The sequence below is a fragment of the Mytilus californianus genome, unplaced genomic scaffold, assembly GCF_021869535.1.
Source record: "Mytilus californianus isolate M0D057914Y unplaced genomic scaffold, xbMytCali1.0.p SCAF_42, whole genome shotgun sequence".
NCBI lineage: Eukaryota > Metazoa > Mollusca > Bivalvia > Mytilida > Mytilidae > Mytilus > Mytilus californianus.
Genome location: NW_026262693.1, coordinates 661,080 through 733,168, shown reverse-complemented (window position 1 = coordinate 733,168; position 72,089 = coordinate 661,080). Strand labels below are relative to the sequence as shown.

The window sequence follows — 72,089 nt, the reverse complement described above, 5'->3', positions numbered from 1 at the left end:
TATTAAAGTTTACATTCATTAAAATTGACAGGAACTATATATGTAGACAATCGATTACGAGCGACCAAACAGGTCATTTTTGAAAATCAGATCATTTCGTCTTTTTCTATTTAGTTTTTTGAGTCTCTTTTTTTGATTTTTTCACTTTATTATTCATGACATGAAACCTTAACTTCATGTTCTAAAACATATACGTGTGCATTGTGCTTTAATGAAAAAATATGGGGTAAACGTCAAATGGAGACAGCCACCTAGTGACAGAAATAACCAAAAGACATGTACTCGGTTTGACGGTAAACCAGATATATGCGAGATTCCCTCACGTGATAAAGGAAGAAAGATCCTTCACAATTTGTCTTACATTTGTTTTTCTCTCTTTTAATTAAATAAAAAAAAAAAACTTTCGAATGTTGAGTTCATAAGATAAAATATTCCCTGTGGAAACCCCACCCCCTTTCTTTTTCGGTGCTCTCCAATTTCAACCCCCAAATAAGGCTTTCCAATCTAATTAAAATTAAAACCTTGCTTTCTAACAATCTATTCATGTACCGGACCGGGAACTTTCTTTATTTAATAAGAAAATCTACAGTGCCGTTATATAAATTCATGTTGTCTGCTTGGAGTCCCCGCCCGAAAAGAAAGAAATAGCCTAACTCCAAGATATTACATTCCTGCATCACGTGATTTTTGCCACGTGGAGCTTACATTAGAATGAATACCGAATATGGAAAGTGAAACTACAATTCAAAACATAAAGTCCGAAGGCACATAGAAGAAAAAGAAGGATATTTTTGCAAAGGGTGCCGGGCTTATCTTCTCTGTGTTCATAATATACATGAAATATTTGCCACTGCCCCTTGTCTGTTCTATAAATTCTAACCCTGAGTTTTCTATCTGTTACTGACGAGACAGCATCTCAGCGATAAAAGAATGTGTTTGAAAGAACTATGCACTTGGCTACCTTTTTTTCTTCAATTCATTTTTAAAACGTCTTGGCTTCTTCAACTTGAATAATCGAAAATAAAACTATATATCAAACGAAAACTGGATAAAGTGAGAAACAAGTTTCTTTCATTAGTGAAAGTTACTGCTTCATTGCTTATCTCAGAGTTCGAACCCTACACGTGGTAGCTTGGTTCGACTCCAATCTTAATTGACTAGGATTGACAGTTTCCTTGCCGAAGGTCAGTGGTTCTCTCCGGGCGTCCCAGCTTTCTACACACAAAAAAAGCTGGTCATCATGAAATAGCAAATAATGATAAAAGTGGCGTTAAAGGCCAACAATGAATACATCAATCATTGTATATCTTAGACGTTTCAAACACATCTCATAGTTTTTTTAAACACGAATCTATTTTTTTTAAATTGAATTTGACAATAGCAATTTTCCCGCATCGTATAATGGTGAATCCGGATAACACTGTAATATGTGCCGTTGGACATGAAAAAGCTTAACCTCTTATAATTTTGAATAACTAGGAGAATAGATGATTTTTAAAGCAGAACTATTTTAAATATTTGTCAGCTATTTTAGGGGAAAGCAATAAGTATTGATCAGATATTTAAGATTTCCGAGGATAAGGCAACATTAAAGGGACCTGTCTTTAAAGGTTGGTGTGTCCATCATATTACATATGTGGCAACCTTTTGTTTAAGGCTTAAAACAAATTAAACTTTTCAAAGTTATTGAAGTTCCATTACTAACTTAATGTCGACACCTTATAATGTAGAATATCTATTTTAAACAGAAAAGGGTAATTTCTATGTCAAAAGATTGCAAAATTTCTGAGAATGAATAGAACAGTCCCTATTCGAATGCAGCATTCGCTAACTTAGTAGACATGTCTTTGACAAGCAATACTTTGAACGACTGGTAGTGTCTTTAACGATCCCATGCGCAAAAATGACAAAATTAAAAAACAGAGTATTGTCCCTGCTAAACTGAAGAGTGTAGGTTTCAGCTGGAGAGTTCCCGATGAAGACTTTTTTTTCCAGTTAAAAAATTTGAGGTACACAGTCTACAAAATGAAACAAAAGTTGAAAATCTGATGCTCGTCTTGGCGTATACTCAAGAATTTACTTATTCGGAACTGCTTAGACATGAAATGATGTCACAAGACACATGTGACCAGTCACGGCTTTTATAGAACGAGTTGCCCCTTATACACCTTTGACACATAGTCCCACAATGCCCTAATGTTCTAAAGCATAATAAAAAATACCTTAAAGTCCACTATAATAGAAATAACATAACTAATAATTTTAATCATAAAATTTTATATGAAAAGAAAACCACAGATATTAAAGTTTACATTCATTAAAATTGACAGGAACTATATATGTAGACAATCGATTACGAGCGACCAAACAGGTCATTTTTGAAAATCAGATCATTTCGTCTTTTTCTATTTAGTTTTTTGAGTCTCTTTTTTTGATTTTTTCACTTTATTATTCATGACATGAAACCTTAACTTCATGTTCTAAAACATATACGTGTGCATTGTGCTTTAATGAAAAAATATGGGGTAAACGTCAAATGGAGACAGCCACCTAGTGACAGAAATAAACAAAAGACATGTACTCGGTTTGACGGTAAACCAGATATATGCGAGATTCCCTCACGTGATAAAGGAAGAAAGATCCTTCACAATTTGTCTTACATTTGTTTTTCTCTCTTTTAATTAAATAAAAAAAAAAAAACTTTCGAATGTTGAGTTCATAAGATAAAATATTCCCTGTGGAAACCCCACCCCCTTTCTTTTTCGGTGCTCTCCAATTTCAACCCCCAAATAAGGCTTTCCAATCTAATTAAAATTAAAACCTTGCTTTCTAACAATCTATTCATGTACCGGACCGGGAACTTTCTTTATTTAATAAGAAAATCTACAGTGCCGTTATATAAATTCATGTTGTCTGCTTGGAGTCCCCGCCCGAAAAGAAAGAAATAGCCTAACTCCAAGATATTACATTCCTGCATCACGTGATTTTTGCCACGTGGAGCTTACATTAGAATGAATACCGAATATGGAAAGTGAAACTACAATTCAAAACATAAAGTCCGAAGGCACATAGAAGAAAAAGAAGGATATTTTTGCAAAGGGTGCCGGGCTTATCTTCTCTGTGTTCATAATATACATGAAATATTTGCCACTGCCCCTTGTCTGTTCTATAAATTCTAACCCTGAGTTTTCTATCTGTTACTGACGAGACAGCATCTCAGCGATAAAAGAATGTGTTTGAAAGAACTATGCACTTGGCTACCTTTTTTTCTTCAATTCATTTTTAAAACGTCTTGGCTTCTTCAACTTGAATAATCGAAAATAAAACTATATATCAAACGAAAACTGGATAAAGTGAGAAACAAGTTTCTTTCATTAGTGAAAGTTACTGCTTCATTGCTTATCTCAGAGTTCGAACCCTACACGTGGTAGCTTGGTTCGACTCCAATCTTAATTGACTAGGATTGACAGTTTCCTTGCCGAAGGTCAGTGGTTCTCTCCGGGCGTCCCAGCTTTCTACACACAAAAAAAGCTGGTCATCATGAAATAGCAAATAATGATAAAAGTGGCGTTAAAGGCCAACAATGAATACATCAATCATTGTATATCTTAGACGTTTCAAACACATCTCATAGTTTTTTTAAACACGAATCTATTTTTTTTAAATTGAATTTGACAATAGCAATTTTCCCGCATCGTATAATGGTGAATCCGGATAACACTGTAATATGTGCCGTTGGACATGAAAAAGCTTAACCTCTTATAATTTTGAATAACTAGGAGAATAGATGATTTTTAAAGCAGAACTATTTTAAATATTTGTCAGCTATTTTAGGGGAAAGCAATAAGTATTGATCAGATATTTAAGATTTCCGAGGATAAGGCAACATTAAAGGGACCTGTCTTTAAAGGTTGGTGTGTCCATCATATTACATATGTGGCAACCTTTTGTTTAAGGCTTAAAACAAATTAAACTTTTCAAAGTTATTGAAGTTCCATTACTAACTTAATGTCGACACCTTATAATGTAGAATATCTATTTTAAACAGAAAAGGGTAATTTCTATGTCAAAAGATTGCAAAATTTCTGAGAATGAATAGAACAGTCCCTATTCGAATGCAGCATTCGCTAACTTAGTAGACATGTCTTTGACAAGCAATACTTTGAACGACTGGTAGTGTCTTTAACGATCCCATGCGCAAAAATGACAAAATTAAAAAACAGAGTATTGTCCCTGCTAAACTGAAGAGTGTAGGTTTCAGCTGGAGAGTTCCCGATGAAGACTTTTTTTTCCAGTTAAAAAATTTGAGGTACACAGTCTACAAAATGAAACAAAAGTTGAAAATCTGATGCTCGTCTTGGCGTATACTCAAGAATTTACTTATTCGGAACTGCTTAGACATGAAATGATGTCACAAGACACATGTGACCAGTCACGGCTTTTATAGAACGAGTTGCCCCTTATACACCTTTGACACATAGTCCCACAATGCCCTAATGTTCTAAAGCATAATAAAAAATACCTTAAAGTCCACTATAATAGAAATAACATAACTAATAATTTTAATCATAAAATTTTATATGAAAAGAAAACCACAGATATTAAAGTTTACATTCATTACAAATGACAGGAACTATATATGTAGACAATCGATTACGAGCGACCAAACAGGTCATTTTTGAAAATCAGATCATTTCGTCTTTTTCTATTTAGTTTTTTGAGTCTCTTTTTTTGATTTTTTCACTTTATTATTCATGACATGAAACCTTAACTTCATGTTCTAAAACATATACGTGTGCATTGTGCTTCAATGAAAAAATATGGGGTAAACGTCAAATGGAGACAGCCACCTAGTGACAGAAATAAACAAAAGACATGTACTCGGTTTGACGGTAAACCAGATATATGCGAGATTCCCTCACGTGATAAAGGAAGAAAGATCCTTCACAATTTGTCTTACATTTGTTTTTCTCTCTTTTAATTAAATAAAAAAAAAAAAAACTTTCGAATGTTGAGTTCATAAGATAAAATATTCCCTGTGGAAACCCCACCCCCTTTCTTTTTCGGTGCTCTCCAATTTCAACCCCCAAATAAGGCTTTCCAATCTAATTAAAATTAAAACCTTGCTTTCTAACAATCTATTCATGTACCGGACCGGGAACTTTCTTTATTTAATAAGAAAATCTACAGTGCCGTTATATAAATTCATGTTGTCTGCTTGGAGTCCCCGCCCGAAAAGAAAGAAATAGCCTAACTCCAAGATACTACATTCCTGCATCACGTGATTTTTGCCACGTGGAGCTTACATTAGAATGAATACCGAATATGGAAAGTGAAACTACAATTCAAAACATAAAGTCCGAAGGCACATAGAAGAAAAAGAAGGATATTTTTGCAAAGGGTGCCGGGCTTATCTTCTCTGTGTTCATAATATACATGAAATATTTGCCACTGCCCCTTGTCTGTTCTATAAATTCTAACCCTGAGTTTTCTATCTGTTACTGACGAGACAGCATCTCAGCGATAAAAGAATATGTTTGAAAGAACTATGCACTTGGCTACCTTTTTTTCTTCAATTCATTTTTAAAACGTCTTGGCTTCTTCAACTTGAATAATAGAAAATAAAACTATATATCAAACGAAAACTGGATAAAGTGAGAAACAAGTTTCTTTCATTAGTGAAAGTTACTGCTTCATTGCTTATCTCAGAGTTCGAACCCTACACGTGGTAGCTTGGTTCGACTCCAATCTTCATTGACTAGGATTGACAGTTTCCTTGCCGAAGGTCAGTGGTTCTCTCCGGGCGTCCCAGCTTTCTACACACAAAAAAAGCTGGTCATCCTGAAATAGCAAATAATGATAAAAGTGGCGTTAAAGGCCAACAATGAATACATCAATCATTGTATATCTTAGACGTTTCAAACACATCTCATAGTTTTTTTAAACACGAATCTATTTTTTTTAAATTGAATTTGACAATAGCAATTTTCCCGCATCGTATAATGGTGAATCCGGATAACACTGTAATATGTGCCGTTGGACATGAAAAAGCTTAACCTCTAATAATTTTGAATAACTAGGAGAATAGATGATTTTTAAAGCAGAACTATTTTAAATATTTGTCAGCTATTTTAGGGGAAAGCAATAAGTATTGATCAGATATTTAAGATTTCCGAGGATAAGGCAACATTAAAGGGACCTGTCTTTAAAGGTTGGTGTGTCCATCATATTACATATATGGCAACCTTTTGTTTAAGGCTTAAAACAAATTAAACTCTTCAAAGTTATTGAAGTTCCATTACTAACTTAATGTCGACACCTTATAATGTAGAATATCTATTTTAAACAGAAAAGGGTAATTTCTATGTCAAAAGATTGCAAAATTTCTGAGAATGAATAGAACAGTCCCTATTCGAATGCAGCATTCGCTAACTTAGTAGACATGTCTTTGACAAGCAATACTTTGAACGACTGGTAGTGTCTTTAACGATCCCATGCGCAAAAATGACAAAATTAAAAAACAGAGTATTGTCCCTGCTAAACTGAAGAGTGTAGGTTTCAGCTGGAGAGTTCCCGATGAAGACTTTTTTTTCCAGTTAAAAAATTTGAGGTACACAGTCTACAAAATGAAACAAAAGTTGAAAATCTGATGCTCGTCTTGGCGTATACTCAAGAATTTACTTATTCGGAACTGCTTAGACATGAAATGATGTCACAAGACACATGTGACCAGTCACGGCTTTTATAGAACGAGTTGCCCCTTATACACCTTTGACACATAGTCCCACAATGCCCTAATGTTCTAAAGCATAATAAAAAATACCTTAAAGTCCACTATAATAGAAATAACATAACTAATAATTTTAATCATAAAATTTTATATGAAAAGAAAACCACAGATATTAAAGTTTACATTCATTACAAATGACAGGAACTATATATGTAGACAATCGATTACGAGCGACCAAACAGGTCATTTTTGAAAATCAGATCATTTCGTCTTTTTCTATTTAGTTTTTTGAGTCTCTTTTTTTGATTTTTTCACTTTATTATTCATGACATGAAACCTTAACTTCATGTTCTAAAACATATACGTGTGCATTGTGCTTCAATGAAAAAATATGGGGTAAACGTCAAATGGAGACAGCCACCTAGTGACAGAAATAAACAAAAGACATGTACTCGGTTTGACGGTAAACCAGATATATGCGAGATTCCCTCACGTGATAAAGGAAGAAAGATCCTTCACAATTTGTCTTACATTTGTTTTTCTCTCTTTTAATTAAATAAAAAAAAAAAAAACTTTCGAATGTTGAGTTCATAAGATAAAATATTCCCTGTGGAAACCCCACCCCCTTTCTTTTTCGGTGCTCTCCAATTTCAACCCCCAAATAAGGCTTTCCAATCTAATTAAAATTAAAACCTTGCTTTCTAACAATCTATTCATGTACCGGACCGGGAACTTTCTTTATTTAATAAGAAAATCTACAGTGCCGTTATATAAATTCATGTTGTCTGCTTGGAGTCCCCGCCCGAAAAGAAAGAAATAGCCTAACTCCAAGATACTACATTCCTGCATCACGTGATTTTTGCCACGTGGAGCTTACATTAGAATGAATACCGAATATGGAAAGTGAAACTACAATTCAAAACATAAAGTCCGAAGGCACATAGAAGAAAAAGAAGGATATTTTTGCAAAGGGTGCCGGGCTTATCTTCTCTGTGTTCATAATATACATGAAATATTTGCCACTGCCCCTTGTCTGTTCTATAAATTCTAACCCTGAGTTTTCTATCTGTTACTGACGAGACAGCATCTCAGCGATAAAAGAATATGTTTGAAAGAACTATGCACTTGGCTACCTTTTTTTCTTCAATTCATTTTTAAAACGTCTTGGCTTCTTCAACTTGAATAATAGAAAATAAAACTATATATCAAACGAAAACTGGATAAAGTGAGAAACAAGTTTCTTTCATTAGTGAAAGTTACTGCTTCATTGCTTATCTCAGAGTTCGAACCCTACACGTGGTAGCTTGGTTCGACTCCAATCTTCATTGACTAGGATTGACAGTTTCCTTGCCGAAGGTCAGTGGTTCTCTCCGGGCGTCCCAGCTTTCTACACACAAAAAAAGCTGGTCATCCTGAAATAGCAAATAATGATAAAAGTGGCGTTAAAGGCCAACAATGAATACATCAATCATTGTATATCTTAGACGTTTCAAACACATCTCATAGTTTTTTTAAACACGAATCTATTTTTTTTAAATTGAATTTGACAATAGCAATTTTCCCGCATCGTATAATGGTGAATCCGGATAACACTGTAATATGTGCCGTTTGACATGAAAAAGCTTAACCTCTAATAATTTTGAATAACTAGGAGAATAGATGATTTTTAAAGCAGAACTATTTTAAATATTTGTCAGCTATTTTAGGGGAAAGCAATAAGTATTGATCAGATATTTAAGATTTCCGAGGATAAGGCAACATTAAAGGGACCTGTCTTTAAAGGTTGGTGTGTCCATCATATTACATATGTGGCAACCTTTTGTTTAAGGCTTAAAACAAATTAAACTTTTCAAAGTTATTGAAGTTCCATTACTAACTTAATGTCGACACCTTATAATGTAGAATATCTATTTTAAACAGAAAAGGGTAATTTCTATGTCAAAAGATTGCAAAATTTCTGAGAATGAATAGAACAGTCCCTATTCGAATGCAGCATTCGCTAACTTAGTAGACATGTCTTTGACAAGCAATACTTTGAACGACTGGTAGTGTCTTTCACGATCCCATGCGCAAAAATGACAAAATTAAAAAACAGAGTATTGTCCCTGCTAAACTGAAGAGTGAAGGTTTCAGCTGGAGAGTTCCCGATGAAGACTTTTTTTTCCATGCTTAGACATGAAATGATGTCACAAGACACATGTGACCAGTCACGGCTTTTATAGAACGAGTTGCCCCTTATACACCTTTGACACATAGTCCCACAATGCCCTAATGTTCTAAAGCATAATAAAAAATACCTTAAAGTCCACTATAATAGAAATAACATAACTAATAATTTTAATCATAAAATTTTATATGAAAAAAAAAACCACAGATATTAAAGTTTACATTCATTACAAATGACAGGAACTATATTTGTAGACAATCGATTACGAGCGACCAAACAGGTCATTTTTGAAAATCAGATCATTTCGTCTTTTTCTATTTAGTTTTTTGAGTCTCTTTTTTTTGCTTTTTTCACTTTATTATTCATGACATGAAACCTTAACTTCATGTTCTAAAACATATACGTGTGCATTGTGCTTCAATGAAAAAATATGGGGTAAACGTCAATGAGACAGCCACCTAGTGACAGAAATAACCAAAAGACATGTACTCGGTTTGACGGTTAACCAGATATATGCGAGATTCCCTCACGTGATAAAGGAAGAAAGATCCTTCACAATTTGTCTTACATTTGTTTTTCTCTCTTTTAATTAAATAAAAAAAAAAAACTTTCGAATGTTGAGTTCATAAGATAAAATATTCCCTGTGGAAACCCCACCCCCTTTCTTTTTCGGTGCTCTCCAATTTCAACCCCCAAATAAGGCTTTCCAATCTAATTAAAATTAAAACCTTGCTTTCTAACAATCTATTCATGTACCGGACCGGGAACTTTCTTTATTTAATAAGAAAATCTACAGTGCCGTTATATAAATTCATGTTGTCTGCTTGGAGTCCCCGCCCGAAAAGAAAGAAATAGCCTAACTCCAAGATACTACATTCCTGCATCACGTGATTTTTGCCACGTGGAGCTTACATTAGAATGAATACCGAATATGGAAAGTGAAACTACAATTCAAAACATAAAGTCCGAAGGCACATAGAAGAAAAAGAAGGATATTTTTGCAAAGGGTGCCGGGCTTATCTTCTCTGTGTTCATAATATACATGAAATATTTGCCACTGCCCCTTGTCTGTTCTATAAATTCTAACCCTGAGTTTTCTATCTGTTACTGACGAGACAGCATCTCAGCGATAAAAGAATATGTTTGAAAGAACTATGCACTTGGCTACCTTTTTTTCTTCAATTCATTTTTAAAACGTCTTGGCTTCTTCAACTTGAATAATAGAAAATAAAACTATATATCAAACGAAAACTGGATAAAGTGAGAAACAAGTTTCTTTCATTAGTGAAAGTTACTGCTTCATTGCTTATCTCAGAGTTCGAACCCTACACGTGGTAGCTTGGTTCGACTCCAATCTTAATTGACTAGGATTGACAGTTTCCTTGCCGAAGGTCAGTGGTTCTCTCCGGGCGTCCCAGCTTTCTACACACAAAAAAAGCTGGTCACCATGAAATAGCAAATAATGATAAAAGTGGCGTTAAAGGCCAACAATGAATACATCAATCATTGTATATCTTAGACGTTTCAAAAACATCTCATAGTTTTTTTAAACACGAATCTATTTTTTTTAAATTGAATTTGACAATAGCAATTTTCCCGCATCGTATAATGGTGAATCCGGATAACACTGTAATATGTGCCGTTGGACATGAAAAAGCTTAACCTCTAATAATTTTGAATAACTAGGAGAATAGATGATTTTTAAAGCAGAACTATTTTAAATATTTGTCAGCTATTTTAGGGGAAAGCAATAAGTATTGATCAGATATTTAAGATTTCCGAGGATAAGGCAACATTAAAGGGACCTGTCTTTAAAGGTGGGTGTGTCCATCATATTACATATGTGGCAACCTTTTGTTTAAGGCTTAAAACAAATTAAACTTTTCAAAGTTATTGAAGTTCCATTACTAACTTAATGTCGACACCTTATAATGTAGAATATCTATTTTAAACAGAAAAGGGTAATTTTTATGTCAAAAGATTGAAAAATTTCTGAGAATGAATAGAACAGTCCCTATTCGAATGCAGCATTCGCTAACTTAGTAGACATGTCTTTGACAAGCAATACTTTGAACGACTGGTAGTGTCTTTAACGATCCCATGCGCAAAAATGACAAAATTAAAAAACAGAGTATTGTCCCTGCTGAACTGAAGAGTGTAGGTTTCAGCTGGAGAGTTCCCGATGAAGACTTTTTTTTCCAGTTAAAAAATTTGAGGTACACAGTCTACAAAATGAAACAAAAGTTGAAAATCTGATGCTCGTCTTGGCGTATACTCAAGAATTTACTTATTCGGAACTGCTTAGACATGAAATGATGTGACCAGTCACGGCTTTTATAGAACGAGTTGCCCCTTATACACCTTTGACACATAGTCCCACAATGCCCTAATGTTCTAAAGCATAATAAAAAATACCTTAAAGTCCACTATAATAGAAATAACATAACTAATAATTTTAATCATAAAATTTTATATGAAAAAAAAACCACAGATATTAAAGTTTACATTCATTACAAATGACAGGAACTATATTTGTAGACAATCGATTACGAGCGACCAAACAGGTCATTTTTGAAAATCAGATCATTTCGTCTTTTTCTATTTAGTTTTTTGAGTCTCTTTTTTGCTTTTTTCACTTTATTATTCATGACATGAAACCTTAACTTCATGTTCTAAAACATATACGTGTGCATTGTGCTTCAATGAAAAAATATGGGGTAAACGTCAATGAGACAGCCACCTAGTGACAGAAATAACCAAAAGACATGTACTCGGTTTGACGGTTAACCAGATATTTGCGAGATTCCCTCACGGGATAAAGGAAGAAAGATCCTTCACAATGTGTCTTACATTTGTTTTTCTCTCTTTTAATTAAATAAAAAAAAAAACTTTCGAATGTTGAGTTCATAAGATAAAATATTCCCTGTGGAAACCCCACCTCCTTTCTTTTTCGGTGCTCTCCAATTTCAACCCCCAAATAAGGCTTTCCAATCTAATTAAAATTAAAACCTTGCTTTCTAACAATCTATTCATGTACCGGACCGGGAACTTTCTTTATTTAATAAGAAAATCTACAGTGCCGTTATATAAATTCATGTTGTCTGCTTGGAGTCCCCGCCCGAAAAGAAAGAAATAGCCTAACTCCAAGATACTACATTCCTGCATCACGTGATTTTTGCCACGTGGAGCTTACATTAGAATGAATACCGAATATGGAAAGTGAAACTACAATTCAAAACATAAAGTCCGAAGGCACATAGAAGAAAAAGAAGGATATTTTTGCAAAGGGTGCCGGGCTTATCTTCTCTGTGTTCATAATATACATGAAATATTTGCCACTGCCCCTTGTCTGTTCTATAAATTCTAACCCTGAGTTTTCTATCTGTTACTGACGAGACAGCATCTCAGCGATAAAAGAATATGTTTGAAAGAACTATGCACTTGGCTACCTTTTTTTCTTCAAATCATTTTTAAAACGTCTTGGCTTCTTCAACTTGAATAATAGAAAATAAAACTATATATCAAACGAAAACTGGATAAAGTGAGAAACAAGTTTCTTTCATTAGTGAAAGTTACTGCTTCATTGCTTATCTCAGAGTTCGAACCCTACACGTGGTAGCTTGGTTCGACTCCAATCTTAATTGACTAGGATTGACAGTTTCCTTGCCGAAGGTCAGTGGTTCTCTCCGGGCGTCCCAGCTTTCTACACACAAAAAAAGCTGGTCACCATGAAATAGCAAATAATGATAAAAGTGGCGTTAAAGGCCAACAATGAATACATCAATCATTGTATATCTTAGACGTTTCAAACACATCTCATAGTTTTTTTAAACACGAATCTATTTTTTTTAAATTGAATTTGACAATAGCAATTTTCCCGCATCGTATAATGGTGAATCCGGATAAGACTGTAATATGTGCCGTTGGACATGAAAAAGCTTAACCTCTAATAATTTTGAATAACTAGGAGAATAGATGATTTTTAAAGCAGAACTATTTTAAATATTTGTCGGCTATTTTAGGGGAAAGCAATAAGTATTGATCAGATATTTAAGATTTCCGAGGATAAGGCAACATTAAAGGGACCTGTCTTTAAAGGTTGGTGTGTCCATCATATTACATATGTGGCAACCTTTTGTTTAAGGCTTAAAACAAATTAAACTTTTCAAAGTTATTGAAGTTCCATTACTAACTTAATGTCGACACCTTATAATGTAGAATATCTATTTTAAACAGAAAAGGGTAATTTTTATGTCAAAAGATTGCAAAATTTCTGAGAATGAATAGAACAGTCCCTATTCGAATGCAGCATTCGCTAACTTAGTAGACATGTCTTTGACAAGCAATACTTTGAACGACTGGTAGTATCTTTAACGATCCCATGCGCAAAAAAGACAAAATTAAAAAACAGAGTATTGTCCCTGCTAAACTGAAGAGTGTAGGTTTCAGCTGGAGAGTTCCCGATGAAGACTTTTTTTTCCAGTTAAAAAATTTGAGGTACACAGTCTACAAAATGAAACAAAAGTTGAAAATCTGATGCTCGTCTTGGCGTATACTCAAGAATTTACTTATTCGGAACTGCTTAGACATGAAATGATGTCACAAGACACATGTGACCAGTCACGGCTTTTATAGAACGAGTTGCCCCTTATACACCTTTGACACATAGTCCCACAATGCCCTAATGTTCTAAAGCATAATAAAAAATACCTTAAAGTCCACTATAATAGAAATAACATAACTAATAATTTTAATCATAAAATTTTATATGAAAAAAAAAAACCACAGATATTAAAGTTTACATTCATTACAAATGACAGGAACTATATTTGTAGACAATCGATTACAAGCGACCAAACAGGTCATCTTTGAAAATCAGATCATTTCGTCTTTTTCTATTTAGTTTTTTGAGTCTCTTTTTTTGCTTTTTTCACTTTATTATTCATGACATGAAACCTTAACTTCATGTTCTAAAACATATACGTGTGCATTGTGCTTCAATGAAAAAATATGGGGTAAACGTCAATGAGACAGCCACCTAGTGACAGAAATAACCAAAAGACATGTACTCGGTTTGACGGTTAACCAGATATATGCGAGATTCCCTCACGTGATAAAGGAAGAAAGATCCTTCACAATTTGTCTTACATTTGTTTTTCTCTCTTTTAATTAAATAAAAAAAAAAAACTTTCGAATGTTGAGTTCATAAGAAAAAATATACCCTGTGGAAACCCCACCCCCTTTCTTTTTCGGTGCTCTCCAATTTCAACCCCCAAATAAGGCTTTCCAATCTAATTAAAATTAAAACCTTGCTTTCTAACAATCTATTCATGTACCGGACCGGGAACTTTCTTTATTTAATAAGAAAATCTACAGTGCCGTTATATAAATTCATGTTGTCTGCTTGGAGTCCCCGCCCGAAAAGAAAGAAATAGCCTAACTCCAAGATACTACATTCCTGCATCACGTGATTTTTGCAACGTGGAGCTTACATTAGAATGAATACCGAATATGGAAAGTGAAACTACAATTCAAAACATAAAGTCCGAAGGCACATAGAAGAAAAAGAAGGATATTTTTGCAAAGGGTGCCGGGCTTATCTTCTCTGTGTTCATAATATACATGAAATATTTGCCACTGCCCCATGTCTGTTCTATAAATTCTAACCCTGAGTTTTCTATCTGTTACTGACGAGACAGCATCTCAGCGATAAAAGAATATGTTTGAAAGAACTATGCACTTGGCTACCTTTTTTTCTTCAAATCATTTTTAAAACGTCTTGGCTTCTTCAACTTGAATAATAGAAAATAAAACTATATATCAAACGAAAACTGGATAAAGTGAGAAACAAGTTTCTTTCATTAGTGAAAGTTACTGCTTCATTGCTTATCTCAGAGTTCGAACCCTACACGTGGTAGCTTGGTTCGACTCCAATCTTAATTGACTAGGATTGACAGTTTCCTTGCCGAAGGTCAGTGGTTCTCTCCGGGCGTCCCAGCTTTCTACACACAAAAAAAGCTGGTCACCATGAAATAGCAAATAATGATAAAAGTGGCGTTAAAGGCCAACAATGAATACATCAATCATTGTATATCTTAGACGTTTCAAACACATCTCATAGTTTTTTTAAACACGAATCTATTTTTTTTTAAATTGAATTTGACAATAGCAATTTTCCCGCATCGTATAATGGTGAATCCGGATAACACTGTAATATGTGCCGTTGGACATGAAAAAGCTTAACCTCTAATTATTTTGAATAACTAGGAGAATAGATGATTTTTAAAGCAGAACTATTTTAAATATTTGTCAGCTAATTTAGGGGAAAGCAATAAGTATTGATCAGATATTTAAGATTTCCGAGGATAAGGCAACATTAAAGGGACCTGTCTTTAAAGGTTGATGTGTCCATCATATTACATATGTGGCAACCTTTTGTTTAAGGCTTAAAACAAATTAAACTTTTCAAAGTTATTGAAGTTCCATTACTAACTTAATGTCGACACCTTATAATGTAGAATATCTATTTTAAACAGAAAAGGGTAATTTCTATGTCAAAAGATTGCAAAATTTCTGAGAATGAATAGAACAGTCCCTATTCGAATGCAGCATTCGCTAACTTAGTAGACATGTCTTTGACAAGCAATACTTTGAACGACTGGTAGTGTCTTTAACTATCCCATGCGCAAAAATGACAAAATTAAAAAACAGAGTATTGTCCCTGCTAAACTGAAGAGTGTAGGTTTCAGCTGGAGAGTTCCCGATGAAGACTTTTTTTCCAGTTAAAAAATTTGAGGTACACAGTCTACAAAATGAAACAAAAGTTGAAAATCTGATGCTCGTCTTGGCGTATACTCAAGAATTTACTTATTCGGAACTGCTTAGACATGAAATAATGTCACAAGACACATGTGACCAGTCACGGCTTTTATAGAACGAGTTGCCCCTTATACACCTTTGACACATAGTCCCACAATGCCCTAATGTTCTAAAGCATAATAAAAAATACCTTAAAGTCCACTATAATAGAAATAACATAACTAATAATTTTAATCATAAAATTTTATATGAAAAAAAAACCACAGATATTAAAGTTTACATTCATTACAAATGACAGGAACTATATTTGTAGACAATCGATTACGAGCGACCAAACAGGTCATTTTTGAAAATTAGATCATTTCGTCTTTTTCTATTTAGTTTTTTGAGTCTCTTTTTTTGCTTTTTTCACTTTATTATTCATGACATGAAACCTTAACTTCATGTTCTAAAACATATACGTGTGCATTGTGCTTCAATGAAAAAATATGGGGTAAACGTCAATGAGACAGCCACCTAGTGACAGAAATAACCAAAAGACATGTACTCGGTTTGACGGTTAACCAGATATATGCGAGATTCCCTCACGTGATAAAGGAAGAAAGATCCTTCACAATTTGTCTTACATTTGTTTTTCTCTCTTTTAATTAAATAAAAAAAAAAAACTTTCGAATGTTGAGTTCATAAGATAAAATATTCCCTGTGGAAACCCCACCCCCTTTCTTTTTCGGTGCTCTCCAATTTCAACCCCCAAATAAGGCTTTCCAATCTAATTAAAATTAAAACCTTGCTTTCTAACAATCTATTCATGTACCGGACCGGGAACTTTCTTTATTAAATAAGAAAATCTACAGTGCCGTTATATAAATTCATGTTCTCTGCTTGGAGTCCCCGCCCGAAAAGAAAGAAATAGCCTAACTCCAAGATACTACATTCCTGCATCACGTGATTTTTGCCACGTGGAGCTTACATTAGAATGAATACCGAATATGGAAAGTGAAACTACAATTCAAAACATAAAGTCCGAAGGCACATAGAAGAAAACGAAGGATATTTTTGCAAAGGGTGCCGGGCTTATCTTCTCTGTGTTCATAATATACATGAAATATTTGCCACTGCCCCTTGTCTGTTCTATAAATTCTAACCCTGAGTTTTCTATCTGTTACTGACGAGACAGCTTCTCAGCGATAAAAGAATATGTTTGAAAGAACTATGCACTTGGCTACCTTTTTTTCTTCAATTCATTTTTAAAACGTCTTGGCTTCTTCAACTTGAATAATAGAAAATAAAACTATATATCAAACGAAAACTGGATAAAGTGAGAAACACGTTTCTTTCATTAGTGAAAGTTACTGCTTCATTGCTTATCTCAGAGTTCGAACCCTACACGTGGTAGCTTGGTTCGACTCCAATCTTAATTGACTAGGATTGACAGTTTCCTTGCCGAAGGTCAGTGGTTCTCTCCGGGCGTCCCAGCTTTCTACACACAAAAAAAACTGGTCACCATGAAATAGCAAATAATGATAAAAGTGGCGTTAAAGGCCAACAATGAATACATCAATCATTGTATATCTTAGACGTTTCAAACACATCTCATAGTTTTTTTAAACACGAATCTATTTTTTTTTAAATTGAATTTGACAATAGCAATTTTCCCGCATCGTATAATGGTGAATCCGGATAACACTGTAATATGTGCCGTTGGACATGAAAAAGCTTAACCTCTAATAATTTTGAATAACTAGGAGAATAGATGATTTTTAAAGCAGAACTATTTTAAATATTTGTCAGCTATTTTAGGGGAAAGCAATAAGTATTGATCAGATATTTAAGATTTCCGAGGATAAGGCAACATTAAAGGGACCTGTCTTTAAAGGTTGGTGGTCCATCATATTACATATATGGCAACCTTTTGTTTAAGGCTTAAAACAAATTAAACTTTTCAAAGTTATTGAAGTTCCATTACTAACTTAATGTCGACACCTTATAATGTAGAACATCTATTTTAAACAGAAAAGGGTAATTTCTATGTCAAAAGATTGCAAAATTTCTGAGAATGAATAGAACAGTCCCTATTCGAATGCAGCATTCGCTAACTTAGTAGACATGTCTTTGACAAGCAATACTTTGAACGACTGGTAGTGTCTTTAACGATCCCATGCGCAAAAATGACAAAATTAAAAAACAGAGTATTGTCCCTGCTAAACTGAAGAGTGTAGGTTTCAGCTGGAGAGTTCCCGATGAAGACTTTTTTTTCCAGTTAAAAAATTTGAGGTACACAGTCTACAAAATGAAACAAAAGTTGAAAATCTGATGCTCGTCTTGGCGTATACTCAAGAATTTACTTATTCGGAACTGCTTAGACATGAAATGATGTCACAAGACACATGTGACCAGTCACGGCTTTTATAGAACGAGTTGCCCCTTATACACCTTTGACACATAGTCCCACAATGCCCTAATGTTCTAAAGCATAATAAAAAATACCTTAAAGTCCACTATAATAGAAATAACATAACTAATAATTTTAATCATAAAATTTTATATGAAAAAAAAACCACAGATATTAAAGTTTACATTCATTACAAATGACAGGAACTATATTTGTAGACAATCGATTACGAGCGACCAAACAGGTCATTTTTGAAAATCAGATCATTTCGTCTTTTTCTATTTAGTTTTTTGAGTCTCTTTTTTTGCTTTTTTCACTTTATTATTCATGACATGAAACCTTAACTTCATGTTCTAAAACATATACGTGTGCATTGTGCTTCAATGAAAAAATATGGGGTAAACGTCAATGAGACAGCCACCTAGTGACAGAAATAACCAAAAGACATGTACTCGGTTTGACGGTTAACCAGATATATGCGAGATTCCCTCACGTGATAAAGGAAGAAAGATCCTTCACAATTTGTCTTACATTTGTTTTTCTCTCTTTTAATTAAATAAAAAAAAAAAACTTTCGAATGTTGAGTTCATAAGATAAAATATTCCCTGTGGAAACCCCACCCCTTTCTTTTTCGGTGCTCTCCAATTTCAACCCCCAAATAAGGCTTTCCAATCTAATTAAAATTAAAACCTTGCTTTCTAACAATCTATTCATGTACCGGACCGGGAACTTTCTTTATTAAATAAGAAAATCTACAGTGCCGTTATATAAATTCATGTTCTCTGCTTGGAGTCCCCGCCCGAAAAGAAAGAAATAGCCTAACTCCAAGATACTACATTCCTGCATCACGTGATTTTTGCCACGTGGAGCTTACATTAGAATGAATACCGAATATGGAAAGTGAAACTACAATTCAAAACATAAAGTCCGAAGGCACATAGAAGAAAACGAAGGATATTTTTGCAAAGGGTGCCGGGCTTATCTTCTCTGTGTTCATAATATACATGAAATATTTGCCACTGCCCCTTGTCTGTTCTATAAATTCTAACCCTGAGTTTTCTATCTGTTACTGACGAGACAGCTTCTCAGCGATAAAAGAATATGTTTGAAAGAACTATGCACTTGGCTACCTTTTTTTCTTCAATTCATTTTTAAAACGTCTTGGCTTCTTCAACTTGAATAATAGAAAATAAAACTATATATCAAACGAAAACTGGATAAAGTGAGAAACAAGTTTCTTTCATTAGTGAAAGTTACTGCTTCATTGCTTATCTCAGAGTTCGAACCCTACACGTGGTAGCTTGGTTCGACTCCAATCTTAATTGACTAGGATTGACAGTTTCCTTGCCGAAGGTCAGTGGTTCTCTCCGGGCGTCCCAGCTTTCTACACACAAAAAAAACTGGTCACCATGAAATAGCAAATAATGATAAAAGTGGCGTTAAAGGCCAACAATGAATACATCAATCATTGTATATCTTAGACGTTTCAAACACATCTCATAGTTTTTTTAAACACGAATCTATTTTTTTTTAAATTGAATTTGACAATAGCAATTTTCCCGCATCGTATAATGGTGAATCCGGATAACACTGTAATATGTGCCGTTGGACATGAAAAAGCTTAACCTCTAATAATTTTGAATAACTAGGAGAATAGATGATTTTTAAAGCAGAACTATTTTAAATATTTGTCAGCTATTTTAGGGGAAAGCAATAAGTATTGATCAGATATTTAAGATTTCCGAGGATAAGGCAACATTAAAGGGACCTGTCTTTAAAGGTTGGTGGTCCATCATATTACATATATGGCAACCTTTTGTTTAAGGCTTAAAACAAATTAAACTTTTCAAAGTTATTGAAGTTCCATTACTAACTTAATGTCGACACCTTATAATGTAGAACATCTATTTTAAACAGAAAAGGGTAATTTCTATGTCAAAAGATTGCAAAATTTCTGAGAATGAATAGAACAGTCCCTATTCGAATGCAGCATTCGCTAACTTAGTAGACATGTCTTTGACAAGCAATACTTTGAACGACTGGTAGTGTCTTTAACGATCCCATGCGCAAAAATGACAAAATTAAAAAACAGAGTATTGTCCCTGCTAAACTGAAGAGTGTAGGTTTCAGCTGGAGAGTTCCCGATGAAGACTTTTTTTTCCAGTTAAAAAATTTGAGGTACACAGTCTACAAAATGAAACAAAAGTTGAAAATCTGATGCTCGTCTTGGCGTATACTCAAGAATTTACTTATTCGGAACTGCTTAGACATGAAATGATGTCACAAGACACATGTGACCAGTCACGGCTTTTATAGAACGAGTTGCCCCTTATACACCTTTGACACATAGTCCCACAATGCCCTAATGTTCTAAAGCATAATAAAAAATACCTTAAAGTCCACTATAATAGAAATAACATAACTAATAATTTTAATCATAAAATTTTATATGAAAAAAAAACCACAGATATTAAAGTTTACATTCATTACAAATGACAGGAACTATATTTGTAGACAATCGATTACGAGCGACCAAACAGGTCATTTTTGAAAATCAGATCATTTCGTCTTTTTCTATTTAGTTTTTTGAGTCTCTTTTTTTGCTTTTTTCACTTTATTATTCATGACATGAAACCTTAACTTCATGTTCTAAAACATTTACGTGTGCATTGTGCTTCAATGAAAAAATATGGGGTAAACGTCAATGAGACAGCCACCTAGTGACAGAAATAACCAAACGACATGTACTCGGTTTGACGGTTAACCAGATATATGCGAGATTCCCTCACGTGATAAAGGAAGAAAGATCCTTCACAATTTGTCTTACATTTGTTTTTCTCTCTTTTAATTAAATAAAAAAAAAAAACACTTTCGAATGTTGAGTTCATAAGATAAAATATTCCCTGTGGAAACCCCACCCCCTTTCTTTTTCGGTGCTCTCCAATTTCAACCCCCAAATAAGGCTTTCCAATCTAATTAAAATTAAAACCTTGCTTTCTAACAATCTATTCATGTACCGGACCGGGAACTTTCTTTATTTAATAAGAAAATCTACAGTGCCGTTATATAAATTCATGTTGTCTGCTTGGAGTCCCCGCCCGAAAAGAAAGAAATAGCCTAACTCCAAGATACTACATTCCTGCATCACGTGATTTTTGCCACGTGGAGCTTACATTAGAATGAATACCGAATATGGAAAGTGAAACTACAATTCAAAACATAAAGTCCGAAGGCACATAGAAGAAAAAGAAGGATATTTTTGCAAAGGGTGCCGGGCTTATCTTCTCTGTGTTCATAATATACATGAAATATTTGCCACTGCCCCTTGTCTGTTCTATAAATTCTAACCCTGAGTTTTCTATCTGTTACTGACGAGACAGCATCTCAGCGATAAAAGAATATGTTTGAAAGAACTATGCACTTGGCTACCTTTTTTTCTTCAATTCATTTTTAAAACGTCTTGGCTTCTTCAACTTGAATAATAGAAAATAAAACTATATATCAAACGAAAACTGGATAAAGTGAGAAACAAGTTTCTTTCATTAGTGAAAGTTACTGCTACATTGCTTATCTCAGAGTTCGAACCCTACACGTGGTAGCTTGGTTCGACTCCAATCTTAATTGACTAGGATTGACAGTTTCCTTGCCGAAGGTCAGTGGTTCTCTCCGGGCGTCCCAGCTTTCTACACACAAAAAAAGCTGGTCACCATGAAATAGCAAATAATGATAAAAGTGGCGTTAAAGGCCAACAATGAATACATCAATCATTGTATATCTTAGACGTTTCAAACACATCTCATAGTTTTTTTAAACACGAATCTATTTTTTTTTTTAAATTGAATTTGACAATAGCAATTTTCCCGCATCGTATAATGGTGAATCCGGATAACACTGTAATATGTGCCGTTGGACATGAAAAAACTTAACCTCTAATAATTTTGAATAACTAGGAGAATAGATGATTTTTAAAGCAGAACTATTTTAAATATTTGTCAGCTATTTTAGGGGAAAGCAATAAGTATTGATCAGATATTTAAGATTTCCGAGGATAAGGCAACATTAAAGGGACCTGTCTTTAAAGGTTGGTGGTCCATCATATTACATATGTGGCAACCTTTTGTTTAAGGCTTAAAACAAATTAAACTTTTGAAAGTTATTGAAGTTCCATTACTAACTTAATGTCGACACCTTATAATGTAGAATATCTATTTTAAACAGAAAAGGGTAATTTCTATGTCAAAAGATTGCAAAATTTCTGAGAATGAATAGAACAGTCCCTATTCGAATGCAGCATTCGCTAACTTAGTAGACATGTCTTTGACAAGCAATACTTTGAACGACTGGTAGTGTCTTTAACGATCCCATGCGCAAAAATGACAAAATTAAAAAACAGAGTATTGTCCCTGCTAAACTGAAGAGTGTAGGTTTCAGCTGGAGAGTTCCCGATGAAGACTTTTTTTTCCAGTTAAAAAATTTGAGGTACACAGTCTACAAAATGAAACAAAAGTTGAAAATCTGATGCTCGTCTTGGCGTATACTCAAGAATTTACTTATTCGGAACTGCTTAGACATGAAATGATGTCACAAGACACATGTGACCAGTCACGGCTTTTATAGAACGAGTTGCCCCTTATACACCTTTGACACATAGTCCCACAATGCCCTAATGTTCTAAAGCATAATAAAAAATACCTTAAAGTCCACTATAATAGAAATAACATAACTAATAATTTTAATCATAAAATTTTATATGAAAAAAAAACCACAGATATTAAAGTTTACATTCATTACAAATGACAGGAACTATATTTGTAGACAATCGATTACGAGCGACCAAACAGGTCATTTTTGAAAATCTGATCATTTCGTCTTTTTCTATTTAGTTTTTTGAGTCTCTTTTTTTGCTTTTTTCACTTTATTATTCATGACATGAAACCTTAACTTCATGTTCTAAAACATATACGTGTGCATTGTGCTTCAATGAAAAAATATGGGGTAAACGTCAATGAGACAGCCACCTAGTGACAGAAATAACCAAAAGACATGTACTCGGTTTGACGGTTAACCAGATATATGCGAGATTCCCTCACGTGATAAAGGAAGAAAGATCCTTCACAATTTGTCTTACATTTGTTTTTCTCTCTTTTAATTAAATAAAAAAAAAAACACTTTCGAATGTTGAGTTCATAAGATAAAATATTCCCTGTGGAAACCCCACCCCCTTTCTTTTTCGGTGCTCTCCAATTTCAACCCCCAAATAAGGCTTTCCAATCTAATTAAAATTAAAACCTTGCTTTCTAACAATCTATTCATGTACCGGACCGGGAACTTTCTTTATTTAATAAGAAAATCTACAGAGCCGTTATATAAATTCATGTTGTCTGCTTGGAGTCCCCGCCCGAAAAGAAAGAAATAGCCTAACTCCAAGATACTACATTCCTGCATCACGTGATTTTTGCCACGTGGAGCTTACATTAGAATGAATACCGAATATGGAAAGTGAAACTACAATTCAAAACATAAAGTCCGAAGGCACATAGAAGAAAAAGAAGGATATTTTTGCAAAGGGTGCCGGGCTTATCTTCTCTGTGTTCATAATATACATGAAATATTTGCCACTGCCCCTTGTCTGTTCTATAAATTCTAACCCTGAGTTTTCTATCTGTTACTGACGAGACAGCATCTCAGCGATAAAAGAATATGTTTGAAAGAACTATGCACTTGGCTACCTTTTTTTTCTTCAATTCATTTTTAAAACGTCTTGGCTTCTTCAACTTGAATAATAGAAAATAAAACTATATATCAAACGAAAACTGGATAAAGTGAGAAACAAGTTTCTTTCATTAGTGAAAGTTACTGCTTCATTGCTTATCTCAGAGTTCGAACCTTACACGTGGTAGCTTGGTTCGACTCCAATCTTAATTGACTAGGATTGACAGTTTCCTTGCCGAAGGTCAGTGGTTCTCTCCGGGCGTCCCAGCTTTCTACACACAAAAAAAGCTGGTCACCATGAAATAGCAAATAATGATAAAAGTGGCGTTAAAGGCCAACAATGAATACATCAATCATTGTATATCTTAGACGTTTCAAACACATCTCATAGTTTTTTTAAACACGAATCTATTTTTTTTAAAAATTGAATTTGACAATAGCAATTTTCCCGCATCGTATAATGGTGAATCCGGATAACACTGTAATATGTGCCGTTGGACATGAAAAAGCTTAACCTCTAATAATTTTGAATAACTAGGAGAATAGATGATTTTTAAAGCAGAACTATTTTAAATATTTGTCAGCTATTTTAGGGGAAAGCAATAAGTATTGATCAGATATTAAAGATTTCCGAGGATAAGGCAACATTAAAGGGACCTGTCTTTAAAGGTTGGTGTGTCCATCATATTACATATATGGCAACCTTTTGTTTAAGGCTTAAAACAAATTAAACTTTTCAAATAATGTCGACACCTTATAATGTAGAATATCTATTTTAAACAGAAAAGGGTACTTTCTATGTCAAAAGATTGCAAAATTTCTGAGAATGAATAGAACAGTCCCTATTCGAATGCAGCATTCGCTAACTTAGTAGACATGTCTTTGACAAGCAATACTTTGAACGACTGGTAGTGTCTTTAACGATCCCATGCGCAAAAATGACAAAATTAAAAAACAGAGTATTGTCCCTGCTAAACTGAAGAGTGTAGGTTTCAGCTGGAGAGTTCCCGATGCAGACTTTTTTTTCCAGTTAAAAAATTTGAGGTACACAGTCTACAAAATGAAACAAAAGTTGAAAATCTGATGCTCGTCTTGGCGTATACTCAAGAATTTACTTATTCGGAACTGCTTAGACATGAAATGATGTCACAAGACACATGTGACCAGTCACGGCTTTTATAGAACGAGTTGCCCCTTATACACCTGTGACACATAGTCCCACAATGCCCTAATGTTCTAAAGCATAATAAAAAATACCTTAAAGTCCACTATAATAGAAATAACATAACTAATAATTTTAATCATAAAATTTTATATGAAAAAAAAAACCACAGATATTAAAGTTTACATTCATTACAAATGACAGGAACTATATTTGTAGACAATCGATTACGAGCGACCAAACAGGTCATTTTTGAAAATCAGATCATTTCGTCTTTTTCTATTTAGTTTTTTGAGTCTCTTTTTTTGCTTTTTTCACTTTATTATTCATGACATGAAACCTTAACTTCATGTTCTAAAAAATATACGTGTGCATTGTGCTTCAATGAAAAAATATGGGGTAAACGTCAATGAGACAGCCACCTAGTGACAGAAATAACCAAAAGACATGTACTCGGTTTGACGGTTAACCAGATATATGCGAGATTCCCTCACGTGATAAAGGAAGAAAGATCCTTCACAATTTGTCTTACATTTGTTTTTCTCTCTTTTAATTAAATAAAAAAAAAAAACACTTTCGAATGTTGAGTTCATAAGATAAAATATTCCCTGTGGAAACCCCACCCGCTTTCTTTTTCGGTGCTCTCCAATTTCAACCCCCAAATAAGGCTTTCCAATCTAATTAAAATTAAAACCTTGCTTTCTAACAATCTATTCATGTACCGGACCGGGAACTTTCTTTATTTAATAAGAAAATCTACAGTGCCGTTATATAAATTCATGTTGTCTGCTTGGAGTCCCCGCCCGAAAAGAAAGAAATAGCCTAACTCCAAGATACTACATTCCTGCATCACGTGATTTTTGCCACGTGGAGCTTACATTAGAATGAATACCGAATATGGAAAGTGAAACAACAATTCAAAACATAAAGTCCGAAGGCACATAGAAGAAAAAGAAGGATATTTTTGCAAAGGGTGCCGGGCTTATCTTCTCTGTGTTCATAATATACATGAAATATTTGCCACTGCCCCTTGTCTGTTCTATAAATTCTAACCCTGAGTTTTCTATCTGTTACTGACGAGACAGCATCTCAGCGATAAAAGAATATGTTTGAAAGAACTATGCACTTGGCTACCTTTTTTTCTTCAATTCATTTTTAAAACGTCTTGGCTTCTTCAACTTGAATAATAGAAAATAAAACTATATATCAAACGAAAACTGGATAAAGTGAGAAACAAGTTTCTTTCATTAGTGAAAGTTACTGCTTCATTGCTTATCTCAGAGTTCGAACCTTACACGTGGTAGCTTGGTTCGACTCCAATCTTAATTGACTAGGATTGAAAGTTTCCTTGCCGAAGGTCAGTGGTTCTCTCCGGGCGTCCCAGCTTTCTACACACAAAAAAAGCTGGTCACCATGAAATAGCAAATAATGATAAAAGTGGCGTTAAAGGCCAACAATGAATACATCAATCATTGTATATCTTAGACGTTTCAAACACATCTCATAGTTTTTTTAAACACGAATCTATTTTTTTTTAAATTGAATTTGACAATAGCAATTTTCCCGCATCGTATAATGGTGAATCCGGATAACACTGTAATATGTGCCGTTGGACATGAAAAAGCTTAACCTCTAATAATTTTGAATAACTAGGAGAATAGATGATTTTTAAAGCAGAACTATTTTAAATATTTGTCAGCTATTTTAGGGGGAAAGCAATAAGTATTGATCAGATATTTAAGATTTCCGAGGATAAGGCAACATTAAAGGGACCTGTCTTTAAAGGTTGGTGTGTCCATCATATTACATATATGGCAACCTTTTGTTTAAGGCTTAAAACAAATTAAACTTTTCAAAGTTATTGAAGTTCCATTATTAACTTAATGTCGACACCTTATAATGTAGAATATCTATTTTAAACAGAAAAGGGTAATTTCTATGTCAAAAGATTGCAAAATTTCTGAGAATGAATAGAACAGTCCCTATTCGAATGCAGCATTCGCTAACTTAGTAGACATGTCTTTGACAAGCAATACTTTGAACGACTGGTAGTGTCTTTAACGATCCCATGCGCAAAAATGACAAAATTAAAAAACAGAGTATTGTCCCTGCTAAACTGAAGAGTGTAGGTTTCAGCTGGAGAGTTCCCGATGAAGACTTTTTTTTCCAGTTAAAAAATTTGAGGTACACAGTCTACAAAATGAAACAAAAGTTGAAAATCTGATGCTCGTCTTGGCGTATACTCAAGAATTTACTTATTCGGAACTGCTTAGACATGAAATGATGTCACAAGACACATGTGACCAGTCACGGCTTTTATAGAACGAGTTGCCCCTTATACACCTTTGACACATAGTCCCACAATGCCCTAATGTTCTAAAGCATAATAAAAAATACCTTAAAGTCCACTATAATAGAAATAACATAACTAATAATTTTAATCATAAAATTTTATATGAAAAAAAAACCACAGATATTAAAGTTTACATTCATTACAAATGACAGGAACTATATTTGTAGACAATCGATTACGAGCGACCAAACAGGTCATTTTTGAAAATCAGATCATTTCGTCTTTTTCTATTTAGTTTTTTGAGTCTCTTTTTTTGCTTTTTTCACTTTATTATTCATGACATGAAACCTTAACTTCATGTTCTAAAACATATATGTGTGCATTGTGCTTCAATGAAAAAATATGGGGTAAACGTCAATGAGACAGCCACCTAGTGACAGAAATAACCAAAAGACATGTACTCGGTTTGACGGTTAACCAGATATATGCGAGATTCCCTCACGTGATAAAGGAAGAAAGATCCTTCACAATTTGTCTTACATTTGTTTTTCTCTCTTTTAATTAAATAAAAAAAAAAAAACTTTCGAATGTTGAGTTCATAAGATAAAATATTCCCTGTGGAAACCCCACCCCCTTTCTTTTTCGGTGCTCTCCAATTTCAACCCCCAAATAAGGCTTTCCAATCTAATTAAAATTAAAACCTTGCTTTCTAACAATCTATTCATGTACCGGACCGGGAACTTTCTTTATTTAATAAGAAAATCTACAGTGCCGTTATATAAATTCATGTTGTCTGCTTGGAGTCCCCGCCCAAAAAGAAAGAAATAGCCTAACTCCAAGATACTACATTCCTGCATCACGTGATTTTTGCCACGTGGAGCTTACATTAGAATGAATACCGAATATGGAAAGTGAAACTACAATTCAAAACATAAAGTCCGAAGGCACATAGAAGAAAAAGAAGGATATTTTTGCAAAGGGTGCCGGGCTTATCTTCTCTGTGTTCATAATATACATGAAATATTTGCCACTGCCCCTTGTCTGTTCTATAAATTCTAACCCTGAGTTTTCTATCTGTTACTGACGAGACAGCATCTCAGCGATAAAAGAATATGTTTGAAAGAACTATGCACTTGGCTACCTTTTTTTCTTCAATTCATTTTTAAAACGTCTTGGCTTCTTCAACTTGAATAATAGAAAATAAAACTATATATCAAACGAAAACTGGATAAAGTGAGAAACAAGTTTCTTTCATTAGTGAAAGTTACTGCTTCATTGCTTATCTCAGAGTTCGAACCTTACACGTGGTAGCTTGGTTCGACTCCAATCTTAATTGACTAGGATTGACAGTTTCCTTGCCGAAGGTCAGTGGTTCTCTCCGGGCGTCCCAGCTTTCTACACACAAAAAAAGCTGGTCACCATGAAATAGCAAATAATGATAAAAGTGGCGTTAAAAGCCAACAATGAATACATCAATCATTGTATATCTTAGACGTTTCAAACACATCTCATAGTTTTTTTAAACACGAATCTATTTTTTTTTAAATTGAATTTGACAATAGCAATTTTCCCGCATCGTATAATGGTGAATCCGGATAACACTGTAATATGTGCCGTTGGACATGAAAAAGCTTAACCTCTAATAATTTTTGAATAACTAGGAGAATAGATGATTTTTAAAGCAGAACTATTTTAAATATTTGTCAGCTATTTTAGGGGAAAGCAATAAGTATTGATCAGATATTTAAGATTTCCGAGGATAAGGCAACATTAAAGGGACCTGTCTTTAAAGGTTGGTGTGTCCATCATATTACATATATGGCAACCTTTTGTTTAAGGCTTAAAACAAATTAAACTTTTCAAAGTTATTGAAGTTCCATTACTAACTTAATGTCGACACCTTATAATGTAGAATATCTATTTTAAACAGAAAAGGGTAATTTCTATGTCAAAAGATTGCAAAATTTCTGAGAATGAATAGAACAGTCCCTATTCGAATGCAGCATTCGCTAACTTAGTAGACATGTCTTTGACAAGCAATACTTTGAACGACTGGTAGTGTCTTTAACGATCCCATGCGCAAAAATGACAAAATTAAAAAACAGAGTATTGTCCCTGCTAAACTGAAGAGTGTAGGTTTCAGCTGGAGAGTTCCCGATGAAGACTTTTTTTTCCAGTTAAAAAATTTGAGGTACACAGTCTACAAAATGAAACAAAAGTTGAAAATCTGATGCTCGTCTTGGCGTATACTCAAGAATTTACTTATTCGGAACTGCTTAGACATGAAATGATGTCACAAGACACATGTGACCAGTCACGGCTTTTATAGAACGAGTTGCCCCTTATACACCTTTGACACATAGTCCCACAATGCCCTAATGTTCTAAAGCATAATAAAAAATACCTTAAAGTCCACTATAATAGAAATAACATAACTAATAATTTTAATCATAAAATTTTATATGAAAAAAAAACCACAGATATTAAAGTTTACATTCATTACAAATGACAGGAACTATATTTGTAGACAATCGATTACGAGCGACCAAACAGGTCATTTTTGAAAATCAGATCATTTCGTCTTTTTCTATTTAGTTTTTTGAGTCTCTTTTTTTGCTTTTTTCACTTTATTATTCATGACATGAAACCTTAACTTCATGTTCTAAAACATATACGTGTGCATTGTGCTTCAATGAAAAAATATGGGGTAAACGTCAATGAGACAGCCACCTAGTGACAGAAATAACCAAAAGACATGTACTCGGTTTGACGGTTAACCAGATATATGCGAGATTCCCTCACGTGATAAAGGAAGAAAGATCCTTCACAATTTGTCTTACATTTGTTTTTCTCTCTTTTAATTAAATAAAAAAAAAAAAAACTTTCGAATGTTGAGTTCATAAGATAAAATATTCCCTGTGGAAACCCCACCCCCTTTCTTTTTCGGTGCTCTCCAATTTCAACCCCCAAATAAGGCTTTCCAATCTAATTAAAATTAAAACCTTGCTTTCTAACAATCTATTCATGTACCGGACCGGGAACTTTCTTTATTTAATAAGAAAATCTACAGTGCCGTTATATAAATTCATGTTGTCTGCTTGGAGTCCCCGCCCGAAAAGAAAGAAATAGCCTAACTCCAAGATACTACATTCCTGCATCACGTGATTTTTGCCACGTGGAGCTTACATTAGAATGAATACCGAATATGGAAAGTGAAACTACAATTCAAAACATAAAGTCCGAAGGCACATAGAAGAAAAAGAAGGATATTTTTGCAAAGGGTGCCGGGCTTATCTTCTCTGTGTTCATAATATACATGAAATATTTGCCACTGCCCCTTGTCTGTTCTATAAATTCTAACCCTGAGTTTTCTATCTGTTACTGACGAGACAGCATCTCAGCGATAAAAGAATATGTTTGAAAGAACTATGCACTTGGCTACCTTTTTTTCTTCAATTCATTTTTAAAACGTCTTGGCTTCTTCAACTTGAATAATAGAAAATAAAACTATATATCAAACGAAAACTGGATAAAGTGAGAAACAAGTTTCTTTCATTAGTGAAAGTTACTGCTTCATTGCTTATCTCAGAGTTCGAACCTTACACGTGGTAGCTTGGTTCGACTCCAATCTTAATTGACTAGGATTGACAGTTTCCTTGCCGAAGGTCAGTGGTTCTCTCCGGGCGTCCCAGCTTTCTACACACAAAAAAAAGCTGGTCACCATGAAATAGCAAATAATGATAAAAGTGGCGTTAAAGGCCAACAATGAATACATCAATCATTGTATATCTTAGACGTTTCAAACACATCTCATAGTTTTTTTAAACACGAATCTATTTTTTTTTAAATTGAATTTGACAATAGCAATTTTCCCGCATCGTATAATGGTGAATCCGGATAACACTGTAATATGTGCCGTTGGACATGAAAAAGCTTAACCTCTAATAATTTTGAATAACTAGGAGAATAGATGATTTTTAAAGCAGAACTATTTTAAATATTTGTCAGCTATTTTAGGGGAAAACAATAAGTATTGATCAGATATTTAAGATTTCCGAGGATAAGGCAACATTAAAGGGACCTGTCTTTAAAGGTTGGTGTGTCCATCATATTACATATATGGCAACCTTTTGTTTAAGGCTTAAAACAAATTAACCTTTTCAAAGTTATTGAAGTTCCATTACTAACTTAATGTCGACACCTTATAATGTAGAATATCTATTTTAAACAGAAAAGGGTAATTTCTATGTCAAAAGATTGCAAAATTTCTGAGAATGAATAGAACAGTCCCTATTCGAATGCAGCATTCGCTAACTTAGTAGACATGTCTTTGACAAGCAATACTTTGAACGACTGGTAGTGTCTTTAACGATCCCATGCGCAAAAATGACAAAATTAAAAAACAGAGTATTGTCCCTTCTAAACTGAAGAGTGTAGGTTTCAGCTGGAGAGTTCCCGATGAAGACTTTTTTTTCCAGTTAAAAAATTTGAGGTACACAGTCTACAAAATGAAACAAAAGTTGAAAATCTGATGCTCGTCTTAGCGTATACTCAAGAATTTACTTATTCGGAACTGCTGAGACATGAAATGATGTCACAAGACACATGTGACCAGTCACGGCTTTTATAGAACGAGTTGCCCCTTATACACCTTTGACACATAGTCCCACAATGCCCTAATGTTCTAAAGCATAATAAAAAATACCTTAAAGTCCACTATAATAGAAATAACATAACTAATAATTTTAATCATAAAATTTTATATGAAAAAAAAACCACAGATATTAAAGTTTACATTCATTACAAATGACAGGAACTATATTTGTAGACAATCGATTACGAGCGACCAAACAGGTCATTTTTGAAAATCAGATCATTTCGTCTTTTTCTATTTAGTTTTTTGAGTCTCTTTTTTTGCTTTTTTCACTTTATTATTCATGACATGAAACCTTAACTTCATGTTCTAAAACATATACGTGTGCATTGTGCTTCAATGAAAAAATATGGGGTAAACGTCAATGAGACAGCCACCTAGTGACAGAAATAACCAAAAGACATGTACTCGGTTTGACGGTTAACCAGATATATGCGAGATTCCCTCACGTGATAAAGGAAGAAAGATCCTTCACAATTTGTCTTACATTTGTTTTTCTATCTTTTAATTAAATAAAAAAAAAAAACACTTTCGAATGTTGAGTTCATAAGATAAAATATTCCCTGTGGAAACCCCACCCCCTTTCTTTTTCGGTGCTCTCCAATTTCAACCCCCAAATAAGGCTTTCCAATCTAATTAAAATTAAAACCTTGCTTTCTAACAATCTATTCATGTACCGGACCGGGAACTTTCTTTATTTAATAAGAAAATCTACAGTGCCGTTATATAAATTCATGTTGTCTGCTTGGAGTCCACGCCCGAAAAGAAAGAAATAGCCTAACTCCAAGATACTACATTCCTGCATCACGTGATTTTTGCCACGTGGAGCTTACATTAGAATGAATACCGAATATGGAAAGTGAAACTACAATTCAAAACATAAAGACCGAAGGCACATAGAAGAAAAAGAAGGATATTTTTGCAAAGGGTGCCGGGCTTATCTTCTCTGTGTTCATAATATACATGAAATATTTGCCACTGCCCCTTGTCTGTTCTATAAATTCTAACCCTGAGTTTTCTATCTGTTACTGACGAGACAGCATCTCAGCGATAAAAGAATATGTTTGAAAGAACTATGCACTTGGCTACCTTTTTTTCTTCAATTCATTTTTAAAACGTCTTGGCTTCTTCAACTTGAATAATAGAAAATAAAACTATATATCAAACGAAAACTGGATAAAGTGAGAAACAAGTTTCTTTCATTAGTGAAAGTTACTGCTTCATTGCTTATCTCAGAGTTCGAACCCTACACTGTAAAAAGAAGTGTAATTTTAAAAACATTTCAAACACTTGTAAGAAAATCGCAAATGTTTTATTTTAGACGCAAGTGTTTTAGAATAAACATATGTGCTTTTGACAAATTTCTTCTGTTTATCGTTAAACACTCGTGTTTTATTTTAAACAGTTTATAATGACGGTAAAGAAATAGCCCCAATTTATTGTTTAGCGATTTATCAACATAAAGTCGAGTGATCAACTTCAATAGCAAAGCCGGACACTTTAAATAGTAAAAAACGTCATGTAACTAAAGCTTTAAACCATGCAATTCAGATAAAGAAAAGTAATTCCTGGTCTTTTTTGTATATGATTTCCTATGGATTATAATTGAAATTTGGTTGAAAAAACTATAAGTACTGAAAAAAGGGTAAAATTAAACAAATACTAGACATGATCATCCGGGGGTGCAGCAATAAATATTGACAGAGGGTCATCGCTCAGATATTGTCAAAACGGATAAGCGTTTTTGACATATGAAAACTAAACACACAGAAAAACACTCGCGTTTTCGTAATATGATACACACGTGACCAGCCTTTAATACCGCCAAAGGTATCCAGTGTCCTAGCTGCAGCTGAGAGGGAAATGTACACAGGGCTAGAAGAATCATGATTACAATCTGGATTAAAAGGTACGTTTAATTGTTATAAACATTATTGTCATCTAATTCGTGTTTTACTTTTCTTGTTTAATTTCATTGTGGAATTATCCTCGGACAAGCAAATTAGTATTAATATGTTAACCGGTGTGGAATGTTTTGGTCGAAAGCCGTGATATAGTGATAAGCCTGACTAGTTTTCGTAAGTGTATTCACAAAAGAAAATCTAAGAAATGACTGATTTACGAACGACAATACTCGACAAATTGTATTTTTGTTCATCTGAAAATCACCCCATTTAGGACCCCAATATATTTAGCAAGATAAGTTTTCTCCCTTGAAAGCAATCTTCTGTATTATTTTCCCGTAGTTTTTCAACAGACACACAAGTCACAACAAAGATGTTAGTTAATTTTTGTAAGACTATAATATAAACAATAAGATTACAAAATGTAAATTATGCTTCTTAATTGTTATTTCATAATCAATAGAAAAAATACATGACATCATGTCGGGTTAACTTAAGGTGTTTGACTGTTTTTGTTCCTGTGTCGATGTGTGTGTAATCAGGGACTTTCTATAGTAAGTACTTAGTATAGAAAGTCCCTGGTGTAATACTAATCATGCTAATAATGTAGTTTGTTGATTTGTGGGTATGTATGTGTATGTGTCTTTTGCATGTAAACTGTTATTAAAATTGAAAGAAAACAAATGAAAATCGAGATATCTACTGACAGTACAGTAGCAAATATAGAAAATTTCAGTGGCGGATCCAGAAATTTTCATAAGGGTGGGGAACTGACTGCCTAAGACGGGGCCCGCTCCAGTCATACTTCAGTGATTCCTTAGATAATCAACCAACAAATGGGGGCCCCCTACCCCCCCCCCCCCCCCCCCCCCTAAATCCGCCTCTGTTTTTTACACCTGAGACTATACATGTACTGTTATAGATTTATATAGTCTCAGTTCATATGTACATTCTGTAGCAAGGACTAGGTCATGCTAGTGATTTAAATATTTATATTGAAAAAAAATCATGATTATGTTGCAACAAGGATTTGTATAGTGAGATCTCACTATACAAATCCTTGGTTGCAACAATTAACCTGTTAACTGAACAAATATAAAATTTTCAGAATAAAATGTACTTCTGTCTTCAGAATTCCATTTTATTTAGTATAAGTTGTTGTACAAATGTAAGACTTTACAAGGAGGTAGAATATCAGGCTAAAGTTAAAGATTGTAAGACAAATTAGGTTTATGGCCTGCAATCATAATTGTGTTGCCTATCCAATTTAACTACCTCATTTGTCTATTATTTTACTGTTTTTCAGCAGTGAGTACATTGGACAGCATTCAAAAGAAAAAAAATGAAGAACACAGAAACAGGCAAAAGAAAAAAAAAAGAAAAAGAAGAAACACCTGAAATCATGGTATGTTATTTTTATGCCCCGGCCATAAGTGGCAGGGGCATATAGTGCTACCTATGTCTATCCTTCTGTGACTTCAATATTTCCAAACAAAACAGTTGTCTTGACTTTGTTTTGAATAATGAAACATAAATGTACATATACTGAGTCATGTTAATATACATGCATAAGAAAAACAATAGTTTTGAGATATTTGTATTTGTGTGTTGCAGTACATATTATCAGGGTCTACCTTTTAATTTAAAGTCAACATTTTAACCAGAGCATTACATGTAAGCTTAAGGGTCCTCATATGACCATGATTTCATTGAGCAGAAAACAGAAAAAAACATTGAAAATACAAACTTAGATTTATTGGTAGAGTCATGCCAAACAAAATAATATGTGTTTCAGGTTTCAGTCATTCTGTCGGTATTGATTACAAAAATGGGATGTAGGTACATATAAGAATAAAATGTAGTATGATTGCCAATTAGATAACTCTCCATCAGAGACAAATGACGTAGAAGTAAGCAACTATAGGGTACTGTATGGCCTTCAACAATGAGCAAAACCCATAACCAAAAGTGCAAATGCAAGCTATCAATTCAAACAATGTACATTTTCGTACATTGTACATATAAATTATACGATTGCAGACTAAATATCATAAAAACAAATATTTCTGTTCCAGATATTGGATGAATTTTAATTTATCAAGATGCTGAAGTATAAATGAATATGATGGTTATAGGAAGTTAACCTGAAAAAGTTCTGAGGTGTCTTACCAAAGATAAACAAAAAAAGAATTGAAGGTATGACTAGATTTACATAGTAACATGTATTTTTCAAGCAACTCCTATTTACAAAATCATTTTTATTCGTTTAAGATATTAACAAGATATGATAATTCATTTTTTATGACAGATGTCATCAATATTTTGAGTATTATAATGAAAATAAACTGGTGTCATATATATTACCATTAAAAATTCAATATGACATAATATCTGTACATCAACATATATGTATAAAAAGAAGATGTGGTATGATTGCCAATGAGACAACTCTCCACAATAGACCAAATGACACAGAAATTAACAACTATAGGTCACCGTACGGCCTTCAACAATGAGCAAAGTCCATAACGCATAGTCAGCTATAAAAGCCGGTCTTAGACCCCGAAATGTATCTACTGTGGACTTTATTTATAAGAGTAATATGATTGGTTGCTTATTAATAGAATGGTGTAACTAAAAAGATGTATAATGTTTACCCCATATGAAAGTACAGCTGAATAATTGCTTATCAGTTAACCCTTTTATAATGGAAAAGTGAGGTTTACCACTGATCTGTTAACCATTATTATCAGGGAACAGTGCAGCAATTCTCAGATTTGTTTACTTTCTTTTTTTGCGCACTCAGTCTTAACATTTGTCCATTAGTTTTCAAGGTTAAGGTTTTTTTTTCTCTCAAGAAAATCACTTTGAACACAATAAATTTGGTATCTGTTGATTTTTAATGAACTTTACACATATATCTGCATATTTTTTGTAATTAACTGTGCAATGTATAAATAGATTTTATTTAAAATGACAATATATCAACTCACAATTATTTTCAAGAAAAGGGGCATCTAGATTCAAGTATATTAGGTAGTAAAAATTCACTTTTAAGTTATAATTTAAACTTTATTACCTTCAAAGGCCATACATAAATGAATTGAACAATATTTCAGGAGGCAGAGTACAAATTTCTTCCTGAAACTGGATACTCAAAGGCAAAGGGAAGAAGTCAACTACTTTCATATCCATACATGAAAATGTTGTTGAAAACGAAGTGGATAAGTACACAAAAAGCCACCATGAGGAGGGACTCAGATCAGCTTTATATTTGAAAGGGACAAGAACAATTAGAAATGTCAGATATAGCGACTGAAACTTTATATTATTTTACATGTTACATCTATTATACTGTATCAATCTTGGAAAATATTTGTGATTTTATAAAGAATAATTGCAATGAATAAAGTTTCATACATTTTTTTTTATTTCTCAGTATTTATGATGCCTATACAAAATTTTATATTAGTGTAGGAGATTACTCTTGGTATAACATGTACTTTGTTTTGGAAACAAACAACTGGTTGCACTATGCAGGGTATTTTTTAGTTCGAACATTAATGAGTAAATAATGACAAAATACTCCAGTCATGAAACCTGACAAGTTTAAAATATTTGGGGTATAGGAAACTGCAAACTAAGGACAAATTTTAGTGGTAAGATTTTCTATACAAGCCAATGATACAGATCTTGTCATTTGAAGAGCAAAAGGAACAATACTAATGCTTAGCTAAAACACATTTTAAAAACACACATTTCAAAACATACAATGCAAAAACACTTGCGGTGTACACAAAAAATCACACATGTGTTTAAACAAAAACATATCTCATTTATAAACACTTAAAAGTGTTTTAAAAGTGTGTCTCCTTCATAAACACTTAAAAGTGTTTTATATTAAACGCTGAAGTGTTTTAGGTAAAACATCATAGTGTTATTGACAAAACATGTGTGTTTTGAAGGAAAACATTAGTGATTACTGTATAAAACATTTTAAACGTTTTATATAAAACACAAGTGCTTAGAACTAAACACTTAAAAGTGTTTTAAAACTGTGTCTGATATGTGTTTTAAAAGTGTTTTATTTTGAAACACTTGTTTTTACAGTGTACACGTGGTAGCTTGGTTCGACTCCAATCCTAATTGACTAGGATTGACAGTTTCCTTGCCGAAGGTCAGTGGTTCTCTCCGGGCGTCCCAGCTTTCTACACACAAAAAAAAGCTGGTCACCATGAAATAGCAAATAATGATAAAAGTGGCGTTAAAGGCCAACAATGAATACATCAATCATTGTATATCTTAGACGTTTCAAACACATCTCATAGTTTTTTTAAACACGAATCTATTTTTTTTTAAATTGAATTTGACAATAGCAATTTTCCCGCATCGTATAATGGTGAATCCGGATAACACTGTAATATGTGCCGTTGGACATGAAAAAGCTTAACCTCTAATAATTTTGAATAACTAGGAGAATAGATGATTTTTAAAGCAGAACTATTTTAAATATTTGTCAGCTATTTTAGGGGAAAGCAATAAGTATTGATCAGATATTTAAGATTTCCGAGGATAAGGCAACATTAAAGGGACCTGTCTTTAAAGGTTGGTGTGTCCATCATATTACATATATGGCAACCTTTTGTTTAAGGCTTAAAACAAATTAAACTTTTCAAAGTTATTGAAGTTCCATTACTAACTTAATGTCGACACCTTATAATGTAGAATATCTATTTTAAACAGAAAAGGGTAATTTCTATGTCAAAAGATTGCAAAATTTCTGAGAATGAATAGAACAGTCCCTATTCGAATGCAGCATTCGCTAACTTAGTAGACATGTCTTTGACAAGCAATACTTTGAACGACTGGTAGTGTCTTTAACGATCCCATGCGCGAAAATGACAAAATTAAAAAACAGAGTATTGTCCCTGCTAAACTGAAGAGTGTAGGTTTCAGCTGGAGAGTTCCCGATGAAGACTTTTTTTTCCAGTTAAAAAATTTGAGGTACACAGTCTACAAAATGAAACAAAAGTTGAAAATCTGATGCTCGTCTTGGCGTATACTCAAGAATTTACTTATTCGGAACTGCTTAGACATGAAATGATGTCACAAGACACATGTGACCAGTCACGGCTTTTATAGAACGAGTTGCCCCTTATACACCTTTGACACATAGTCCCACAATGCCCTAATGTTCTAAAGCATAATAAAAAATACCTTAAAGTCCACTATAATAGAAATAACATAACTAATAATTTTAATCATAAAATTTTATATGAAAAAAAAACCACAGATATTAAAGTTTACATTCATTACAAATGACAGGAACTATATTTGTAGACAATCGATTACGAGCTACCAAACAGGTCATTTTTGAAAATCAGATCATTTCGTCTTTTTCTATTTAGTTTTTTGAGTCTCTTTTTTTGCTTTTTTCACTTTATTATTCATGACATGAAACCTTAACTTCATGTTCTAAAACATATACGTGTGCATTGTGCTTCAATGAAAAAATATGGGGTAAACGTCAATGAGACAGCCACCTAGTGACAGAAATAACCAAAAGACATGTACTCGGTTTGACGGTTAACCAGATATATGCGAGATTCCCTCACGTGATAAAGGAAGAAAGATCCTTCACAATTTGTCTTACATTTGTTTTTCTCTCTTTTAATTAAATAAAAAAAAAAAACACTTTCGAATGTTGAGTTCATAAGATAAAATATTCCCTGTGGAAACCCCACCCCCTTTCTTTTTCGGTGCTCTCCAATTTCAACCCCCAAATAAGGCTTTCCAATCTAATTAAAATTAAAACCTTGCTTTCTAACAATCTATTCATGTACCGGACCGGGAACTTTCTTTATTTAATAAGAAAATCTACAGTGCCGTTATATAAATTTATGTTGACTGCTTGGAGTCCACGCCCGAAAAGAAAGAAATAGCCTAACTCCAAGATACTACATTCCTGCATCACGTGATTTTTGCCACGTGGAGCTTACATTAGAATGAATACCGAATATGGAAAGTGAAACTACAATTCAAAACATAAAGACCGAAGGCACATAGAAGAAAAAGAAGGATATTTTTGCAAAGGGTGCCGGGCTTATCTTCTCTGTGTTCATAATATACATGAAATATTTGCCACTGCCCCTTGTCTGTTCTATAAATTCTAACCCTGAGTTTTCTATCTGTTACTGACGAGACAGCATCTCAGCGATAAAAGAATATGTTTGAAAGAACTATGCACTTGGCTACCTTTTTTTCTTCAATTCATTTTTAAAACGTCTTGGCTTCTTCAACTTGAATAATAGAAAATAAAACTATATATCAAACGAAAACTGGATAAAGTGAGAAACAAGTTTCTTTCATTAGTGAAAGTTACTGCTTCATTGCTTATCTCAGAGTTCGAACCCTACACTGTAAAAAGAAGTGTAATTTTAAAAACATTTCAAACACTTGTAAGAAAATCGCAAATGTTTTATTTTAGACGCAAGTGTTTTAGAATAAACATATGTGCTTTTGACAAATTTCTTCTGTTTATCGTTAAACACTCGTGTTTTATTTTAAACAGTTTATAATGACGGTAAAGAAATAGCCCCAATTTATTGTTTAGCGATTTATCAACATAAAGTCGAGTGATCAACTTCAATAGCAAAGCCGGACACTTTAAATAGTAAAAAACGTCATGTAACTAAAGCTTTAAACCATGCAATTCAGATAAAGAAAAGTAATTCCTGGTCTTTTTTGTATATGATTTCCTATGGATTATAATTGAAATTTGGTTGAAAAAACTATAAGTACTGAAAAAAGGGTAAAATTAAACAAATACTAGACATGATCATCCGGGGGTGCAGCAATAAATATTGACAGAGGGTCATCGCTCAGATATTGTCAAAACGGATAAGCGTTTTTGACATATGAAAACTAAACACACAGAAAAACACTCGCGTTTTCGTAATATGATACACACGTGACCAGCCTTTAATACCGCCAAAGGTATCCAGTGTCCTAGCTGCAGCTGAGAGGGAAATGTACACAGGGCTAGAAGAATCATGATTACAATCTGGATTAAAAGGTACGTTTAATTGTTATAAACATTATTGTCATCTAATTCGTGTTTTACTTTTCTTGTTTAATTTCATTGTGGAATTATCCTCGGACAAGCAAATTAGTATTAATATGTTAACCGGTGTGGAATGTTTTGGTCGAAAGCCGTGATATAGTGATAAGCCTGACTAGTTTTCGTAAGTGTATTCACAAAAGAAAATCTAAGAAATGACTGATTTACGAACGACAATACTCGACAAATTGTATTTTTGTTCATCTGAAAATCACCCCATTTAGGACCCCAATATATTTAGCAAGATAAGTTTTCTCCCTTGAAAGCAATCTTCTGTATTATTTTCCCGTAGTTTTTCAACAGACACACAAGTCACAACAAAGATGTTAGTTAATTTTTGTAAGACTATAATATAAACAATAAGATTACAAAATGTAAATTATGCTTCTTAATTGTTATTTCATAATCAATAGAAAAAATACATGACATCATGTCGGGTTAACTTAAGGTGTTTGACTGTTTTTGTTCCTGTGTCGATGTGTGTGTAATCAGGGACTTTCTATAGTAAGTACTTAGTATAGAAAGTCCCTGGTGTAATACTAATCATGCTAATAATGTAGTTTGTTGATTTGTGGGTATGTATGTGTATGTGTCTTTTGCATGTAAACTGTTATTAAAATTGAAAGAAAACAAATGAAAATCGAGATATCTACTGACAGTACAGTAGCAAATATAGAAAATTTCAGTGGCGGATCCAGAAATTTTCATAAGGGTGGGGAACTGACTGCCTAAGACGGGGCCCGCTCCAGTCATACTTCAGTGATTCCTTAGATAATCAACCAACAAATGGGGGCCCCCTACCCCCCCCCCCCCCCCCCCCCCTAAATCCGCCTCTGTTTTTTACACCTGAGACTATACATGTACTGTTATAGATTTATATAGTCTCAGTTCATATGTACATTCTGTAGCAAGGACTAGGTCATGCTAGTGATTTAAATATTTATATTGAAAAAAAATCATGATTATGTTGCAACAAGGATTTGTATAGTGAGATCTCACTATACAAATCCTTGGTTGCAACAATTAACCTGTTAACTGAACAAATATAAAATTTTCAGAATAAAATGTACTTCTGTCTTCAGAATTCCATTTTATTTAGTATAAGTTGTTGTACAAATGTAAGACTTTACAAGGAGGTAGAATATCAGGCTAAAGTTAAAGATTGTAAGACAAATTAGGTTTATGGCCTGCAATCATAATTGTGTTGCCTATCCAATTTAACTACCTCATTTGTCTATTATTTTACTGTTTTTCAGCAGTGAGTACATTGGACAGCATTCAAAAGAAAAAAAATGAAGAACACAGAAACAGGCAAAAGAAAAAAAAAAGAAAAAGAAGAAACACCTGAAATCATGGTATGTTATTTTTATGCCCCGGCCATAAGTGGCAGGGGCATATAGTGCTACCTATGTCTATCCTTCTGTGACTTCAATATTTCCAAACAAAACAGTTGTCTTGACTTTGTTTTGAATAATGAAACATAAATGTACATATACTGAGTCATGTTAATATACATGCATAAGAAAAACAATAGTTTTGAGATATTTGTATTTGTGTGTTGCAGTACATATTATCAGGGTCTACCTTTTAATTTAAAGTCAACATTTTAACCAGAGCATTACATGTAAGCTTAAGGGTCCTCATATGACCATGATTTCATTGAGCAGAAAACAGAAAAAAACATTGAAAATACAAACTTAGATTTATTGGTAGAGTCATGCCAAACAAAATAATATGTGTTTCAGGTTTCAGTCATTCTGTCGGTATTGATTACAAAAATGGGATGTAGGTACATATAAGAATAAAATGTAGTATGATTGCCAATTAGATAACTCTCCATCAGAGACAAATGACGTAGAAGTAAGCAACTATAGGGTACTGTATGGCCTTCAACAATGAGCAAAACCCATAACCAAAAGTGCAAATGCAAGCTATCAATTCAAACAATGTACATTTTCGTACATTGTACATATAAATTATACGATTGCAGACTAAATATCATAAAAACAAATATTTCTGTTCCAGATATTGGATGAATTTTAATTTATCAAGATGCTGAAGTATAAATGAATATGATGGTTATAGGAAGTTAACCTGAAAAAGTTCTGAGGTGTCTTACCAAAGATAAACAAAAAAAGAATTGAAGGTATGACTAGATTTACATAGTAACATGTATTTTTCAAGCAACTCCTATTTACAAAATCATTTTTATTCGTTTAAGATATTAACAAGATATGATAATTCATTTTTTATGACAGATGTCATCAATATTTTGAGTATTATAATGAAAATAAACTGGTGTCATATATATTACCATTAAAAATTCAATATGACATAATATCTGTACATCAACATATATGTATAAAAAGAAGATGTGGTATGATTGCCAATGAGACAACTCTCCACAATAGACCAAATGACACAGAAATTAACAACTATAGGTCACCGTACGGCCTTCAACAATGAGCAAAGTCCATAACGCATAGTCAGCTATAAAAGCCGGTCTTAGACCCCGAAATGTATCTACTGTGGACTTTATTTATAAGAGTAATATGATTGGTTGCTTATTAATAGAATGGTGTAACTAAAAAGATGTATAATGTTTACCCCATATGAAAGTACAGCTGAATAATTGCTTATCAGTTAACCCTTTTATAATGGAAAAGTGAGGTTTACCACTGATCTGTTAACCATTATTATCAGGGAACAGTGCAGCAATTCTCAGATTTGTTTACTTTCTTTTTTTGCGCACTCAGTCTTAACATTTGTCCATTAGTTTTCAAGGTTAAGGTTTTTTTTTCTCTCAAGAAAATCACTTTGAACACAATAAATTTGGTATCTGTTGATTTTTAATGAACTTTACACATATATCTGCATATTTTTTGTAATTAACTGTGCAATGTATAAATAGATTTTATTTAAAATGACAATATATCAACTCACAATTATTTTCAAGAAAAGGGGCATCTAGATTCAAGTATATTAGGTAGTAAAAATTCACTTTTAAGTTATAATTTAAACTTTATTACCTTCAAAGGCCATACATAAATGAATTGAACAATATTTCAGGAGGCAGAGTACAAATTTCTTCCTGAAACTGGATACTCAAAGGCAAAGGGAAGAAGTCAACTACTTTCATATCCATACATGAAAATGTTGTTGAAAACGAAGTGGATAAGTACACAAAAAGCCACCATGAGGAGGGACTCAGATCAGCTTTATATTTGAAAGGGACAAGAACAATTAGAAATGTCAGATATAGCGACTGAAACTTTATATTATTTTACATGTTACATCTATTATACTGTATCAATCTTGGAAAATATTTGTGATTTTATAAAGAATAATTGCAATGAATAAAGTTTCATACATTTTTTTTTATTTCTCAGTATTTATGATGCCTATACAAAATTTTATATTAGTGTAGGAGATTACTCTTGGTATAACATGTACTTTGTTTTGGAAACAAACAACTGGTTGCACTATGCAGGGTATTTTTTAGTTCGAACATTAATGAGTAAATAATGACAAAATACTCCAGTCATGAAACCTGACAAGTTTAAAATATTTGGGGTATAGGAAACTGCAAACTAAGGACAAATTTTAGTGGTAAGATTTTCTATACAAGCCAATGATACAGATCTTGTCATTTGAAGAGCAAAAGGAACAATACTAATGCTTAGCTAAAACACATTTTAAAAACACACATTTCAAAACATACAATGCAAAAACACTTGCGGTGTACACAAAAAATCACACATGTGTTTAAACAAAAACATATCTCATTTATAAACACTTAAAAGTGTTTTAAAAGTGTGTCTCCTTCATAAACACTTAAAAGTGTTTTATATTAAACGCTGAAGTGTTTTAGGTAAAACATCATAGTGTTATTGACAAAACATGTGTGTTTTGAAGGAAAACATTAGTGATTACTGTATAAAACATTTTAAACGTTTTATATAAAACACAAGTGCTTAGAACTAAACACTTAAAAGTGTTTTAAAACTGTGTCTGATATGTGTTTTAAAAGTGTTTTATTTTGAAACACTTGTTTTTACAGTGTACACGTGGTAGCTTGGTTCGACTCCAATCCTAATTGACTAGGATTGACAGTTTCCTTGCCGAAGGTCAGTGGTTCTCTCCGGGCGTCCCAGCTTTCTACACACAAAAAAAAGCTGGTCACCATGAAATAGCAAATAATGATAAAAGTGGCGTTAAAGGCCAACAATGAATACATCAATCATTGTATATCTTAGACGTTTCAAACACATCTCATAGTTTTTTTAAACACGAATCTATTTTTTTTTAAATTGAATTTGACAATAGCAATTTTCCCGCATCGTATAATGGTGAATCCGGATAACACTGTAATATGTGCCGTTGGACATGAAAAAGCTTAACCTCTAATAATTTTGAATAACTAGGAGAATAGATGATTTTTAAAGCAGAACTATTTTAAATATTTGTCAGCTATTTTAGGGGAAAGCAATAAGTATTGATCAGATATTTAAGATTTCCGAGGATAAGGCAACATTAAAGGGACCTGTCTTTAAAGGTTGGTGTGTCCATCATATTACATATATGGCAACCTTTTGTTTAAGGCTTAAAACAAATTAAACTTTTCAAAGTTATTGAAGTTCCATTACTAACTTAATGTCGACACCTTATAATGTAGAATATCTATTTTAAACAGAAAAGGGTAATTTCTATGTCAAAAGATTGCAAAATTTCTGAGAATGAATAGAACAGTCCCTATTCGAATGCAGCATTCGCTAACTTAGTAGACATGTCTTTGACAAGCAATACTTTGAACGACTGGTAGTGTCTTTAACGATCCCATGCGCGAAAATGACAAAATTAAAAAACAGAGTATTGTCCCTGCTAAACTGAAGAGTGTAGGTTTCAGCTGGAGAGTTCCCGATGAAGACTTTTTTTTCCAGTTAAAAAATTTGAGGTACACAGTCTACAAAATGAAACAAAAGTTGAAAATCTGATGCTCGTCTTGGCGTATACTCAAGAATTTACTTATTCGGAACTGCTTAGACATGAAATGATGTCACAAGACACATGTGACCAGTCACGGCTTTTATAGAACGAGTTGCCCCTTATACACCTTTGACACATAGTCCCACAATGCCCTAATGTTCTAAAGCATAATAAAAAATACCTTAAAGTCCACTATAATAGAAATAACATAACTAATAATTTTAATCATAAAATTTTATATGAAAAAAAAACCACAGATATTAAAGTTTACATTCATTACAAATGACAGGAACTATATTTGTAGACAATCGATTACGAGCTACCAAACAGGTCATTTTTGAAAATCAGATCATTTCGTCTTTTTCTATTTAGTTTTTTGAGTCTCTTTTTTTGCTTTTTTCACTTTATTATTCATGACATGAAACCTTAACTTCATGTTCTAAAACATATACGTGTGCATTGTGCTTCAATGAAAAAATATGGGGTAAACGTCAATGAGACAGCCACCTAGTGACAGAAATAACCAAAAGACATGTACTCGGTTTGACGGTTAACCAGATATATGCGAGATTCCCTCACGTGATAAAGGAAGAAAGATCCTTCACAATTTGTCTTACATTTGTTTTTCTCTCTTTTAATTAAATAAAAAAAAAAAACACTTTCGAATGTTGAGTTCATAAGATAAAATATTCCCTGTGGAAACCCCACCCCCTTTCTTTTTCGGTGCTCTCCAATTTCAACCCCCAAATAAGGCTTTCCAATCTAATTAAAATTAAAACCTTGCTTTCTAACAATCTATTCATGTACCGGACCGGGAACTTTCTTTATTTAATAAGAAAATCTACAGTGCCGTTATATAAATTTATGTTGACTGCTTGGAGTCCACGCCCGAAAAGAAAGAAATAGCCTAACTCCAAGATACTACATTCCTGCATCACGTGATTTTTGCCACGTGGAGCTTACATTAGAATGAATACCGAATATGGAAAGTGAAACTACAATTCAAAACATAAAGACCGAAGGCACATAGAAGAAAAAGAAGGATATTTTTGCAAAGGGTGCCGGGCTTATCTTCTCTGTGTTCATAATATACATGAAATATTTGCCACTGCCCCTTGTCTGTTCTATAAATTCTAACCCTGAGTTTTCTATCTGTTACTGACGAGACAGCATCTCAGCGATAAAAGAATATGTTTGAAAGAACTATGCACTTGGCTACCTTTTTTTCTTCAATTCATTTTTAAAACGTCTTGGCTTCTTCAACTTGAATAATAGAAAATAAAACTATATATCAAACGAAAACTGGATAAAGTGAGAAACAAGTTTCTTTCATTAGTGAAAGTTACTGCTTCATTGCTTATCTCAGAGTTCGAACCCTACACGTGGTAGCTTGGTTCGACTCCAATCTTAATTGACTAGGATTGACAGTTTCCTTGCCGAAGGTCAGTGGTTCTCTCCGGGCGTCCCAGCTTTCTACACACAAAAAAAAGCTGGTCACCATGAAATAGCAAATAATGATAAAAGTGGCGTTAAAGGCCAACAATGAATACATCAATCATTGTATATCTTAGACGTTTCAAACACATCTCATAGTTTTTTTAAACACGAATCTATTTTTTTTTAAATTGAATTTGACAATAGCAATTTTCCCGCATCGTATAATGGTGAATCCGGATAACACTGTAATATGTGCCGTTGGACATGAAAAAGCTTAACCTCTAATAATTTTGAATAACTAGGAGAATAGATGATTTTTAAAGCAGAACTATTTTAAATATTTGTCAGCTATTTTAGGGGACAGCATTAAGTATTGATCAGATATTTAAGATTTCCGAGGATAAGGCAACATTAAAGGGACCTGTCTTTAAAGGTTGGTGTGTCCATCATATTACATATATGGCAACCTTTTGTTTAAGGCTTAAAACAAATTAAACTTTTCAAAGTTATTGAAGTTCCATTACTAACTTAATGTCGACACCTTATAATGTAGAATATCTATTTTAAACAGAAAAGGGTAATTTCTATGTCAAAAGATTGCAAAATTTCTGAGAATGAATAGAACAGTCCCTATTCGAATGCAGCATTCGCTAACTTAGTAGACATGTCTTTGACAAGCAATACTTTGAACGACTGGTAGTGTCTTTAACGATCCCATGCGCAAAAATGACAAAATTAAAAAACAGAGTATTGTCCCTGCTAAACTGAAGAGTGTAGGTTTCAGCTGGAGAGTTCCCGATGAAGACTTTTTTTTCCAGTTAAAAAATTTGAGGTACACAGTCTACAAAATGAAACAAAAGTTGAAAATCTGATGCTCGTCTTGGCGTATACTCAAGAATTTACTTATTCGGAACTGCTTAGACATGAAATGATGTCACATGACACATGTGACCAGTCACGGCTTTTATAGAACGAGTTGCCCCTTATACACCTTTGACACATAGTCCCACAATGCCCTAATGTTCTAAAGCATAATAAAAAATACCTTAAAGTCCACTATAATAGAAATAACATAACTAATAATTTTAATCATAAAATTTTATATGAAAAAAAAACCACAGATATTTAAGTTTACATTCGTTACAAATGACAGGAACTATATTTGTAGACAATCGATTACGAGCGACCAAACAGGTCATTTTTGAAAATCAGATCATTTCGTCTTTTTCTATTTAGTTTTTTGAGTCTCTTTTTTTGCTTTTTTCACTTTATTATTCATGACATGAAACCTTAACTTCATGTTCTAAAACATATACGTGTGCATTGTGCTTCAATGAAAAAATATGGGGTAAACGTCAATGAGACAGCCACCTAGTGACAGAAATAACCAAAAGACATGTACTCGGTTTGACGGTTAACCAGATATATGCGAGATTCCCTCACGTGATAAAGGAAGAAAGATCCTTCACAATTTGTCTTACATTTGTTTTTCTCTCTTTTAATTAAATAAAAAAAAAAAACACTTTCGAATGTTGAGTTCATAAGATAAAATATTCCCTGTGGAAACCCCACCCCCTTTCTTTTTCGGTGCTCTCCAATTTCAACCCCCAAATAAGGCTTTCCAATCTAATTAAAATTAAAACCTTGCTTTCTAACAATCTATTCATGTACCGGACCGGGAACTTTCTTTATTTAATAAGAAAATCTACAGTGCCGTTATATAAATTCATGTTGTCTGCTTGGAGTCCCCGCCCGAAAAGAAAGAAATAGCCTAACTCCAAGATACTACATTCCTGCATCACGTGATTTTTGCCACGTGGAGCTTACATTAGAATGAATACCGAATATGGAAAGTGAAACTACAATTCAAAACATAAAGACCGAAGGCACATAGAAGAAAAAGAAGGATATTTTTGCAAAGGGTGCCGGGCTTATCTTCTCTGTGTTCATAATATACATGAAATATTTGCCACTGCCCCTTGTCTGTTCTATAAATTCTAACCCTGAGTTTTCTATCTGTTACTGACGAGACAGCATCTCAGCGATAAAAGAATATGTTTGAAAGAACTATGCACTTGGCTACCTTTTTTTCTTCAATTCATTTTTAAAACGTCTTGGCTTCTTCAACTTGAATAATAGAAAATAAAACTATATATCAAACGAAAACTGGATAAAGTGAGAAACAAGTTTCTTTCATTAGTGAAAGTTACTGCTTCATTGCTTATCTCAGAGTTCGAACCCTACACGTGGTAGCTTGGTTCGACTCCAATCTTAATTGACTAGGATTGACAGTTTCCTTGCCGAAGGTCAGTGGTTCTCTCCGGGCGTCCCAGCTTTCTACACACAAAAAAAAGCTGGTCACCATGAAATAGCAAATAATGATAAAAGTGGCGTTAAAGGCCAACAATGAATACATCAATCATTGTATATCTTAGACGTTTCAAACACATCTCATAGTTTTTTTAAACACGAATCTATTTTTTTTTAAATTGAATTTGACAATAGCAATTTTCCCGCATCGTATAATGGTGAATCCGGATAACACTGTAATATGTGCCGTTGGACATGAAAAAGCTTAACCTCTAATAATTTTGAATAACTAGGAGAATAGATGATTTTTAAAGCAGAACTATTTTAAATATTTGTCAGCTATTTTAGGGGAAAGCAATAAGTATTGATCAGATATTTAAGATTTCCGAGGATAAGGCAACATTAAAGGGACCTGTCTTTAAAGGTTGGTGTGTCCATCATATTACATATATGGCAACCTTTTGTTTAAGGCTTAAAACAAATTAAACTTTTCAAAGTTATTGAAGTTCCATTACTAACTTAATGTCGACACCTTATAATGTAGAATATCTATTTTAAACAGAAAAGGGTAATTTCTATGTCAAAAGATTGCAAAATTTCTGAGAATGAATAGAACAGTCCCTATTCGAATGCAGCATTCGCTAACTTAGTAGACATGTCTTTGACAAGCAATACTTTGAACGACTGGTAGTGTCTTTAACGATCCCATGCGCAAAAATGACAAAATTAAAAAACAGAGTATTGTCCCTGCTAAACTGAAGAGTGTAGGTTTCAGCTGGAGAGTTCCCGATGAAGACTTTTTTTTCCAGTTAAAAAATTTGAGGTACACAGTCTACAAAATGAAACAAAAGTTGAAAATCTGATGCTCGTCTTGGCGTATACTCAAGAATTTACTTATTCGGAACTGCTTAGACATGAAATGATGTCACAAGACACATGTGACCAGTCACGGCTTTTATAGAACGAGTTGCCCCTTATACACCTTTGACACATAGTCCCACAATGCCCTAATGTTCTAAAGCATAATAAAAAATACCTTAAAGTCCACTATAATAGAAATAACATAACTAATAATTTTAATCATAAAATTTTATATGAAAAAAAAACCACAGATATTAAAGTTTACATTCATTACAAATGACAGGAACTATATTTGTAGACAATCGATTACGAGCGACCAAACAGGTCATTTTTGAAAATCAGATCATTTCGTCTTTTTCTATTTAGTTTTTTGAGTCTCTTTTTTTGCTTTTTTCACTTTATTATTCATGACATGAAACCTTAACTTCATGTTCTAAAACATATACGTGTGCATTGTGCTTCAATGAAAAAATATGGGGTAAACGTCAATGAGACAGCCACCTAGTGACAGAAATAACCAAAAGACATGTACTCGGTTTGACGGTTAACCAGATATATGCGAGATTCCCTCACGTGATAAAGGAAGAAAGATCCTTCACAATTTGTCTTACATTTGTTTTTCTCTCTTTTAATTAAATAAAAAAAAAAAACACTTTCGAATGTTGAGTTCATAAGATAAAATATTCCCTGTGGAAACCCCACCCCCTTTCTTTTTCGGTGCTCTCCAATTTCAACCCCCAAATAAGGCTTTCCAATCTAATTAAAATTAAAACCTTGCTTTCTAACAATCTATTCATGTACCGGACCGGGAACTTTCTTTATTTAATAAGAAAATCTACAGTGCCGTTATATAAATTCATGTTGTCTGCTTGGAGTCCCCGCCCGAAAAGAAAGAAATAGCCTAACTCCAAGATACTACATTCCTGCATCACGTGATTTTTGCCACGTGGAGCTTACATTAGAATGAATACCGAATATGGAAAGTGAAACTACAATTCAAAACATAAAGACCGAAGGCACATAGAAGAAAAAGAAGGATATTTTTGCAAAGGGTGCCGGGCTTATCTTCTCTGTGTTCATAATATACATGAAATATTTGCCACTGCCCCTTGTCTGTTCTATAAATTCTAACCCTGAGTTTTCTATCTGTTACTGACGAGACAGCATCTCAGCGATAAAAGAATATGTTTGAAAGAACTATGCACTTGGCTACCTTTTTTTCTTCAATTCATTTTTAAAACGTCTTGGCTTCTTCAACTTGAATAATAGAAAATAAAACTATATATCAAACGAAAACTGGATAAAGTGAGAAACAAGTTTCTTTCATTAGTGAAAGTTACTGCTTCATTGCTTATCTCAGAGTTCGAACCCTACACGTGGTAGCTTGGTTCGACTCCAATCTTAATTGACTAGGATTGACAGTTTCCTTGCCGAAGGTCAGTGGTTCTCTCCGGGCGTCCCAGCTTTCTACACACAAAAAAAAGCTGGTCACCATGAAATAGCAAATAATGATAAAAGTGGCATTAAAGGCCAACAATGAATACATCAATCATTGTATATCTTAGACGTTTCAAACACATCTAATAGTTTTTTTAAACACGAATCTATTTTTTTTTAAATTGAATTTGACAATAGCAATTTTCCCGCATCGTATAATGGTGAATCCGGATAACACTGTAATATGTGCCGTTGGACATGAAAAAGCTTAACCTCTAATAATTTTGAATAACTAGGAGAATAGATGATTTTTAAAGCAGAACTATTTTAAATATTTGTCAGCTATTTTAGGGGAAAGCAATAAGTATTGATCAGATATTTAAGATTTCCGAGGATAAGGCAACATTAAAGGGACCTGTCTTTAAAGGTTGGTGTGTCCATCATATTACATATATGGCAACCTTTTGTTTAAGGCTTAAAACAAATTAAACTTTTCAAAGTTATTGAAGTTCCATTACTAACTTAATGTCGACACCTTATAATGTAGAATATCTATTTTAAACAGAAAAGGGTAATTTCTATGTCAAAAGATTGCAAAATTTCTGAGAATGAATAGAACAGTCCCTATTCGAATGCAGCATTCGCTAACTTAGTAGACATGTCTTTGACAAGCAATACTTTGAACGACTGGTAGTGCCTTTAACGATCCCATGCGCAAAAATGACAAAATTAAAAAACAGAGTATTGTCCCTGCTAAACTGAAGAGTGTAGGTTTCAGCTGGAGAGTTCCCGATGAAGACTTTTTTTTCCAGTTAAAAAATTTGAGGTACACAGTCTACAAAATGAAACAAAAGTTGAAAATCTGATGCTCGTCTTGGCGTATACTCAAGAATTTACTTATTCGGAACTGCTTAGACATGAAATGATGTCACAAGACACATGTGACCAGTCACGGCTTTTATAGAACGAGTTGCCCCTTATACACCTTTGACACATAGTCCCACAATGCCCTAATGTTCTAAAGCATAATAAAAAATACCTTAAAGTCCACTATAATAGAAATAACATAACTAATAATTTTAATCATAAAATTTTATATGAAAAAAAAAACACAGATATTAAAGTTTACATTCATTACAAATGACAGGAACTATATTTGTAGACAATCGATTACGAGCGACCAAACAGGTCATTTTTGAAAATCAGATCATTTCGTCTTTTTCTATTTAGTTTTTTGAGTCTCTTTTTTTGCTTTTTTCACTTTATTATTCATGACATGAAACCTTAACTTCATGTTCTAAAACATATACGTGTGCATTGTGCTTCAATGAAAAAATATGGGGTAAACGTCAATGAGACAGCCACCTAGTGACAGAAATAACCAAAAGACATGTACTCGGTTTGACGGTTAACCAGATATATGCGAGATTCCCTCACGTGATAAAGGAAGAAAGATCCTTCACAATTTGTCTTACATTTGTTTTTCTCTCTTTTAATTAAAAAAAAAAAAACACTTTCGAATGTTGAGTTCATAAGATAAAATATTCCCTGTGGAAACCCCACCCCCTTTCTTTTTCGGTGCTCTCCAATTTCAACCCCCAAATAAGGCTTTCCAATCTAATTAAAATTAAAACCTTGCTTTCTAACAATCTATTCATGTACCGGACCGGGAACTTTCTTTATTTAATAAGAAAATCTACAGTGCCGTTATATAAATTCATGTTGTCTGCTTGGAGTCCCCGCCCGAAAAGAAAGAAATAGCCTAACTCCAAGATACTACATTCCTGCATCACGTGATTTTTGCCACGTGGAGCTTACATTAGAATGAATACCGAATATGGAAAGTGAAACTACAATTCAAAACATAAAGACCGAAGGCACATAGAAGAAAAAGAAGGATATTTTTGCAAAGGGTGCCGGGCTTATCTTCTCTGTGTTCATAATATACATGAAATATTTGCCACTGCCCCTTGTCTGTTCTATAAATTCTAACCCTGAGTTTTCTATCTGTTACTGACGAGACAGCATGTCAGCGATAAAAGAATATGTTTGAAAGAACTATGCACTTGGCTACCTTTTTTTCTTCAATTCATTTTTAAAACGTCTTGGCTTCTTCAACTTGAATAATAGAAAATAAAACTATATATCAAACGAAAACTGGATAAAGTGAGAAACAAGTTTCTTTCATTAGTGAAAGTTACTGCTTCATTGCTTATCTCAGAGTTCGAACCCTACACGTGGTAGCTTGGTTCGACTCCAATCTTAATTGACTAGGATTGACAGTTTCCTTGCCGAAGGTCAGTGGTTCTCTCCGGGCGTCCCAGCTTTCTACACACAAAAAAAAGCTGGTCACCATGAAATAGCAAATAATGATAAAAGTGGCGTTAAAGGCCAACAATGAATACATCAATCATTGTATATCTTAGACGTTTCAAACACATCTCATAGTTTTTTTAAACACGAATCTATTTTTTTTTAAATTGAATTTGACAATAGCAATTTTCCCGCATCGTATAATGGTGAATCCGGATAACACTGTAATATGTGCCGTTGGACATGAAAAAGCTTAACCTCTAATAATTTTGAATAACTAGGAGAATAGATGATTTTTAAAGCAGAACTATTTTAAATATTTGTCAGCTATTTTAGGGGAAAGCAATAAGTATTGATCAGATATTTAAGATTTCCGAGGATAAGGCAACATTAAAGGGACCTGTCTTTAAAGGTTGGTGTGTCCATCATATTACATATATGGCAACCTTTTGTTTAAGGCTTAAAACAAATTAAACTTTTCAAAGTTATTGAAGTTCCATTACTAACTTAATGTCGACACCTTATAATGTAGAATATCTATTTTAAACAGAAAAGGGTAATTTCTATGTCAAAAGATTGCAAAATTTCTGAGAATGAATAGAACAGTCCCTATTCGAATGCAGCATTCGCTAACTTAGTAGACATGTCTTTGACAAGCAATACTTTGAACGACTGGTAGTGTCTTTAACGATCCCATGCGCGAAAATGACAAAATTAAAAAACAGAGTATTGTCCCTGCTAAACTGAAGAGTGTAGGTTTCAGCTGGAGAGTTCCCGATGAAGACTTTTTTTTCCAGTTAAAAAATTTGAGGTACACAGTCTACAAAATGAAACAAAAGTTGAAAATCTGATGCTCGTCTTGGCGTATACTCAAGAATTTACTTATTCGGAACTGCTTAGACATGAAATGATGTCACAAGACACATGTGACCAGTCACGGCTTTTATAGAACGAGTTGCCCCTTATACACCTTTGACACATAGTCCCACAATGCCCTAATGTTCTAAAGCATAATAAAAAATACCTTAAAGTCCACTATAATAGAAATAACATAACTAATAATTTTAATCATAAAATTTTATATGAAAAAAAAAACACAGATATTAAAGTTTACATTCATTACAAATGACAGGAACTATATTTGTAGACAATCGATTACGAGCGACCAAACAGGTCATTTTTGAAAATCAGATCATTTCGTCTTTTTCTATTTAGTTTTTTGAGTCTCTTTTTTTTCTTTTTTCACTTTATTATTCATGACATGAAACCTTAACTTCATGTTCTAAAACATATACGTGTGCATTGTGCTTCAATGAAAAAATATGGGGTAAACGTCAATGAGACAGCCACCTAGTGACAGAAATAACCAAAAGACATGTACTCGGTTTGACGGTTAACCAGATATATGCGAGATTCCCTCACGTGATAAAGGAAGAAAGATCCTTCACAATTTGTCTTACATTTGTTTTTCTCTCTTTTAATTAAATAAAAAAAAAAACACTTTCGAATGTTGAGTTCATAAGATAAAATATTCCCTGTGGAAACCCCACCCCCTTTCTTTTTCGGTGCTCTCCAATTTCAACCCCCAAATAAGGCTTTCCAATCTAATTAAAATTAAAACCTTGCTTTCTAACAATCTATTCATGTACCGGACCGGGAACTTTCTTTATTTAATAAGAAAATCTACAGTGCCGTTATATAAATTCATGTTGTCTGCTTGGAGTCCCCGCCCGAAAAGAAAGAAATAGCCTAACTCCAAGATACTACATTCCTGCATCACGTGATTTTTGCCACGTGGAGCTTACATTAGAATGAATACCGAATATGGAAAGTGAAACTACAATTCAAAACATAAAGACCGAAGGCACATAGAAGAAAAAGAAGGATATTTTTGCAAAGGGTGCCGGGCTTATCTTCTCTGTGTTCATAATATACATGAAATATTTGCCACTGCCCCTTGTCTGTTCTATAAATTCTAACCCTGAGTTTTCTATCTGTTACTGACGAGACAGCATCTCAGCGATAAAAGAATATGTTTGAAAGAACTATGCACTTGGCTACCTTTTTTTCTTCAATTCATTTTTAAAACGTCTTGGCTTCTTCAACTTGAATAATAGAAAATAAAACTATATATCAAACGAAAACTGGATAAAGTGAGAAACAAGTTTCTTTCATTAGTGAAAGTTACTGCTTCATTGCTTATCTCAGAGTTCGAACCCTACACGTGGTAGCTTGGTTCGACTCCAATCTTAATTGACTAGGATTGACAGTTTCCTTGCCGAAGGTCAGTGGTTCTCTCCGGGCGTCCCAGCTTTCTACACACAAAAAAAAGCTGGTCACCATGAAATAGCAAATAATGATAAAAGTGGCGTTAAAGGCCAACAATGAATACATCAATCATTGTATATCTTAGACGTTTCAAACACATCTCATAGTTTTTTTAAACACGAATCTATTTTTTTTTAAATTGAATTTGACAATAGCAATTTTCCCGCATCGTATAATGGTGAATCCGGATAACACTGTAATATGTGCCGTTGGACATGAAAAAGCTTAACCTCTAATAATTTTGAATAACTAGGAGAATAGATGATTTTTAAAGCAGAACTATTTTAAATATTTGTCAGCTATTTTAGGGGAAAGCATTAAGTATTGATCAGATATTTAAGATTTCCGAGGATAAGGCAACATTAAAGGGACCTGTCTTTAAAGGTTGGTGTGTCCATCATATTACATATATGGCAACCTTTTGTTTAAGGCTTAAAACAAATTAAACTTTTCAAAGTTATTGAAGTTCCATTACTAACTTAATGTCGACACCTTATAATGAAGAATATCTATTTTAAACAGAAAAGGGTAATTTCTATGTCAAAAGATTGCAAAATTTCTGAGAATGAATAGAACAGTCCCTATTCGAATGCAACATTCGCTAACTTAGTAGACATGTCTTTCCCTCACGTGATAAAGGAAGAAAGATCCTTCACAATTTGTCTTACATTTGTTTTTCTCTCTTTTAATTAAATAAAAAAAAAAAACACTTTCGAATGTTGAGTTCATAAGATAAAATATTCCCTGTGGAAACCCCACCCCCTTTCTTTTTCGGTGCTCTCCAATTTCAACCCCCAAATAAGGCTTTCCAATCTAATTAAAATTAAAACCTTGCTTTCTAACAATCTATTCATGTACCGGACCGGGAACTTTCTTTATTTAATAAGAAAATCTACAGTGCCGTTATATAAATTCATGTTGTCTGCTTGGAGTCCCCGCCCGAAAAGAAAGAAATAGCCTAACTCCAAGATACTACATTCCTGCATCACGTGATTTTTGCCACGTGGAGCTTACATTAGAATGAATACCGAATATGGAAAGTGAAACTACAATTCAAAACATAAAGACCGAAGGCACATAGAAGAAAAAGAAGGATATTTTTGCAAAGGGTGCCGGGCTTATCTTCTCTGTGTTCATAATATACATGAAATATTTGCCACTGCCCCTTGTCTGTTCTATAAATTCTAACCCTGAGTTTTCTATCTGTTACTGACGAGACAGCATGTCAGCGATAAAAGAATATGTTTGAAAGAACTATGCACTTGGCTACCTTTTTTTCTTCAATTCATTTTTAAAACGTCTTGGCTTAAAAAAAGTTACTGCTTCATTGCTTATCTCAGAGTTCGAACCCTACACGTGGTAGCTTGGTTCGACTCCAATCTTAATTGACTAGGATTGACAGTTTCCTTGCCGAAGGTCAGTGGTTCTCTCCGGGCGTCCCAGCTTTCTACACACAAAAAAAAGCTGGTCACCATGAAATAGCAAATAATGATAAAAGTGGCGTTAAAGGCCAACAATGAATACATCAATCATTGTATATCTTAGACGTTTCAAACACATCTCATAGTTTTTTTAAACACGAATCTATTTTTTTTTAAATTGAATTTGACAATAGCAATTTTCCCGCATCGTATAATGGTGAATCCGGATAACACTGTAATATGTGCCGTTGGACATGAAAAAGCTTAACCTCTAATAATTTTGAATAACTAGGAGAATAGATGATTTTTAAAGCAGAACTATTTTAAATATTTGTCAGCTATTTTAGGGGAAAGCATTAAGTATTGATCAGATATTTAAGATTTCCGAGGATAAGGCAACATTAAAGGGACCTGTCTTTAAAGGTTGGTGTGTCCATCATATTACATATATGGCAACCTTTTGTTTAAGGCTTAAAACAAATTAAACTTTTCAAAGTTATTGAAGTTCCATTACTAACTTAATGTCGACACCTTATAATGAAGAATATCTATTTTAAACAGAAAAGGGTAATTTCTATGTCAAAAGATTGCAAAATTTCTGAGAATGAATAGAACAGTCCCTATTCGAATGCAACATTCGCTAACTTAGTAGACATGTCTTTGACAAGCAATACTTTGAACGACTGGTAGTGTCTTTAACGATCCCATGCGCAAAAATGACAAAATTAAAAAACAGAGTATTGTCCCTGCTAAACTGAAGAGTGTAGGTTTCAGCTGGAGAGTTCCCGATGAAGACTTTTTTTTCCAGTTAAAAAATTTGAGGTACACAGTCTACAAAATGAAACAAAAGTTGAAAATCTGATGCTCGTCTTGGCGTATACTCAAGAATTTACTTATTCGGAACTGCTTAGACATGAAATGATGTCACAAGACACATGTGACCAGTCACGGCTTTTATAGAACGAGTTGACCCTTATACACCTTTGACACATAGTCCCACAATGCCCTAATGTTCTAAAGCATAATAAAAAATACCTTAAAGTCCACTATAATAGAAATAACATAACTAATAATTTTAATCATAAAATTTTATATGAAAAAAAAACCACAGATATTAAAGTTTACATTCATTACAAATGACAGGAACTATATTTGTAGACAATCGATTACGAGCGACCAAACAGGTCATTTTTGAAAATCAGATCATTTCGTCTTTTTCTATTTAGTTTTTTGAGTCTCTTTTTTTGCTTTTTTCACTTTATTATTCATGACATGAAACCTTAACTTCATGTTCTAAAACATATACGTGTGCATTGTGCTTCAATCAAAAAATATGGGGTAAACGTCAATGAGACAGCCACCTAGTGACAGAAATAACCAAAAGACATGTACTCGGTTTGACGGTTAACCAGATATATGCGAGATTCCCTCACGTGATAAAGGAAGAAAGATCCTTCACAATTTGTCTTACATTTGTTTTTCTCTCTTTTAATTAAATAAAAAAAAAAAACACTTTCGAATGTTGAGTTCATAAGATAAAATATTCCCTGTGGAAACCCCACCCCCTTTCTTTTTCGGTGCTCTCCAATTTCAACCCCCAAATAAGGCTTTCCAATCTAATTAAAATTAAAACCTTGCTTTCTAACAATCTATTCATGTACCGGACCGGGAACTTTCTTTATTTAATAAGAAAATCTACAGTGCCGTTATATAAATTCATGTTGTCTGCTTGGAGTCCCCGCCCGAAAAGAAAGAAATAGCCTAACTCCAAGATACTACATTCCTGCATCACGTGATTTTTGCCACGTGGAGCTTACATTAGAATGAATACCGAATATGGAAAGTGAAACTACAATTCAAAACATAAAGACCGAAGGCACATAGAAGAAAAAGAAGGATATTTTTGCAAAGGGTGCCGGGCTTATCTTCTCTGTGTTCATAATATACATGAAATATTTGCCACTGCCCCTTGTCTGTTCTATAAATTCTAACCCTGAGTTTTCTATCTGTTACTGACGAGACAGCATGTCAGCGATAAAAGAATATGTTTGAAAGAACTATGCACTTGGCTACCTTTTTTTCTTCAATTCATTTTTAAAACGTCTTGGCTTCTTCAACTTGAATAATAGAAAATAAAACTATATATCAAACGAAAACTGGATAAAGTGAGAAACAAGTTTCTTTCATTAGTGAAAGTTACTGCTTCATTGCTTATCTCAGAGTTCGAACCCTACACGTGGTAGCTTGGTTCGACTCCAATCTTAATTGACTAGGATTGACAGTTTCCTTGCCGAAGGTCAGTGGTTCTCTCCGGGCGTCCCAGCTTTCTACACACAAAAAAAAGCTGGTCACCATGAAATAGCAAATAATGATAAAAGTGGCGTTAAAGGCCAACAATGAATACATCAATCATTGTATATCTTAGACGTTTCAAACACATCTCATAGTTTTTTTAAACACGAATCTATTTTTTTTTAAATTGAATTTGACAATAGCAATTTTCCCGCATCGTATAATGGTGAATCCGGATAACACTGTAATATGTGCCGTTGGACATGAAAAAGCTTAACCTCTAATAATTTTGAATAACTAGGAGAATAGATGATTTTTAAAGCAGAACTATTTTAAATATTTGTCAGCTATTTTAGGGGAAAGCAATAAGTATTGATCAGATATTTAAGATTTCCGAGGATAAGGCAACATTAAAGGGACCTGTCTTTAAAGGTTGGTGTGTCCATCATATTACATATATGGCAACCTTTTGTTTAAGGCTTAAAACAAATTAAACTTTTCAAAGTTATTGAAGTTCCATTACTAACTTAATGTCGACACCTTATAATGTAGAATATCTATTTTAAACAGAAAAGGGTAATTTCTATGTCAAAAGATTGCAAAATTTCTGAGAATGAATAGAACAGTCCCTATTCGAATGCAGCATTCGCTAACTTAGTAGACATGTCTTTGACAAGCAATACTTTGAACGACTGGTAGTGTCTTTAACGATCCCATGCGCAAAAATGACAAAATTAAAAAACAGAGTATTGTCCCTGCTAAACTGAAGAGTGTAGGTTTCAGCTGGAGAGTTCCCGATGAAGACTTTTTTTTCCAGTTAAAAAATTTGAGGTACACAGTCTACAAAATGAAACAAAAGTTGAAAATCTGATGCTCGTCTTGGCGTATACTCAAGAATTTACTTATTCGGAACTGCTTAGACATGAAATGATGTCACAAGACACATGTGACCAGTCACGGCTTTTATAGAACGAGTTGCCCCTTATACACCTTTGACACATAGTCCCACAATGCCCTAATGTTCTAAAGCATAATAAAAAATACCTTAAAGTCCACTATAATAGAAATAACATAACTAATAATTTTAATCATAAAATTTTATATGAAAAAAAAAACACAGATATTAAAGTTTACATTCATTACAAATGACAGGAACTATATTTGTAGACAATCGATTACGAGCGACCAAACAGGTCATTTTTAAAAATCAGATCATTTCGTCTTTTTCTATTTAGTTTTTTGAGTCTCTTTTTTTTCTTTTTTCACTTTATTATTCATGACATGAAACCTTAACTTCATGTTCTAAAACATATACGTGTGCATTGTGCTTCAATGAAAAAATATGGGGTAAACGTCAATGAGACAGCCACCTAGTGACAGAAATAACCAAAAGACATGTACTCGGTTTGACGGTTAACCAGATATATGCGAGATTCCCTCACGTGATAAAGGAAGAAAGATCCTTCACAATTTGTCTTACATTTGTTTTTCTCTCTTTTAATTAAATAAAAAAAAAAACACTTTCGAATGTTGAGTTCATAAGATAAAATATTCCCTGTGGAAACCCCACCCCCTTTCTTTTTCGGTGCTCTCCAATTTCAACCCCCAAATAAGGCTTTCCAATCTAATTAAAATTAAAACCTTGCTTTCTAACAATCTATTCATGTACCGGACCGGGAACTTTCTTTATTTAATAAGAAAATCTACAGTGCCGTTATATAAATTCATGTTGTCTGCTTGGAGTCCCCGCCCGAAAAGAAAGAAATAGCCTAACTCCAAGATACTACATTCCTGCATCACGTGATTTTTGCCACGTGGAGCTTACATTAGAATGAATACCGAATATGGAAAGTGAAACTACAATTCAAAACATAAAGACCGAAGGCACATAGAAGAAAAAGAAGGATATTTTTGCAAAGGGTGCCGGGCTTATCTTCTCTGTGTTCATAATATACATGAAATATTTGCCACTGCCCCTTGTCTGTTCTATAAATTCTAACCCTGAGTTTTCTATCTGTTACTGACGAGACAGCATCTCAGCGATAAAAGAATATGTTTGAAAGAACTATGCACTTGGCTACCTTTTTTTCTTCAATTCATTTTTAAAACGTCTTGGCTTCTTCAACTTGAATAATAGAAAATAAAACTATATATCAAACGAAAACTGGATAAAGTGAGAAACAAGTTTCTTTCATTAGTGAAAGTTACTGCTTCATTGCTTATCTCAGAGTTCGAACCCTACACGTGGTAGCTTGGTTCGACTCCAATCTTAATTGACTAGGATTGACAGTTTCCTTGCCGAAGGTCAGTGGTTCTCTCCGGGCGTCCCAGCTTTCTACACACAAAAAAAAGCTGGTCACCATGAAATAGCAAATAATGATAAAAGTGGCGTTAAAGGCCAACAATGAATACATCAATCATTGTATATCTTAGACGTTTCAAACACATCTCATAGTTTTTTTAAACACGAATCTATTTTTTTTTAAATTGAATTTGACAATAGCAATTTTCCCGCATCGTATAATGGTGAATCCGGATAACACTGTAATATGTGCCGTTGGACATGAAAAAGCTTAACCTCTAATAATTTTGAATAACTAGGAGAATAGATGATTTTTAAAGCAGAACTATTTTAAATATTTGTCAGCTATTTTAGGGGAAAGCATTAAGTATTGATCAGATATTTAAGATTTCCGAGGATAAGGCAACATTAAAGGGACCTGTCTTTAAAGGTTGGTGTGTCCATCATATTACATATATGGCAACCTTTTGTTTAAGGCTTAAAACAAATTAAACTTTTCAAAGTTATTGAAGTTCCATTACTAACTTAATGTCGACACCTTATAATGAAGAATATCTATTTTAAACAGAAAAGGGTAATTTCTATGTCAAAAGATTGCAAAATTTCTGAGAATGAATAGAACAGTCCCTATTCGAATGCAGCATTCGCTAACTTAGTAGACATGTCTTTGACAAGCAATACTTTGAACGACTGGTAGTGTCTTTAACGATCCCATGCGCAAAAATGACAAAATTAAAAAACAGAGTATTGTCCCTGCTAAACTGAAGAGTGTAGGTTTCAGCTGGAGAGTTCCCGATGAAGACTTTTTTTTCCAGTTAAAAAATTTGAGGTACACAGTCTACAAAATGAAACAAAAGTTGAAAATCTGATGCTCGTCTTGGCGTATACTCAAGAATTTACTTATTCGGAACTGCTTAGACATGAAATGATGTCACAAGACACATGTGACCAGTCACGGCTTTTATAGAACGAGTTGACCCTTATACACCTTTGACACATAGTCCCACAATGCCCTAATGTTCTAAAGCATAATAAAAAATACCTTAAAGTCCACTATAATAGAAATAACATAACTAATAATTTTAATCATAAAATTTTATATGAAAAAAAAACCACAGATATTAAAGTTTACATTCATTACAAATGACAGGAACTATATTTGTAGACAATCGATTACGAGCGACCAAACAGGTCATTTTTGAAAATCAGATCATTTCGTCTTTTTCTATTTAGTTTTTTGAGTCTCTTTTTTTGCTTTTTTCACTTTATTATTCATGACATGAAACCTTAACTTCATGTTCTAAAACATATACGTGTGCATTGTGCTTCAATGAAAAAATATGGGGTAAACGTCAATGAGACAGCCACCTAGTGACAGAAATAACCAAAAGACATGTACTCGGTTTGACGGTTAACCAGATATATGCGAGATTCCCTCACGTGATAAAGGAAGAAAGATCCTTCACAATTTGTCTTACATTTGTTTTTCTCTCTTTTAATTAAATAAAAAAAAAAAACACTTTCGAATGTTGAGTTCATAAGATAAAATATTCCCTGTGGAAACCCCACCCCCTTTCTTTTTCGGTGCTCTCCAATTTCAACCCCCAAATAAGGCTTTCCAATCTAATTAAAATTAAAACCTTGCTTTCTAACAATCTATTCATGTACCGGACCGGGAACTTTCTTTATTTAATAAGAAAATCTACAGTGCCGTTATATAAATTCATGTTGTCTGCTTGGAGTCCCCGCCCGAAAAGAAAGAAATAGCCTAACTCCAAGATACTACATTCCTGCATCACGTGATTTTTGCCACGTGGAGCTTACATTAGAATGAATACCGAATATGGAAAGTGAAACTACAATTCAAAACATAAAGACCGAAGGCACATAGAAGAAAAAGAAGGATATTTTTGCAAAGGGTGCCGGGCTTATCTTCTCTGTGTTCATAATATACATGAAATATTTGCCACTGCCCCTTGTCTGTTCTATAAATTCTAACCCTGAGTTTTCTATCTGTTACTGACGAGACAGCATCTCAGCGATAAAAGAATATGTTTGAAAGAACTATGCACTTGGCTACCTTTTTTTCTTCAATTCATTTTTAAAACGTCTTGGCTTCTTCAACTTGAATAATAGAAAATAAAACTATATATCAAACGAAAACTGGATAAAGTGAGAAACAAGTTTCTTTCATTAGTGAAAGTTACTGCTTCATTGCTTATCTCAGAGTTCGAACCCTACACGTGGTAGCTTGGTTCGACTCCAATCTTAATTGACTAGGATTGACAGTTTCCTTGCCGAAGGTCAGTGGTTCTCTCCGGGCGTCCCAGCTTTCTACACACAAAAAAAAGCTGGTCACCATGAAATAGCAAATAATGATAAAAGTGGCGTTAAAGGCCAACAATGAATACATCAATCATTGTATATCTTAGACGTTTCAAACACATCTCATAGTTTTTTTTAAACACGAATCTATTTTTTTTTTAAATTGAATTTGACAATAGCAATTTTCCCGCATCGTATAATGGTGAATCCGGATAACACTGTAATATGTGCCGTTGGACATGAAAAAGCTTAACCTCTAATAATTTTGAATAACTAGGAGAATAGATGATTTTTAAAGCAGAACTATTTTAAATATTTGTCAGCTATTTTAGGGGAAAGCATTAAGTATTGATCAGATATTTAAGATTTCCGAGGATAAGGCAACATTAAAGGGACCTGTCTTTAAAGGTTGGTGTGTCCATCATATTACATATATGGCAACCTTTTGTTTAAGGCTTAAAACAAATTAAACTTTTCAAAGTTATTGAAGTTCCATTACTAACTTAATGTCGACACCTTATAATGAAGAATATCTATTTTAAACAGAAAAGGGTAATTTCTATGTCAAAAGATTGCAAAATTTCTGAGAATGAATAGAACAGTCCCTATTCGAATGCAACATTCGCTAACTTAGTAGACATGTCTTTGACAAGCAATACTTTGAACGACTGGTAGTGTCTTTAACGATCCCATGCGCAAAAATGACAAAATTAAAAAACAGAGTATTGTCCCTGCTAAACTGAAGAGTGTAGGTTTCAGCTGGAGAGTTCCCGATGAAGACTTTTTTTTCCAGTTAAAAAATTTGAGGTACACAGTCTACAAAATGAAACAAAAGTTGAAAATCTGATGCTCGTCTTGGCGTATACTCAAGAATTTACTTATTCGGAACTGCTTAGACATGAAATGATGTCACAAGACACATGTGACCAGTCACGGCTTTTATAGAACGAGTTGACCCTTATACACCTTTGACACATAGTCCCACAATGCCCTAATGTTCTAAAGCATAATAAAAAATACCTTAAAGTCCACTATAATAGAAATAACATAACTAATAATTTTAATCATAAAATTTTATATGAAAAAAAAACCACAGATATTAAAGTTTACATTCATTACAAATGACAGGAACTATATTTGTAGACAATCGATTACGAGCGACCAAACAGGTCATTTTTGAAAATCAGATCATTTCGTCTTTTTCTATTTAGTTTTTTGAGTCTCTTTTTTTGCTTTTTTCACTTTATTATTCATGACATGAAACCTTAACTTCATGTTCTAAAACATATACGTGTGCATTGTGCTTCAATGAAAAAATATGGGGTAAACGTCAATGAGACAGCCACCTAGTGACAGAAATAACCAAAAGACATGTACTCGGTTTGACGGTTAACCAGATATATGCGAGATTCCCTCACGTGATAAAGGAAGAAAGATCCTTCACAATTTGTCTTACATTTGTTTTTCTCTCTTTTAATTAAATAAAAAAAAAAAACACTTTCGAATGTTGAGTTCATAAGATAAAATATTCCCTGTGGAAACCCCACCCCCTTTCTTTTTCGGTGCTCTCCAATTTCAACCCCCAAATAAGGCTTTCCAATCTAATTAAAATTAAAACCTTGCTTTCTAACAATCTATTCATGTACCGGACCGGGAACTTTCTTTATTTAATAAGAAAATCTACAGTGCCGTTATATAAATTCATGTTGTCTGCTTGGAGTCCCCGCCCGAAAAGAAAGAAATAGCCTAACTCCAAGATACTACATTCCTGCATCACGTGATTTTTGCCACGTGGAGCTTACATTAGAATGAATACCGAATATGGAAAGTGAAACTACAATTCAAAACATAAAGACCGAAGGCACATAGAAGAAAAAGAAGGATATTTTTGCAAAGGGTGCCGGGCTTATCTTCTCTGTGTTCATAATATACATGAAATATTTGCCACTGCCCCTTGTCTGTTCTATAAATTCTAACCCTGAGTTTTCTATCTGTTACTGACGAGACAGCATCTCAGCGATAAAAGAATATGTTTGAAAGAACTATGCACTTGGCTACCTTTTTTTCTTCAATTCATTTTTAAAACGTCTTGGCTTCTTCAACTTGAATAATAGAAAATAAAACTATATATCAAACGAAAACTGGATAAAGTGAGAAACAAGTTTCTTTCATTAGTGAAAGTTACTGCTTCATTGCTTATCTCAGAGTTCGAACCCTACACGTGGTAGCTTGGTTCGACTCCAATCTTAATTGACTAGGATTGACAGTTTCCTTGCCGAAGGTCAGTGGTTCTCTCCGGGCGTCCCAGCTTTCTACACACAAAAAAAAGCTGGTCACCATGAAATAGCAAATAATGATAAAAGTGGCGTTAAAGGCCAACAATGAATACATCAATCATTGTATATCTTAGACGTTTCAAACACATCTCATAGTTTTTTTAAACACGAATCTATTTTTTTTTAAATTGAATTTGACAATAGCAATTTTCCCGCATCGTATAATGGTGAATCCGGATAACACTGTAATATGTGCCGTTGGACATGAAAAAGCTTAACCTCTAATAATTTTGAATAACTAGGAGAATAGATGATTTTTAAAGCAGAACAGTCCCAAACAGGTCATTTTTGAAAATCAGATCATTTCGTCTTTTTCTATTTAGTTTTTTGAGTCTCTTTTTTTGCTTTTTTCACTTTATTATTCATGACATGAAACCTTAACTTCATGTTCTAAAACATTTACGTGTGCATTGTGCTTCAATGAAAAAATATGGGGTAAACGTCAATGAGACAGCCACCTAGTGACAGAAATAACCAAAAGACATGTACTCGGTTTGACGGTTAACCAGATATATGCGAGATTCCCTCACGTGATAAAGGAAGAAAGATCCTTCACAATTTGTCTTACATTTGTTTTTCTCTCTTTTAATTAAATAAAAAAAAAAAACACTTTCGAATGTTGAGTTCATAAGATAAAATATTCCCTGTGGAAACCCCACCCCCTTTCTTTTTCGGTGCTCTCCAATTTCAACCCCCAAATAAGGCTTTCCAATCTAATTAAAATTAAAACCTTGCTTTCTAACAATCTATTCATGTACCGGACCGGGAACTTTCTTTATTTAATAAGAAAATCTACAGTGCCGTTATATAAATTCATGTTGTCTGCTTGGAGTCCCCGCCCGAAAAGAAAGAAATAGCCTAACTCCAAGATACTACATTCCTGCATCACGTGATTTTTGCCACGTGGAGCTTACATTAGAATGAATACCGAATATGGAAAGTGAAACTACAATTCAAAACATAAAGACCGAAGGCACATAGAAGAAAAAGAAGGATATTTTTGCAAAGGGTGCCGGGCTTATCTTCTCTGTGTTCATAATATACATGAAATATTTGCCACTGCCCCTTGTCTGTTCTATAAATTCTAACCCTGAGTTTTCTATCTGTTACTGACGAGACAGCATCTCAGCGATAAAAGAATATGTTTGAAAGAACTATGCACTTGGCTACCTTTTTTTCTTCAATTCATTTTTAAAACGTCTTGGCTTCTTCAACTTGAATAATAGAAAATAAAACTATATATCAAACGAAAACTGGATAAAGTGAGAAACAAGTTTCTTTCATTAGTGAAAGTTACTGCTTCATTGCTTATCTCAGAGTTCGAACCCTACACGTGGTAGCTTGGTTCGACTCCAATCTTAATTGACTAGGATTGACAGTTTCCTTGCCGAAGGTCAGTGGTTCTCTCCGGGCGTCCCAGCTTTCTACACACAAAAAAAAGCTGGTCACCATGAAATAGCAAATAATGATAAAAGTGGCGTTAAAGGCCAACAATGAATACATCAATCATTGTATATCTTAGACGTTTCAAACACATCTCATAGTTTTTTTAAACACGAATCTATTTTTTTTTAAATTGAATTTGACAATAGCAATTTTCCCGCATCGTATAATGGTGAATCCGGATAACACTGTAATATGTGCCGTTGGACATGAAAAAGCTTAACCTCTAATAATTTTGAATAACTAGGAGAATAGATGATTTTTAAAGCAGAACTATTTTAAATATTTGTCAGCTATTTTAGGGGAAAGCAATAAGTATTGATCAGATATTTAAGATTTCCGAGGATAAGGCAACATTAAAGGGACCTGTCTTTAAAGGTTGGTGTGTCCATCATATTCCATATGTGGCAACCTTTTGTTTAAGGCTTAAAACAAATTAAACTTTTCAAAGATATTGAAGTTCCATTACTAACTTAATGTCGACACCTTATAATGTAGAATATCTATTTTAAACAGAAAAGGGTAATTTCTATGTCAAAAGATTGCAAAATTTCTGAGAATGAATAGAACAGTCCCTATTCGAATGCAGCATTCGCTAACTTAGTAGACATGTCTTTGACAAGCAATACTTTGAACGACTGGTAGTGTCTTTAACGATCCCATGCGCAAAAATGACAAAATTAAAAAACAGAGTATTGTCCCTGCTAAACTGAAGAGTGTAGGTTTCAGCTGGAGAGTTCCCGACGAAGACTTTTTTTTCCAGTTAAAAAATTTGAGGTACACAGTCTACAAAATGAAACAAAAGTTGAAAATCTGATGCTCGTCTTGGCGTATACTCAAGAATTTACTTATTCGGAACTGCTTAGACATGAAATGATGTCACAAGACACATGTGACCAGTCACGGCTTTTATAGAACGAGTTGCCCCTTATACACCTTTGACACATAGTCCCACAATGCCCTAATGTTCTAAAGCATAATAAAAAATACCTTAAAGTCCACTATAATAGAAATAACATAACTAATAATTTTAATCATAAAATTTTATATGAAAAAAAACCCACAGATATTAAAGTTTACATTCATTACAAATGACAGGAACTATTTTTGTAGACAATCGATTACGAGCGACCAAACAGGTCATTTTTGAAAATCAGATCATTTCGTCTTTTTCTATTTAGTTTTTTGAGTCTCTTTTTTTGCTTTTTTCACTTTATTATTCATGACATGAAACCTTAACTTCATGTTCTAAAACATTTACGTGTGCATTGTGCTTCAATGAAAAAATATGGGGTAAACGTCAATGAGACAGCCACCTAGTGACAGAAATAACCAAAAGACATGTACTCGGTTTGACGGTTAACCAGATATATGCGAGATTCCCTCACGTGATAAAGGAAGAAAGATCCTTCACAATTTGTCTTACATTTGTTTTTCTCTCTTTTAATTAAATAAAAAAAAAAAACACTTTCGAATGTTGAGTTCATAAGATAAAATATTCCCTGTGGAAACCCCACCCCCTTTCTTTTTCGGTGCTCTCCAATTTCAACCCCCAAATAAGGCTTTCCAATCTAATTAAAATTAAAACCTTGCTTTCTAACAATCTATTCATGTACCGGACCGGGAACTTTCTTTATTTAATAAGAAAATCTACAGTGCCGTTATATAAATTCATGTTGTCTGCTTGGAGTCCCCGCCCGAAAAGAAAGAAATAGCCTAACTCCAAGATACTACATTCCTGCATCACGTGATTTTTGCCACGTGGAGCTTACATTAGAATGAATACCGAATATGGAAAGTGAAACTACAATTCAAAACATAAAGACCGAAGGCACATAGAAGAAAAAGAAGGATATTTTTGCAAAGGGTGCCGGGCTTATCTTCTCTGTGTTCATAATATACATGAAATATTTGCCACTGCCCTTGTCTGTTCTATAAATTCTAACCCTGAGTTTTCTATCTGTTACTGACGAGACAGCATCTCAGCGATAAAAGAATATGTTTGAAAGAACTATGCACTTGGCTACCTTTTTTTCTTCAATTCATTTTTAAAACGTCTTGGCTTCTTCAACTTGAATAATAGAAAATAAAACTATATATCAAACGAAAACTGGATAAAGTGAGAAACAAGTTTCTTTCATTAGTGAAAGTTACTGCTTCATTGCTTATCTCAGAGTTCGAACCCTACACGTGGTAGCTTGGTTCGACTCCAATCTTAATTGACTAGGATTGACAGTTTCCTTGCCGAAGGTCAGTGGTTCTCTCCGGGCGTCCCAGCTTTCTACACACAAAAAAAAGCTGGTCACCATGAAATAGCAAATAATGATAAAAGTGGCGTTAAAGGCCAACAATGAATACATCAATCATTGTATATCTTAGACGTTTCAAACACATCTCATAGTTTTTTTAAACACGAATCTATTTTTTTTTAAATTGAATTTGACAATAGCAATTTTCCCGCATCGTATAATGGTGAATCCGGATAACACTGTAATATGTGCCGTTGGACATGAAAAAGCTTAACCTCTAATAATTTTGAATAACTAGGAGAATAGATGATTTTTAAAGCAGAACTATTTTAAATATTTGTCAGCTATTTTAGGGGAAAGCAATAAGTATTGATCAGATATTTAAGATTTCCGAGGATAAGGCAACATTAAAGGGACCTGTCTTTAAAGGTTGGTGTGTCCATCATATTCCATATGTGGCAACCTTTTGTTTAAGGCTTAAAACAAATTAAACTTTTCAAAGATATTGAAGTTCCATTACTAACTTAATGTCGACACCTTATAATGTAGAATATCTATTTTAAACAGAAAAGGGTAATTTCTATGTCAAAAGATTGCAAAATTTCTGAGAATGAATAGAACAGTCCCTATTCGAATGCAGCATTCGCTAACTTAGTAGACATGTCTTTGACAAGCAATACTTTGAACGACTGGTAGTGTCTTTAACGATCCCATGCGCAAAAATGACAAAATTAAAAAACAGAGTATTGTCCCTGCTAAACTGAAGAGTGTAGGTTTCAGCTGGAGAGTTCCCGACGAAGACTTTTTTTTCCAGTTAAAAAATTTGAGGTACACAGTCTACAAAATGAAACAAAAGTTGAAAATCTGATGCTCGTCTTGGCGTATACTCAAGAATTTACTTATTCGGAACTGCTTAGACATGAAATGATGTCACAAGACACATGTGACCAGTCACGGCTTTTATAGAACGAGTTGCCCCTTATACACCTTTGACACATAGTCCCACAATGCCCTAATGTTCTAAAGCATAATAAAAAATACCTTAAAGTCCACTATAATAGAAATAACATAACTAATAATTTTAATCATAAAATTT

The 72,089-nt window shown here is 33.6% G+C and overlaps 1 long non-coding RNA gene across 3 annotated transcripts; it reads left to right on the top strand.

The window, feature by feature from the left end:
• The first annotated feature begins 33,309 nt into the window (after positions 1–33,309).
• Positions 33,310–44,322, top strand: LOC127699856 (uncharacterized). Of its 3 annotated transcripts, none has more exons than XR_007981234.1 (4): positions 33,310–33,838; positions 35,140–35,238; positions 42,979–43,099; positions 44,023–44,322. It is a non-coding gene; the product is annotated as an uncharacterized LOC127699856 (long non-coding RNA). The 3 variants fall into 3 exon arrangements; XR_007981235.1 differs by lacking the exon at positions 42,979–43,099 and adding an exon at positions 35,909–36,029; XR_007981233.1 differs by lacking the exons at positions 42,979–43,099; positions 44,023–44,322 and adding exons at positions 35,909–36,029; positions 36,953–37,252 and having other exon boundaries at positions 33,426–33,838.
• Positions 44,323–72,089: the final 27,767 nt, after the last annotated feature.